Source organism: Lathyrus oleraceus, chromosome 3 (assembly GCF_024323335.1).
Source record: "Lathyrus oleraceus cultivar Zhongwan6 chromosome 3, CAAS_Psat_ZW6_1.0, whole genome shotgun sequence".
Classification (NCBI taxonomy): domain Eukaryota; kingdom Viridiplantae; phylum Streptophyta; class Magnoliopsida; order Fabales; family Fabaceae; genus Lathyrus; species Lathyrus oleraceus.
Genome location: NC_066581.1, coordinates 81,797,416 through 81,869,504, shown reverse-complemented (window position 1 = coordinate 81,869,504; position 72,089 = coordinate 81,797,416). Strand labels below are relative to the sequence as shown.

The 72,089-nt window shown below is 33.8% G+C and overlaps 2 protein-coding genes across 2 annotated transcripts; both read right to left on the bottom strand.

Annotated features, from left to right (window-relative positions):
• Positions 1-20,403: 20,403 nt before the first annotated feature.
• On the bottom strand, positions 20,404-21,291 carry LOC127125465 (60S ribosomal protein L21-2). The gene is made up of 2 exons (XM_051054243.1): positions 20,983-21,291; positions 20,404-20,816 (listed from the first exon to the last, which is right to left on the bottom strand). The coding sequence occupies exons 1-2, from the start codon at positions 21,217-21,219 to the stop codon at positions 20,559-20,561; spliced, it is 495 nt and encodes a 164-aa protein (XP_050910200.1). The 5' UTR covers positions 21,220-21,291; the 3' UTR covers positions 20,404-20,558.
• Positions 21,292-36,652: 15,361 nt separating this feature from the next.
• On the bottom strand, positions 36,653-48,732 carry LOC127125464 (sister-chromatid cohesion protein 3). The gene is made up of 22 exons (XM_051054242.1): positions 48,495-48,732; positions 48,204-48,384; positions 47,543-47,655; positions 47,265-47,357; positions 46,313-46,476; positions 45,920-46,156; positions 45,649-45,793; positions 45,347-45,525; positions 45,101-45,246; positions 44,882-45,009; positions 43,374-43,541; positions 42,580-42,741; positions 42,301-42,501; positions 42,077-42,214; positions 41,783-41,986; positions 41,550-41,694; positions 41,056-41,174; positions 40,806-40,943; positions 39,695-39,957; positions 39,491-39,615; positions 38,180-38,488; positions 36,653-36,877 (listed from the first exon to the last, which is right to left on the bottom strand). The coding sequence occupies exons 1-22, from the start codon at positions 48,537-48,539 to the stop codon at positions 36,864-36,866; spliced, it is 3,417 nt and encodes a 1,138-aa protein (XP_050910199.1). The 5' UTR covers positions 48,540-48,732; the 3' UTR covers positions 36,653-36,863.
• Positions 48,733-72,089: the final 23,357 nt, after the last annotated feature.

Genomic DNA, 72,089 nt, shown 5'->3' with positions numbered 1-72,089 from the left:
TGACCAATAGGATGCAATCCAATAGACAAGAATGTCATATAGAAACCCAAATTTCCCTTGGACATTAGAATCAAGCAATATCAATACACAAATAACAAGATGTAAAGCAAGGCATAAAATAAAGATAGCCACATCCAAGCTTAGCAACCCCATGACCTTCTTCATAATCTCTCATGTATCAGATGAAATCAGAGATAAGCTTTAGACATAGGTTCAAAGTAACAACTTCAATAAAACCATGTAGCATATGAACTCAAATGGGATCTCAATACTTGCATCAAATGAAGTTTCAATTCACAAGCACTTGGTTTCATGAGAGTTGGCATTGGGCAAGTCCTTTTTGCATAGGGAGTGTTGCCTAATTCTAAGTCCAATGTCTCAGATCAAATCCAACAGTCCACACAAATCTTTTTTAGGGTTTTTGTTGTTATTATGTACATTAAGGTCAAAAGACCACAAACACAAGCAAAATACATAAACAAGTATATACAATAACAATATAATCACAAGATATGGCTCAAGTGAGCAAAAATGAAAATGACATTAAAGTAAACAAGTTAAATGGTATGACTAATGGCAAATGATAAAGACTTGAATTTAAAGTGCATAAAGTAAATGGCTTGAAATTAAAGTTAGTCAAATGTTAGTTGATTAGAGGTTAGTATTACTTTTGCTTTTGTTTTGTTTAAGTCATTCTTTGGAGAACACTCAACCCACTATTCACATGCATGAATCCTTGAACCAAGACATCTTCCAAAGAAAGGAAAAAGGCCAAGTTTCCACACAATACCATGAAAGAGGGGAGACTTACAATCTCACTTACTAGAATGCTATGCCTTTTTTCCGTAAAAAATTTAGCGCTATGTTAAGCAATCGTAATTGGACTTATGTAGAAGTCACAACTATTTGAGGTCAGGCAATAGAAACTTTAGTGTTAATGCATGTTAGAGATATGGTATTATGAACCATACTCCTAATACATACCACACTTAAAAGAAAAATTCAAAAGTGGTGGATCTAATCTCATCCATACTTTTGTTGATTTTGCAATCAACTAGCCTTAGGATATTGAGATATCATAGGTCCATGAGATGAATGAGAAGAGAATGGGAATAAGATGAAGAGGGAGGGGAAATGGAATCAACACAAATTGGTCAAAGGAGGACTTTTATCAAATTAAAATCATTCATTCATTTTGGGAGATGAAATGTACATTTCATCAATCCCCTAAATCCAATGATTTTAACTCAACAAAGTTAAATCAACCTTAACCAAGGCCCAACAACACAGTTCAAACTCAACAAGCCAATATCAAAAGCTCAACACAATTTATTTTGTAATTAAACAATTAAAATCAATTAAAAAATGCATTAAATTAAATTATGGTTGGTCAAAATCCTAAAACCTCATCAAAACACCAAATAAATGGCCATGAGATTTATCATAGGTCAAACAAGGTCAAAGGACCTTGGAGAAAAAATTTCATTAATTTTGGAAACTTAAACCTATTTTTTAAACAATTAAAAATATTCACAAAAACAATTAAATCATGAAAAATATTAATAATGATCCAAAAAATAATTTTAATTCAGAAAATGAAAGAGGAATTTTTTGTTTTTTTGGGTGAAAGTCTCATATTTTTTGGGTCAATATTAAAATTAATATGAATTAATGAAACTAAGTCAATTAAATCAAAAATCAGAAAATAGCAAAAGAATGTGGACCACTAGATCTGCCTCATTAATTGAGGTGGCAGATCGAGTGGATGAGAGCGCGCGTTCCACCATGGACTCAAGTCATAGCGCTGCACAAGTGGTAATCCAAACCAACGCGTGAGATTAAAACAAATTCCAAGGATCCTATGGTCTAAGACGTGCCAACGCACCGCTGAAGCTGTAACTCCGGTCTTCTTCTCCGGTGGACCTCACCGGACTGGTCCACCTTCAACCATCACCAAAATAAAAAAGAAGGACATGAATTTAAAGTAAAATTGCTCAGAAGCTCGAATTTGGCCTCAATTTCTCTTAACTCCAAGTATATTGAAAGATACAGGGAGTTGAAATTTGAGGATCAAGATCTAAGTTGCTTCGATTTGACCTCAAAGCAACTCAATCTTGTTGCCTATATTGGTAGAACTTCAGACAACCAAAAATCAAGAAGAATTATGGAGAATTGAGTGAGAATTAAAGAGATGAAGAATTGAGAAATTCACCTTCACTGCAGGTATTGATGAACATGATCTTGCTTCCAATTGCACTTGGCCTTGCTTTGGACACTTGATGGAATGAAATTGAATCAAAAAGGAAGTAAGACTCTTGGAGATTTGAATCTCAAAATAGTGGAGATTTAAACTCGATTTCCAATGGAAATCTTCAAGGTTATCCTTTGAATGAGAGGGTTTGGAGCTAGGGATTCAAAGCTGGCGCGCAGGGTCCTCATTTCTGAAGGCAATGGTCTCTATTTATAGCCAAAGCCTTACTAATTGCACACTTGATTCAAAATTTCAAAAATAGTAACTTGCTTGCATGGACGCATGGGCGTGTGATAGGCCCATGTAATCATTCCTTCAGGTCCAAAGTTGAGTACAAATATTGTTGAAGTCATGTGGAAAGGCCATGCATTTGTGTATGGAAGATTCACGTTCACTTATGCCAAATGGTGATCCAAGTTCAAGCCATGCGCAAGTCACTCATACCTTGTCCAAATGGGATGAAATTGGACTTTTTGGAAAGGTTAGATAAAGAGGAACAACTTTCATGTTGAACACTTTTTCATTTGAAGCGTAGATTATGATGAATTTTAAGGTGTAAGTTGGGAAAATCAAACATATCAAAAAAAATTCTAAGTGTCAAGCCATATGTTCACTTATTCCACCTTGGTTACCTTTTTATATGAGCTTCATATGAGAAAGGTCCCTTCATTAAATTTGTATCTATCTAAAATTAATTTAAAATAGTCACAAACTTTACCTCATTTGGATTTATTATGAAGGAGTTATGCATTTTAGAAGTTGAGGAAAATCACTTGTTCAATGGCATTGGTCCAAAATGACCTATAATGTCTCCTCATATCACATGCATTTAAAAGTTGAAATTTCTCTTCCTCCAAACATAAAAGTTGAATTAGACATCTTGAATTTGATTGTTTAACTTGAATAACTTTCATATCATAAAAATTGAGCAAGTTATGGTCTTGGGAAGTTGACCTCCAAATTAGGGTTTAGACAAAATGACCTATAATCGTTCACCATAAGAAATGACAATCCAAAAAAAACTATCTCTTGACCTCAACATGAAATTTGTTTGGAATGTCATTTATAGTAACTTTACTCTTGGAATCATTTTAATATGACAAAAATTGTAGGAGATAGGGTCTAGGGAACCCCAATTTTGTTATTGACTTCTTCTGGTCAACCACCATGAACCAACTTGCTAGCTTGTTATTCTTTTGACTTTTGGGACTCATGGAGGATAATATATGCATAAGATGATGAAATTTGAAGTATCCCTTGAAATATTTTATCAATTGGTGAAGAAGCTTGTTGAAGAAGTTACACAAGATACCCAGATGAATTAGGGTTCTCAAGGCAAACCAACTCCAAACTCTTGATGATTTCTTGATCAAAATAACATGGGAAGATCATGGGGATTAGTATATGATGCTTAGATCCATATTAAACCAATTCTTGATTGAACTTCTTGCACCGAGGGTCTTGAACCCTATATGTGAGCTTGATAGATCAACGGTGAGCATACATACTACCTACAAAAGCAACAAACTATACATTGGCATATTTTTGGTATTTGGGTTAGTAAAATGATAAAATACAAAGTATGAATAATCAAATGATGCTTGGTGATCTCTCCCGATGTAAACCCAATGAATGAAGGTTGAGGAGGATGCCAAAGTGTGATCTCAATGCTAATGCATATGATGAGAATATCATGAGGGATCTTAGGGTCAAAATTGGGGTCTTACAGCTGCCCCTATTTAAGGACGTTCTAGCTGAGGAGATGAAGGTTGAAATCTTCGCATCAACTCAGTAGAATGGACTTAAATAACAACGTATAGAAACCATGAGTATAAGAAAAATAAATCTCTCTGGGGGAAAATGCTGCCACAAAGGAAAATAATATAGAGAGACTGAAAGTCCACATGAGTATAACGCATTCCATAAGGAAAACTCACTGGGGATACAAAGACTCTGGGGAAAAGGGTTGTGTGTAGGCCAGACTACGACTTAAAAATAACTGGGGGACTCGAGGGATTCCATGAAAATAAATCGATGGAAAGACTCAGCCGGGGAATAAAAGGAACACCTGCAGGGGAAATAGGTAGATCAGAACAAAGCTGAAATACTCGAACCAAACCGGAAACAACGATTTCACTGAGGAAATACGCACTCAAACTCAACTGGGGAAGAAAAGATCTTCAACACAGGAGGAGCAGAAATATATTATCCATTACCGGATACTGGGTAAGGAGATAACAAAATTTGACAGGGAGGACATTCGTTACCGGTTAGGGTAAACATATCAAGGATGACTCACTGAGGGAAACCAGGAGGTGTACTCATTACCAATTACTGGGTAAGAATAAACTGTTCGGAAAAGCCAAAAATAGGATTTACAACTACCATTTACTGGGCAGAAGACCAAAGAGAGAGAATATCCATCACTGGTTAAAGTGAACATATCAAGGATAAACTCGAAGGAAAGAAAATCCATCATCGGTTAGGATGAACATATCAAGGATCAACTCTCTTGGGGAAATTAGGAAGGATATCCGTCACCGGTTAAGATGAACATATCAAGGATAAACTACCTGAAACAGTAGGGATCACATCTATCGAGTACTGGATAGAATACCAAAAAGAGAAATATCTGTCATTGGTTAGGATGAACATATCAAGGATAGACTCAAAGGGGATAAATAGGAATTACATCTATCAGTTACTGGATAGAATACCATAAAGAGAATATCTGTCATCGGTTAAGATGAACATATCAAGGATAAATTCAAGCAAGGGAATAAAATATCCGTCATCGGTTAGGACGAACATATCAAGGATATACTTCCTGAGGAAACGTGAAAATGGATCCGCTGGGGAGCAAAAGTTGCTCTTGCCGGGTATTGGGAAAAAAGTGAAAATATGAGAAAAATATTACCAGTTACTGGATAATAGGCTCTCAGGGGACCGAAGTCATCTATCTAGGTAAGATCTAGAAAGAAAAGGTCAATCAAATACTCAACCCAATGAGGATATAACTCAAGGGGAGTGGTTCCATCCAGATAATCCATTGGGGAGGAAGCTGAAATAATGGTCATCCATGAGGAAATAACTCAGTGGGGAAAGAGAAAGGTTAAAGTCTTTCTGCTTAATGGGCTAGCACTCTATGAATGAAAGAGGACAGGCAAACCAAATCTGCATGGGGAAAAAGTGTACCACCATAGCAGAGGATCAAAATGAACAATGAATCACAAAGTGCAATAGTGCAATAATGAAATTATATGAGTGAATATGTATATGTATATGTATATATGATGATTATGCTGACAAAACAATCGCAAAGGATACAAATGTCACGGATTTGAATCAGCGATACAACCCTTAGCCAATCCTCACAGGAGGGAAACAACTGCTGGAGAGAAATCAAACGAACGCCTCGAAGGCTCAATCCTGGCTGGGTAAAGCACAAGAAGAGGATCTACTGAGGAAACTGTCACAAACTCTGCGGGGAATTTTAGGTCAACACCATATCAAATGAGAGACAATCCTGCAGAAGACAAACACAATAGCTGCTCAAAATCAGGAGTAACCCTGACGACTTGCGGAGAAGAAAAATTCTGACGAAACCGTGCAAACTGCCGAAATAACATGCCTACAACTCAAGGGAGGCCAAAAAACTCGGCTGGGGAAACCAACAAAACTCGGTTACTAAAATGCTTCCGGTGATGAAATAGGGATTACGCCTACTGCTTGGGGAAAATCAATAATGCTCCGCATTTGGGGCTTACCGCTTTTCAAACCATTGTTGATATTCCTTTAAGTGATATTGATTGCTTAAAATGATTGCTTTTATATATTTAAGAAAATATGATTTTGATTAAAATTTAATTTCAAAAACGATCATAATAAAAATTTAAATCTATTTGGCTGAATTAAACAAGAGTGGAAACGATTGGATAAAAAACTCAACTTTATTTAATGGAATGGTAGTTTGGAAATGACAAGACTCCATAGATATTTACAAAAGTTGAAAAATGGTAATTTACATGGAAAAGGGCTACATTGAATACAATGATCACTAATCTTTCTATCAACTTTTTATATCCACTGTGCTTTTGGCGTCGACTAGAGATGATGAATCATAATTGACCGATTTGCTCAAGAATGTCTTTAAAACTGAAGATCAGCGGAATGCAGTTACTTGCCATAATCCCTAATTTTTACATAAATTTCCCCAAGGTGGGGTACTCAATTTATAGGGATAATTTTTTTTCTGTTTTTATGTCTCTAATTTTTTCTGGATCGCCCTTTCGGGTTTCAATCCACCTAGACGCTTATTTTTTCCTAAGCCGCCCTTTCAGGTTTTCAACTTAGCGAGTTGTTCTTTTCTTTTTAAGCGAAGTATTTCTTGACTGCATCTGCGTTCACAGGACGAGTGAACTCTTCACCATCCATAGTTGTAAGAATCAAAGCACCGCCTAAAAAGGCTCTCTTAACAACATATGGACCTTCATAATTAGGAGTCCATTTTCCCCTAGAATCTGGTTTGAAAGATAGAATTTTCTTGAGCACGAGGTCACCTTCTCTGAATACACGAGGTTTGACCTTCTTATCAAATGCTTTCTTCATTCTCTGCTGATACAACTGACCATGACACATGGCAGTTAACCTCTTCTCTTCAATCAAATTCAGCTGGTCATACCTGGTCTGGCACCATTCAGCCTCAGTCAACTTGGCTTCCATCAAGACACGCAATGATGGGATCTCAACCTCTACTGGGAGCACAACTTCCATGCCATAAACAAGTGAGAAAGGGGTTGCCCCTGTTGAAGTACGGACAGATGTACGATAACCATGCAAAGCAAATGGCAGCATCTCATGCCAATCTTTGTACGTAACAACCATCTTCTGAATAATCTTCTTGATGTTCTTATTTGCAGCTTCGACAACCCCATTCATCTTAGGTCTATAGGGAGAAGAATTATGGCATGCAATCTTGAAGTAATTACAAAGAGCTTCCACCATATTATTGTTCAAGTTTGATCCATTATCAGTAATGATCTTACTTGGCACACCATAACGACATATAATCTGATTCTTGATAAACCTCACAACTATTTGCTTGGTCACATTCACATATGATGCCACTTCAACCCACTTTGTGAAGTAGTCAATAGCCACCAAAATGAAACGATGTCCGTTCGAAGCTTTAGGCTCAATCATCCCAATCATTTCAATTCCCTAGATGGAGAAGGGCCACGGAGAGGAAATGACATTCAACAGTGTTGGAGAAACATGAATCTTATCTACATAAATTTGACACTTGTGGCATTTCTTCACAAACTTCCAACAGTCAGATTCCATTGTCAGCCAATAGTAATATGCTCGCAACATCTTCTTTGCCATAACATGTCTATTGGAATGAGTACCAAAGGAACCTTCATGGACTTCAGTCATCAATAATCCTGCTTCGTGTTTATCCACGCATCTGAGCAGAACCATATCGAAGTTTCTCTTGTACAGTACATCACCATTCAGGTGGAAATTGCCGGCTAATCTTCTCAGAGTCTTCTTATCTTTCAAAGATGCCCCAGGTGGGTAAATCTGACTTTGGAGGAAACATTTGACATCATAATACCACGGCTTGTCATCTTTGACCTCTTCAATAGAAAACACATGAGTTAGCCTATCAAGATGAATCACGGTCAAATTAGGAACTTCATTCCATTACTTCACCATAATCATTGAGTCCAACATTGCAAGAGCATCTGCCATCCGGTTTTCATCTTGAGGGATATGATGAAATTCAACCTTTGCAAAGAAAGTTGAAATCCTCCTCACATAATCTCTATATGGTATTAAACTGGGTTGATTCATCTCTCATTCACCTTTGATATGATACACAACCAAAGCTGAATCTCTATAGACGTCAAGATATTTGATTCTGGGATCAATGGCCTCTTCAAGCCCCATAATGCAAGCTTCATATTCAGCCTTAATGTTTGTACACTTGAAAGTCAACCTAGCTGTAAATGGAAAATGTGTGCCTTGAGGAGTAATGATTATTTCCCCAATGCCATTACCATATTGATTAACAGCTCCATCAAATACCATTCCCCAACGGGAACTAGGTTCTGGCCCTTCTTCAAGCAATGGTTTATCACAATCTTTCATCTTCAGGTACAAGATCTCTTCATCAGGAAAATCATACTGCGTTGACTAGTAATCATAAATTGGTTGGTGAGCCAAATGGTCAGCCAAGACACTACCTTTGATCGCTTTCTGAGATCGGTATTCGATATCATACTCTGATAACAACATCTGCCAATGGGAAATCCTCCTAGTTAAAGCAGGCTTCTCAAAAATATACTTGATTGGATCCATTTTGGATATCAACCAAGTGGTATGATTCAACATATATTGACGCAAACGCTTAGCAGCCCAAGCCAATGCGCAACAAGTTTTCTCAAGCATAGAATACCGAGTCTCACAATCGATGAAATTCTTACTGAGATAGTAAATAGCATATTCTTTCTTTCCAGTTTCGTCTTTCTGACCTAGAACACAACCCATACTCTCTTCAAGCACAGTCAAATACATGATCAACGACCTTCCTTCAACAGGAGGAGACAAAATTGGAGGCTCAAGCAGATATTCTTTGATGCTATCAAAAGCCTTTTGGCAATCTTCGGTCCAATCACATGACTGATATTTCCGAAGAAGCTTGAATATAGGCGTACATGTGGTAGTCATGTATGAAATGAATCTTGAGATATAATTCAAGCGGCCGAGAAAATCTCTGACTTGCTTCTCAGTTTTGGGCACAGGCATCTCTTGTATTGCTTAGACCTTGACAGGATCAACTTCAATACCCTTCTCGCCAACGATAAAGCCCAACAATTTACCAGAACGAACACCAAATGTACACTTATTGGGATTCAAGCGGAGTTTATACTTTCTCAGACGTCGGAATAGCTTCAACAAATGCTCGACATGTTCTTCTTCATTACTAGATTTAGTAATCATGTCATCAACATAAACTTCGATCTTTTTGTGCATCATATTGTGAAAAAGAGTAGTCATTGCCCTCTGGTAAGTTGCACCAGCATTCTTTAAACCGAAAGGCATCACACTATAACAGAATGTTCCCGAGGGTGTAATGAATGTGGTCTTTCCATATCCTCGGGTGCCATCTTGATCTAATTATATCCGGAAAATTCATCCATAAACGAAAACACTTTGAATTTAGTTGTGTTGTCTACCAACATATCAATATATGGCAGATGGAAATCATCTTTCGGATTGGCTTTATTCAAATCTCTATAATCAACTCACATACGGACTTTTCCATCCTTTTTCGGAACAAGCATAATATTGGCCATCCACTACGGATACTCAATAGTTACAAGGAAATCAGCATCAATCTGCTTCTGCACTTCTTCTTTGATCTTCACTGCCATATTAGGATGAGTCCTCCTCAACTTTTGCTTGACTGGCCGGCATTCTGGCTTCAACGATAATCTATGCTCCACAATCTCAGAATCCAACCCAAGCATGTCTTGATAGATCAAGCAAACACATCTGAATATTCTCGGAGAAGATCAATCAACCCCTTCTTAACTTCTGGACACAGTCGAGACCCAATCTTGACTTCACTCACATCATCTTCGGAACCCAAGTTGACTAACTCAATCTTCTCTTCGAACGACTGAATGGCTTTTTCCTCGTGCTCAAGTAGACGGGATAATTCATCAGATACTTCTTCATCACTTCCTTCCTCGGCCTCAAACACAGGGAATTCAAAGTTTGGTGAAGGAGTAGGATCATTGTATTCAATGGATTTAGAAACCAACCTACATAATGATTTGATATTTTGATTTTAGAGAAGTGAATTGGTGACCAAATATTATGCAAATGGACAGTTATATTTTTTTGTTTATGTTTTTTTTTGTGATTACCATTTTCAGATAAAAGAAAAAAGAAAAATAAAACATCATAGATGTGGATGAATAAAATTGAATTTTATTAACGATCATATTTGAAAATGCCAACAATGTTCACTTCTCCCTTATGCATAGGAGAAGGATTTTCAAAAACAATAAAAGCAATTACTTAGAACGATGCATAATAACAGGAACATCAACATCAATCCAATTGTTACAAGCTTTTCCATGCGTCACAAAATTGGTGCAGTCTTCATCTTCATCCCCCTCGATCAAATCAGCTAAGTGTTTTTCATTACCATGAATGAACCCTCCGCTACGGAAATTGGGTTACACGTCTTCAGCTCTAAACTCAGATGAACCTTGTTGGAATCCCAAACCTGCTCTGCTATGGTTCTTGGTGACCTCTACCATCTGGCCCCACTGATCAGAAATACCGTCTTCAACAATCTTCTAAGCATCTTTGAAGAAGGACATGGGTGTCCCAACTCTCTTTTCCTCAGCAATAGACAGAGCTTGAAACGGAGTTCCAACCTCATCCTCAGCTTCTACATAAGAGAAAGACGACGGGTGGCTTACCAATAAAGCATTCTCCCCACCGACGATAACAAGTTTTCCATTCTTGACAAACTTCAATTTCTGATGTAGCATTGACGTAACAGCTCCTTCCTCATGTATCCATGGACTTCCTAACAAGCAGTTATAGGCTGGGTGGATATCCATTACTTGGAAAGTAATTTGGAAATCACTCGGACTTATCTTCACAGGAAGGTCCACCTCACCAATCATAGTCTTACGAGAATCATCAAATGCCTTGACGGTCACGCCACTATACCTCATCGGAGCTCCTTGATACGATAATCTAGAAAGAGTTGATTTGGGAAGAACATTCAATGAAGAGCCGGTGTCAACCAACACATTCGACAGAGCATCCTCCTTGCAGTTCAATTAAATGTGCAATGCCAAATTGTGATTTCTACCCTCCTCGGGGAGTTCCTCATCACAAAAGCTCAAGTTGTTACAGGAGGTGATGTTAGCCATTATTTGATCAAACTAATTCACTGTAACATCATGCTCTACATAAGCTTGCTCCAATACTTTTTGCAATGCTTCTCTGTGCGCTTCAGAGTTCATGAGCATAGACAACACTGAAATTTTGGAGGGACTTTGGAGCAACTGTTCCACCACATTAAATTCACTTTTCTTGATTAACTGGAGTACCTCATCATCATGATTAGGATTTGAACCGCTGGATTTACCAGACTGACACTTTGGAGCGCTAACCAGATCAATTGCAGGCACTTCAACTTTCTTACTGACAGATACATCTTCTATACTCTTCGGAAACACATGCCCAAAAACAAGACCGCTACGGGTCACCTTCGTAACATCAGCAATGCTCACAACAAAATTGGTCGTAGGTAAAAGAACCTCTTGACTATTTTCCAACATAGTCACATTATACTGGTACCGGACAACTTTATCGGATGCATACGGGACTAGACCCGTTAACCGTATTACCAACGGTGATACCGATCTATTACTGACATTGTTACTGTTGTTGCTTTCAAATTTAATTATTACTCTCTCTGGTGTCTTGAACACAGGTACTATTACATTCACCTCGTCACCCAAGTGACGGGACTGAAGAATCTGGATCATACCCTCATCCATCAACCTCTGGACGCCTCTCTTCACAACCACACAACCTAAGGGGTTAACACTACAAATTGCACAACCATCATGGTCATTCTCACAATCACTTACCAAACAGATATCTTTGTGCATTGTCACCAAGGACCTTCTAATGAAACAAACATCATATACTTTGAACTCCCCAGGACAACCATCTACCATGTTAACGGAAGGATTACCATGAGCAGGTAGTGGGTTAGCTTTGACATTCAGTGCACGATCCTCAAAGGACACCATCCCATTTTTAACCAACTTCTGGACTTCGTACTTCAGGGGGTAACAGTTCTCAATACCATGGCCATGAGCCCCTTGGTGAAAGGCACAGTGAAGCTCTGGCTTGTACCACCATGGAAGTGGTTCAGGAATTTGTGGAGGATTTCTTGGTTGCAGAAGGTTCTTGAGAACCAATGATGGATACAATTCAGCATAAGTTATAGGAATCGGGTCAAAAGAGACCTTCTTCCTCTCGAAGTTTTGTTGTTGTTGATGATGATTGGTGTTGTTGTTGTTGTTTGTTCTTTGTTGTATCTATTGTTGACATTGTTGTTGAACAGACATTGATTGATTGTTGGAGAATACTGGAATAAAAAATGATACTTGATGATGGTGATGGGGTTGCAGATTCCTTCTGACATGAGGCCTCATCTGCCTCCCAACCGATATTGCATTAGTCTCGCCTTCTTTCTTACTGGCAAACCCATTGCCGTACTTCTTGCTAGACGAAACTTCCTCTCTAGACAACCGTCCCTCTCAGACACCTTCTTCTAGTCTCATCCCCATGTTTACCATTTCGGTAAAATCACTGGGGGCACTTGTGTAAGACCCTAATTTTGACCCTAAGATCCCTCATGATATCTCATCATATGCATTAGCATTAGGATCATACCTTGGCATCCTCCTTACCCCTCATCCATTGGGTTTGTTTTGGAAGAGATCACCAAACACTATATGATTGTATCATACTTGTTACTTTATCATTTACTAACCAAAATACCAAAAATATGTCTTTGCATTTGTCTAACTCTTTTGTAGGTAGGGCACATAATCACCTTTGATTCATCAAGTTCACATCTAGGATTTAAGACCCTCATTACTAAGAGCTCAACCAAGAAATGATCCACAATGGCTCTAGGCATCATATATGAGTCCCCATGAGCTTCATATGTAATTTTGATCATCAAATCCTCAAGAGTGTGGAGTTGGTTTGCCTTGGAAACCCTGGTTCATCTGGGTATCTTGAGTAACTTCTTCACCAAGCTTCTTCAACAATTGATCAAATATTTCAATGGATACTTCAAAATTTATCATCTTATGCATATATGATCTTCCATGACTCCCAAAAGTTAATAGGATGCAAGTTAGCAAGTTGGTTGATGGTGGTTGACCAAAGGAATTCATCTAATCAAAACTGGGGTCCCCTAGACCTTATCTCCTACAATGTTTATCATATGAAAATGATTCCAAGATCAAAGTTACTCTAAATTACATTCCAAACAACTTTCATGTTGAGGGCTATATCTAGTTTTGCTTGGAAAGTCATTTTTCATGGTGAAAGGTTATAGGTCATTTTGTCCAAACCCTAATTTGAAGGTCAACTTCCCAAGCCCATAACTTGCTCAATTTTTATGAGATGAAAGATTTCCAAGTTGAACAATCAAATTCAAGATGTCTACTTCAACTTTGATGTTTGGAGGAAGATCTAATTCAACTTTTATGAGCATGTGATATGAGGATACATTATAGGTCATTTTGGAACAATACCATTGAACAACTTTGATGAAGACATTTTTCTCATTTGAAGCTAACATAAAAAGTTAGACAAGGTGGAATAAGTGAACATATGGCTTGACACTTAGAAAACTTTTTGATATGTTAAAATTTCCAAACTTCCACCTCAAATCTCATCATGATACAAGCTTCAAATGGAAAAGTGTTCAACATAAGAGTTGTTCCCCTTGATCTAACCTTTACAAAGAGTCCAATTTCATCCATTTTGGACAAGGTTTGAGTGGTTTGCGCATGGCTTGAACATGACATCATCATTTGGCAAGAATCAAACTTCAAACAGTTGTACACATTTGCCTTGCATTCAAATTCACTTTCAGACTCAATTACACTTGATTATGGACCTAATTGAGTGACTTCATGGGCCTGTACACGCCTATGCAAGCATGCATCATACATTGCCAAATTTGGAAATTGAACTTGAAGGTGCAAATATCACTTGCTACAAATATAAATAGAGGCCTCTAGCATCAGACTTGAGGACCCTTGCGCGCCAGCTTTGCTCCAATACCTCAAACCCTCACATTTGAAAGGAGAAACCTGAGAATTTTCTTTAAAAATTTAGTTTGAATCTCACTGTTTGGAGATTCAAAACTCCAGGGATCCAAAGCTTTTGTTCAATTCTAAACCACTTATGCAAGCTTCCTGAGTGAGATCAAGCAAGAATCAAAGCAAGAGCAATCGAGTTCTACACAACATTGAAGGTATTTTCCATATTTTTTCTTCTCTTCGATTCACTCTAAATTCTCATCAATTCTCTTGGATCCTTGGTTGTCTGAAGTCCTACCAATGTAGGCAATAAGATTGAGTTGCTTTGAGGTCAAATCGAAGCAACTCAGTTCATGTACCTCAAATTTCAACTCCATGTATCTCTAAATATACTTGGAGTTAGGATGAATTAAGGTCAGATTCGTGATCAATGCCATTTTTACTTTAAAATCATGTCCTTCTTTTTCATTTTTGTGATGGTGATGTGTGGACCAGTCCGGCCAAGGTCGCCTGAGAAGATGATCGGTGTTTTGCGCCGGTGATGAGCTAGACTGTCTAGAGCCACATGATCATTCCATTATGTTTCAATCACGAGCGTTAGTTTTAAATATCATTTGTGTGGCGCGCTGCCTCGTGTACATGGTGGAACGCACGTTTAGATCAACTTGATATGTCATCTTAATTAATGAGGGAGATCAAGTGATCCACGTTTTTTCTGAATATTTGAATTTCATTTTATTTGTGTTATTTTCATTCATTCATATTAATTTTAATATTGATCCAAAAAATATGAGAGTTTCACCAAAAAAATTTAAATAAATTCCTCTTTCATTTTCTAAATTAAAATTATTTTTTGGATCATTATTAATATTTTTCATGATTTAATTGATTTTGTGAAAAAATTTAATTGTCTAAAAATATTTTTTGGATCATTATTCCATCTTTGAAGTCATCTGATACATGGGAAATTTTGGAAGAAGATCATGGAGTTGATAAGCTTGGATGTGGCTATCTTTATTTGATGCATTACTCTTCATCTTGCTATTCGTGTATTGATATTGCTTGATTATAAAGTCCAAGGGAAATTTGGGTTTCTATATGACATTCTTGTCTATTGGATTGCAGCCCATTGGTCAGATCTTTTCAACTCTTAACTTTTAAATGTGTGCATAGGATTAGTCTCTTCATCTCTTCCCTACTTATTTAATTTCAAAATCTCTCACTCCTTTTAAAATCTTCTTTGCTTGTGTTTATGTTTTCAAAACATAGACTTTATTGCAAATTAGAAACTTTGACCTTACGTCATTGCATTTTCAAACTCTTTTCTTAAATAAACTTGTAAATAAACTTAACTATAATTGACTTAAAATTTCAAAAGCCAAAAAGAACTAACACTCATTCAAATCATTTTAGGTCTTTTGTCCCTTTGTTGAACTTAATTTTTTGTTAAAAGCAATGAACTCACTTTGAAATTGATACCACGAACTACGAGGTTTTGATCCCTCATTTTATGTCGGTACGTAGGCACAAGTCCGAAGGTCTTGTCAAACACAAAAATATAACTAATGAATTCTCTTCTCATCCCTCCAATCTATTATATTGCAAACATCATTTTGTATAAAAATACATATGCACACAAAAAATGGCTCCCTAGGAGTACCTATGACACTTTGGGTGCTAACACCTTCCCTCTGTGTAACCAACCCCCTTACCTGTAATCTCTGGCATTTTATTAGTTTTGATTTGAAAACTTCTTATCTTTTGGATTTTATTCGTACTTTTTCATATTCCCTTGGAAACAATAAAAGCGCGGTGGCGACTCTGGTTTTATTGACGTCTAGCTTATCCATAACTTGATGGTCATGAATTTACCGCTACAGAAATTAAGTGGCGACTTTGCTAAGGAGTAGTCTCCAGTGGGTTTAGCCTACTTTTTTATGTGTATAATTGTATATTTGATGTATAGGTTTTGAATCTTATTTTTTATTCCATACAAACTGAAAATGTCTCAAATGTCACAAATAAACATCAAATGGTATGTCACAAATGTCTCCTTCTTCAGCGTAACTCCCGAGCGAAAGTTAAGCTCAACAAGTACACATCTCTTATAGATATTAAATATTAAATAAATAATCTCCTACCTTATAGAGACAATCAAATAATTGTCAAGCTTGAGTATCGTTCACTGTCGATTGACAGTTGAGGGAAGATTGAGTTCAACAACTTTGAGCTCAAGACGGATGCAAATGTAAGGGATATGTGGAATAATTTTTTTTCCAATTTGAATCAAAAGTTTCGTTTGAGTTGGAAGCGACGATTTCAAGATCGATCGAAGATATTGTGAAGATGTTGAAGCGTCTACCTGGATAATAAAGTGTAATATTACATTTTATGTTAAAATCATCTATGTAGTGCTTATTTTATTTAATGAATGTGAATTTTATTTTGTCAAATTACATGCTTTTGGTGTCTGCTTTTGCTACTGGTGTGTAAACGCTCCAGAAATGCATCTACGGATATTTACCGAAAATGCATCTTCGGTATTAAAAAACCAACTTATAGGGTGTCACTCATAATGGCCTAAATTGAGTGTGTATTGGTTGTGTCTGGAGATGCATCTTCGAAAACCGGGGGGCATTTTAGTATTTTTGTGTGGTGTGTAAATAACATATCAGATGCATTAAGAAATTCCCATAAAGGATTATCATCAACATTGTTCTAATATGAGGCCGAAAATCCAAAATAATATTTCTATCCCTTATAAATTATAAAGTTGGATTATGCTCATGTCATGGCAACTGCATAAAAATAATTCAACGAATTTTTTGGAAGTTATTTAAAAATAAAGTCATTTTTTGACCAAAATAAGCTTAATGCATTTCGTTTAACAATTGTCGTTCAATATAAGGGGGAATTAAATTAAACAAACTACACCTAGTCCAAGAATTGGCCGCTTTAGCTAACAAATGGACAACTGAATTCGCTTGGCGCTTGACAAACTTTACCTCAAAGTTGGGGATACTATGTAAAAGAATATTAATAGACGAAATGATAAAACTAAGTTCTGAGAAACCCACATAGTTAGTATGGTGGGCTTGAACCATAATTTGGGAGTCACTTTCAAAAATCACGTAGTCTAGTTGCAACTGTATGACTGCTTGAATCACTTATTTTACGGCCAGGGCCTCTGCTTCTATAGTCGACAAAAGACCTTCGTCCTGTGAACTACCACCAATGATAAATCTACCATGACATGCTCTAACACATCAACCCATATTGGTAGTCCCTATCTGATTATTGAAACTCGCGTCCACCTTACTTTTTATCCACCCTTCATTAGGCGAATTCCACACAGTTTGGATATTGTGGGATTCATTCTCACTCCCATGGATATCTTGAGCTTTAAACCAGTCATGCAAAGGGTGGTAATCTTGAATTCCTAACTTGGACTCAATATCTCCATCATTATTCTAAGTAACATTATTTCTATTATTCTAAAGGACCTAAATCCAGACTGCAACTCTCCCTGCAGCCTCATATCTTCTTTACTACAAATATCAAGAATCAATGTTTTAGCATCATTAAAATTGTGAAGATGAGGTTTTATAGCAGAAGACAAACTTGCAACTCTCCAGCTTTGATTTGTGACCATATACATGAAGAAAACATGTCAGTGGGGTGTACATAAAACATCTATTTCTAAGAATATATAACATTATAACAATCATAAATTCTCAGAGAATATGGCGCAAAAGGATTAATTGAAATATGGCGCAAAAGGATTAATTGAAAATGATTCAATTATATATAGTATATGTTAAAGAATTAAATTTAGAAAATATTTCTTTTCAAATTCTGAAATGCAACTTTTATAAAAAAAATTATTTGTAGAATTTTTATTAAGACACATATTAAGACCATCTCCAACAAGAGGATAGCCACATGTACACACATTTATAAGAAAATGTTACTATTTTCAATTTTCAGTCGGTGCGTCGTAGCTTGTCATGCAATCATGACTCAATGTTTCAAAGGATTCAATAGTCAGAGTTAATCAAAAAGCCGACAATATTTTGTTAAGAATCGCCGCCAATTATAACCAGTATCGTGGGCAGTCGTGAGAAAAGCAATGCGGTCAATTAAAATGTCGATGGCATCGAATAAACATTTATGTTCAAAGATTTGTTGGATGTTACAAACAAGATGTTAATGGAAAGAAATGTGGAGTATCGGAAAAATATATCTTAGACAATGCACATGTTTTTTTGCTAAAGATGAAGATGCATCATTCAAGCTTGAGTATGCATGGAGATTTAAAAGATGAACCTAAATGGATGGGAGCATCCACCGAAAAATTTCAAAGAGAACAAAGAATTCTGCTAGCGGTGCATACACATCATCGCCTAACTCAGACACACCTTCAAGTTATGAGTTTAACGCATCATCTCCAATGGAGCGTCCAATGGGACAAAAGACAACAAAAAGAAAGGGTAAGACAAAGGAAAATACAAATGCAACTGAACCGCCTTCTAGTGTTATACATGATACAATGAATAAAAGATTGACAATAATGAAAAATCTAGCACGACTTAAGGAGGAAAAAAACAAATTAGTCAAGGAAAAGATGGATTTTGAAGCGATGCAATTCATCATGTCAGACACTTCTAAGATGAATGATAGGCAAAGTGAATTTTATGAAAAACATTATAATAAACCAAAAGAAAAATATGGATGGTAATAAAATGCAATATCCTAGTATTATTATATTTAAATATTATGTAGTACTTGTTATATACTTTCAAACTAACTGTTATTCAAACTAGTCGCTATCCAAACTAGTCTTATATATACTTTCATTCTTCTCTCACTTTTCGATCACCCTTCTCCCATTCTTCTATCACTTTTATATCATCATTCTCTCATTCTTCTATCATTTTTCTATCACCCTTCTCTCACTTTAATGGATTCAAACAACCTTAACAAACGTTTTTTGGACGTGATTGAAGAAGAATTTATGGACAACACAGATGAAGAATTACTATTGTCAATGCTAAAGAAGACCAGTGATTGATCGGAGTTGTGAAGAAGGGCATATATGATTATTCAATGACTACTTCTCAAAAAATCCAGTATACACGGATGTCCAATTCTGTAGAAGGTTCAGAGTGCATATGCATGTGTTTCTTCGAATTGTATAGACCCTTAGAAATCATGAACATTTTCAAATGAGGGTCGATGCAACTGATAAAATGGGCCTTTCATCATTGCAGAAATGAACTTATGTTATTCGAATGTTAGCATATGGATCTTTTGCTGACATTGTAGACGAATATGTTTGAATTATTGAAAGCACTGCAGTTGAGTGCTTAGAGAGATTCGTAAGAGGCGTGAATGAGATATTCAGGGTTGAGTATTTGAAAAGGCGTAATTACAATAATGTTAAACATCTTTTACAAAAGGATGAGTCGAAGTGGATTTCCAAGCATGCTAGTTCCATTGATATTATGCATAGGGAATGGAAAATTTGTCCAATTTTATGGTAAATCTACTATCATGCTTGAAGTAGTGAACAACACATCAAGGTGATTTTGATTATTCTTATCTTATAATAATGAAGAAAACAACAACAACTAAACCATTTAACGAACCTCATCTCTTGCAACAAACCTACAAAGTAGAGGTGATTTTAAATTTAATTGATTTTTTTAATTTTTATATTAATATTAATGTAAATAATTATTCTAAATTAAAATAAAATTAATATGAATAAAATATTAATACATTAATATGAAAAATAAAATTGTGAAATCGAATGCATTCTATCGAGTTACAGATTTGGAGTAAAAAAAATTAGATGATTTGCTTCAAACTAACATTCTCAATGGATCCTTTATTAATGGATCCCACAAAAGAACCCAGTATATTGTAGTCTTAATAAGAGTAAGGAAGAAAGTATTAAAGGATTAATTTAAAATGGATTATCATCCAATGTCACGGAAAGCAAATTACTAGAAACTTTTTAAATTTCAAGAGGCTTTATTTCTAGGGATACTTTTTCTCGGTTGAATTCATCAAAATGATTCATATAATTACTTAAAGCTATATGCAAAAAAATGATTGATAGAGGGGTTCCTATACTCTCCCAACCTGAAGTTTAACTACCATATAACAAATTTCATACCAACAAAAAGAACTCAATGTAGTTAGCATAGTGATAAAGTTAAACAATGCGAATAATAGAAAATCAAGATGAATTCATGATAAACACCAAAACTGAGTCTGATTTTTGCATAAATTATAGGTCTGTCTAGACAACAAATTAAAGATGATAAACTATCAAACAAAACAAGACCATCCAAATACATTCGAAAGAAAATAAAATGACCATCCAAAAACATTCGAAAGAAAATAAATGACTAGTATCCTCCCTTCAAATCATTAACCACATCGTAAGGAATTGGAGTAACAGTTTCCAAAGTAGCTCCTTCAACCTTGAAACCAGGCTTAGGCCCCTCAGGTTTGCGCTTTGTGCTAATAACCTCACCCTTTGCCTTAGCCTCTGCCTTGAGTTTATCATTGTTGATCTTCCTCAAACGAAACTCCTCAGTGCATCTAGAAGGCATAACATGCTCCACACGAACATGAATCCTCTTCCTCAGAATCTTATTCCTAACCTAAACCACACAACAACAACAACAACACATAAACAAGATTCCATAAACCATTACATAAACACTGAAAACTAAAAAAATTGAATTAATCTAACCAGATTTTATAAACCTAATAAACCTAATCGAGAGTTAGAAATACACAATCAGCTAAAAACACCAAGATTTATACCTGTTTGTTAACCTCAACGCCAATGGCGCGTTTGGTGACATTCCAGACACGGCCGGTACGTCCATGGTAGAACTTGTGAGGCATACCTTTGTGAACGGCGCCGTTAACCCTGATATCAACATAATCGCCGATGTGGTAGGTTCTGAGGTAGGTGGCTAGGGCGATTGTACCCTTCTTCCTGAATGGGCGAGAGAAGGAATCTCTGGTGCGAGATCTCAAACCATGACCAGCCGGCATCTTGTCTAGGGTTTCTCTTGCACCTTCTCTGCCTCAGTCTATTATTACAGAAACCAAATCTGAAATGAATATCTTCCTTTTTATTGCTGAACCCTAGGGTTTTCAATTGGGCTTTTCTATTTTGTTTAATGGGCTGGGTTTTTTTCTTCTTCGTGGGGATTCATTACAAAAACTATAATTTTATTTTTATTTTTGACATTAAAATTTGTTTAAAATCTTGTACTAAAAAATGGTTAAAACTCAAAAGATTACATGTATGCTTGTGATACTCCTATTAACAATACAAGTATAATGCCGGATTTATTTGAGTGATAATTAATAATTGATATATTGCATTTGAAATATAAATATGATGAAGAATTAATAAACTTAAGATTTACATAAAAATATATTTTTATATATATAAATAAATAAATTATTGATTAATGAAAAATGCAATATTTATTAAAATTATGCAAAAAGAAAGTATTTTTATTAATTTTATTTATTTTAGTATATCTAATTGTGTAAATGATGTTGAGATTACGGATTTTGATTTTCAAAAGAAAAGAAAGATCAGTAAAAAATTTATGGGTGAACCAAATTTAGTGTGATTTCTCCTTTTTAAATATTAGGACAGAGAGAAAATATATATTAAATTAGATTAAAAAAATTAACTAAATTTTTAGTGAACGAATATTTCATACTTAAATAACTAAAATATATACTTATTTGTATTTAAAATTTATAATGATATTTATTTTTCATAGATAATGATACATGCACGTTTAAAACAAAATTACTATTAGAGGTTAATAAAAAGAAAAAGAAAAGAAATAAATTAAGTTTTCTGAAAGATATGATTATCAAAATGAATCAATTTGCTTTTCTATCGGATAGTAAAATTTAAACACATTTGCATAGTAAAATTCATTAAAATTGAGATGCATCTCATACAGGGCCGATCTTGTGGGTGTGCGAGGTGTGCCTCCGCACAAGGCCTCAAAAATTTGGGATCTCAAATATTAAAAAGAAATTAAATATTCATTATATAGGTTGTTTATTAATTACATGTTTGATGTTTATATATTGACCTGGTGATACTATATTAATATTTTGATAGTCATAACCTGAGTTCGATTCTACCATTCTAAAATCTTGTTCAAAACTAAAATATTATATAATTTAATCTATACAAATTCTAAAACAAAGAGAATAGTCACTATTTTTAAATAATATTTTTTTTTAATATTTTTTTATTAGAATTCAACATGAAAGATTAGATCAGGGCCTCAAAATGTTTTGGGTCGGTCCTGATCTCATATCGTATGATCAAATGCATATGTTTAGATTCAAATGTATCTCATATCCAATGATCAAATGCATGTGTTTAGATTCTAATATCTAAACACACTATCAATAAAGTAATATTCCAATACCTTCCTAATATAATTCGGTCTAGATTTATATTTCATTATGTCATTCGTTAGACTAGTTGACATGCGACTTAATCTATTACTACATATTCTTCATGGTGTAATTAAAATTGGATATCAATCATATATTTGACATATTATTTAATGGTGATATTATTTTTTTAAAGCTTAGAGGTAAAATTCATAAATACTTCCTTTGTCCCAAAATAAATATATTTGAAAATAGAGAAAAAAAATTTAAAATAAAAATATCTTTAATTTATAAAAAAAAGTAATTTGAGAATATATTATTCAAAATTTTCGTGATCATTACTTTATTGAAAAATAATAAACAAGTAATACATATATGACTAACTTTTTCATTTAAGATGTCATTATGGAGAATAGGATGTGCTAAATGTTCAATTATCTTTGGTTTTATCATAGAAAATCGTTGATCAAGTTATCTTAATTATTAATCGAAGACAAATCAAGACCTAATAAACCTTTTGCAATCAACTACGTGTTGAATTGTAATTCCTTGTTTCGAAGCAAGTTGCTCGACAGAGCAAGGAAGTCTCGAACCACCTAGTGTGTTGAGTTGTGTTAGTGTCGAAGTGTCGAACCATGTTTCTTCACACAGGATTTTGACATATGCCTATTTTAGTAGTGTTAGTTATTTTAGGCTTTTATAGTTTTGGACTTTAACTTTAGGTTCAAGTTAATCTAAATCTATAAAAAGAGGGAGTAACCCTTATTTTTGTATGGAGTGAATAGAGTATTCATAACATTGTATTCACAGTATTTTGCAGTTGCAAAGTGAATAAGAAGTTTTCCACAGTTTGTGGACATAGAGAAACTCTGCAGAATTTAATTCTTCTTCTCTTTCATCGTTATTTACTTTACTTTCTTTCTCCATTGTTCTTCTCTTTTCAATCTTGTTCATCAAGATTGATTGAAATTTTCTATAGGTTTTGGTGGATTTCCAACATCTGGTATCAAGAGCTCCGGTTTAATCAATTCGTGGGAAGAAAATCATCATGGCAACGAATCATCCAAACGGGAATTTTCCAGCAAATCTTATGATTCTCAAGAACAACAATTATGAGAATTGGTGCAAGCAGATAAAGATTGTGTTATGTTATCAAGATATTTGGGATCTTGTGAAGGAAGGAGTAACAACGCTTGCAGAAGCCGCGATAGATCAAGAAAAGGCTGCACATAAAAAATTGAAGAAGAAAGATTATAAAGCTCTCTTTATAATCCATCAATGTGTTGATGTAGATAACTTTGAAAAGGTTAGTGATGCAGAGTCAGCGAAAGAAACATGGGAAATTCTGGAGAAATCGTTTGGAGGCGTGGAGAAGGTGAAAGAGGTGAGGTTACAAACTCACAAAAGAACGTATGAATTGCTTCAGATGGAAGACAATGAAAGCATAACTGATTTTTTCACCAAGGTTACAAAACTGGTGAATCAAATCAAGGTATGTGGAGAAGTGTTGACATCAAGACCTGTTGTTGGAAAGATCTTGAGGTCGTTGGCTCAAAAGTTCGACCATGTGGTAGTAGCCATAAAAGAGTCGAAAGATTTGTCAAAACTGACAAAGGAAGAGCTTCAAGGGACGCTTGAATCCCATGAACAAAGAATAGCTGAAAGAGTTGTAGGAAAGTCAAAGAGTGATATGGCTTTGCAGGCTCAATCAACAAAAGAAAGGAAATGCAAAGGTAGCTGGAATGGCAACAAAGGCATAGGAGGTTACAACAATTCGACTGGTTGAAATCAGCAAGAAGGAAACTGGTCGAATCGGAGAAAACCCTGAAACCAAGGCAACCAAAGAGGTGGTGTTGTAGGTAGAGGAAGAGGTGGTGGTCAAAAGCCAAACAAGAGTCACATTCAGTGTTACAATTATCAAAGGTATGATCATTATTCTAGTGATTGTCTAGAAAAGCAGAAGAATCAATAAACTTATACAATTGTCAAAGGTATGGTCACTATTCTAGTGATTGTCCTCAAAGAGCAAGACACATGCCTGCAAGGTTGCAAGAATGTGTGATTACATAAGATGTTATGGTCAATGAAGAAGGTGAGCCGGTACATTATGCTTTCTATGCAGATGTCGAACCTGTCAATCCAGTTGAGGCATTGAAAGATTCAAAGTGGATGAAAGCAATGGACGAAAAGCTGAAGTCAATCGAAGTCAACAACACTTGGTCACTTGTCGAATTGCCCCCAAACATGAAGGCAATCGATGTGAAGTGGGTATACAAGGTGAAGTTGAATCCCAAAGGAGAAGTGACTCGACACAAGGCGAGACTTGTGGCGAAAGGATTTCTTCAGAAAGAAGGAATCAACTTTGATGAAGTTTTTGCACTTGTTGCTAGGATTGAAACAATCAGGTTAGTTGTTGGTCTAGCAAACATGAACAATTGGCAGATGTGTCAGATGGATGTGAAATGTGCATTCTTTAATGGCCCCTTAGAAGAAGAAGTTTATGTTGCACAACCAGCTGGGTTTGTGAAACAAGGTGAAGAAAGAAGGTGTACAGGTTGCATAAAGCCCTGTACGGACTTAAACAAGCTCCAAGAGCTTGGAACAAGAAGATAGATGGATTTCTAAGGGAGAAAGGATTTGTAAAGTGCAAATATGAACATGAAGTATATGTAAGAAGAAGCAAGAGTGAATTGTTTATACTATGCCTTTATGTCGATGACCTGTTGATAATAGGTAGCTGCAAGAAGGAGATTGAAGACTTCAAAGGTGATCTCAACAAGGAATTCGAAATTTCAGATCTGGGTGACATTTCATATTTCCTTAGCATCTAATTCTACAAGAGTGGTAGAGGTTTGATGATGCACCAAAGAAGGTATGCAGGCGAAATACTCAAGAGATTTGAGATGCAAGATTGCAATCCAACTTTGACTCCACCTGAACCCAGATTATAACTGTCGAAAGATTCAGATGAAGATGATGTCGACCCAACCCAATATAGAAGACTTATTGGGTCACTTCGATACCTTTGTAATACAAGGCCTGACTTAGCATACAGTGTAGGTATAGTGAGTAGGTCCATGCAGAAGCCAAAGGTATCACATCTAACAGCGGTGAAGAGGATAATAAGGTATCTGAAAGGAAGTCTTGACTATGGTTGTTGTTCTGTTAGGATGAGGAGAAGAATGGAGGGTTGAGAGAGTAGAGTTGGTTATTTATGGGGGTGTTTTTGAATGGTTGAAGGAGAGTTAAAGACGTTGATGGGAGAGTTTTGTTGCAGGTTCTTTCTTAATGGTTTTTTCTGAAGACTGAAGATTGTTTGAAGGTGGGAATTGTTTCAGGTTTTATGGAGGTTAATAATGCTATGTATGATGTAGTGTTGTTAGAGGTTGCTGCCGACGGTTGGGGATTTGGTTATATATTGTTTATGACATTTTGAAAGGAGAGTTTGTTACAGTTAGATTGTGATTGGAAGTGTGGGTTTAGTTATGTTCTGTTGAGAAGATCTTGTTATTGGCAAAATGGAAGTTGGTTAGAGGTGAAGAATGATGGGGTTAAAGGAGTTTGTTATCACAGTTAGAGTTGGTTTCAATTCAGTTAGAAGGTAGTTTAGTTAGTTATGAAGAGAAATCGGTTTGTTGTTAGGAAATGTAGGGTTGTTATGTTTCACTTTGTTATCAAACGTTCCGGGTGGAATATTATTGAATTATTGTTAGAACAATATGCAGGTTGAAAACATATTGCTTTGTTAGCCAATGGTGAAGAGTTGTCTTATTGATTTTGTTGTGCATTATGCAGGTGAATCATTTGTATTGAGCTAGTCATGTTCATCTTGTGCTGCTGTGAAACTGATGTGCCTTTGCAGGTGAATCAATGTTTGTTAAAACATTATACAAGTGAACCTATTGCATTTTCCATGTTAATGTGTTGCTTGGTTTATTATGATATTGTGTTATATGACAATGCAAGTGATTATGCAAGTTTTATATGGTTTCTACCATGGGCATGTTTTCTTGGACAATGCTTCAAATGGATTTATGTTCTTGAGACTGGCTTGTGCTAATGACTTGGGATGGCTTGAGTTTTTTTTGTAATTTTGTGTTTTTGGATTGGAATTGTATTGTTGGTGTATGGTTGAATGTATTATATGTTATGCTTTGAATGGATTTGGGTTAGTATAATGAAATGTCAGTATTGGAATGAAATTGTTTGTAATTTGAATTTGGTTGAAATAATTGTAATCCGAAATGACAATGAATGTAATGGTTATTTGGAATTTTGAATGTATGAGATATATGTATGCAATTTGAATTAATGGTTTATGGAATTGAATGGAAAGATGGTGTTTGGAATTGAATGGTTTATTTGTACATGAAATGGAAAGCATAATGGTTGTAATGAATCAAGTTTTTTAAAAGTGGAAAATGGCTTAAACAATGCAAAATGGTTTACATATTGTATAAAGTGAACATGGTTCAAAGTCGCTTGAGAATGTGAAAATGGTTCATGTATTATGACTTAGATTAGATGGTTGACTTTGGTCAACTGGTTGACCAAAAGTCAACTTAGGTAAAAATGGTGTAATTCTGTGTAATCTCTTATGGACAATTGAAATTGAATGTTGATCATAATACCCTCAGACCAATTAACTTGTGATATGCCATGAATCAAACTAGATGGACACTAATCAAACAAAAGGCTATGAACATGTGAATCATGAATGAACCTTAATCAATGAATCAGGACCATAAATATTACTTAAGCCAATGAACCATCCATAATGGACCAGATGACCCAAATGAATCCTCAATCTTGAACGCACACACCAAAGATGATAATGCCATAACCAGAAACTAGGGTTTTAGGGACTTGAACTGATCTTGATGATGTTCACAACCAACATCCCTGAATTAGGGTTTCAAGCTATGCTCCATGATAAAGACAACCAAGATGAAAGGTTCACCTCCTATTCAATGCTTTGTGTGATAAAAATCCTTGAATCCATAATTTTGAGCTTTTCAAATGCAAATGGAATTTACATGATATTATGGGTATGTATATGAGATGAATGCTTATCAGGATATGCAAATGATTAGGGTTAGTGACCTAGATGATCATTGTGAAGGGTAGGGTGAATTTTGGGGTATGACAACAGTAAGAAAATATTGGTTTGTTACAATAAATTGTGCCATGAGGGACAAGGTAAAGTTCAAGGATGATACCACTCTAGTTGCTGAAAGGATCGGTGACATATCGATTGGGAAAAGGGATGGTAAACATTCTTTGATAAAGGATGTGTTGTACATTCCTGAAAATCAAGTGTAACCTTTTAATTATTGGAAAATTACTTGATAAGGGTTACAATATTCATTTGGAGAACAAGGTGATACACGTTATGGACGCAAATAGAGTTTTGGTCGTAAAGGCTCATATGTCTCCAAATTGAACTTTCAAAGTTGAATTGAAGGTTATGTAACATGGATGTCTTGCTACAACGGCTAGTAAAGAATAGTGGATATGGAACTATAGGCATGTGCATCTTAATTTCCGATATCTCAACACCTTACAAAAGAACATGATGGTAATGAGGCTACCATTGATCAACATACCGACTGAAATTTATGAAAAATGTGTGCAAGTGAAGCAACATAAGGGAAAATTCAGCAAAGATACAGGTTGTAAAACCAAGTGTCATCTTGTTGTGGTGTATTCGTACGTGTGTGGACCAATGCAAGTTGATTATATTGGTGGCAATAAATATTTTGTCAAATCCATTGATGATCATAGTAGAAAGCTATAAAAGTACCTAATCAAAATAAAAGATGGGGTACTTGAGGTGTTTAAGAAATTCAAGTCCATGGTTGAAAGGTAAAGCAATCACAAAGTTAAAGTTCTCAAAACAAATGGTGGTGGATATGTCTCAAATGATTTTGGGAAGTTTTGTGATTAAGAAGGAATTGTATATGAGGTAGTGTTGCCTTATACGTCACAGCAAAATGGTGTTTTCGAGAGGAATAATCGCTCTATCATGAACATAATAAGGAACATGCTAAAATTAAAATAAATAAAAACTTGTCAAAATAAATTTGGGGAGAAGTCGTCTCCACAACCACTTATTTGCTGAACAGATGCCCCCATAAAGAAGCTGGAAAATGTCACATCGGAAGAGTCCTGGTTAAGATTTAAACAAAATACGAGTCACTTGAGATTGTTTGGCTCGGTGGCATATCAACATATGCTATATCAACTTAGGAAGAAGCTTGATGACAAGGAAAAACATATAATACTTGTAGGGTATCGCTCTACCAGTGGTTACAAGTTATATGATATAGCAAATAGGAGAACCGTGATTAGTAGGGACGTCGATTTCGATGAAATAAAATAAGTGCATCAACCTATAACTGGTCACCAACAGGCTATAATCAGTTACATCAGTGAAAAATTGGTTTCTACAGTGCTTAAAGATGCAGTAATAGCTCTCATTGAAGTCTGAATTGAAGAAACTGTGAGAAGATCAACAAGGAAACTAAGTTTGCCTCTAAGACTCCAAGTTTGTGATATACTCCAAGACAACAAAGTTAATGACGATGGTGACTTCGTCAATTTTTCACTTATGGTCGAATTCGAACCCGTTAAAATGGAGGAGGCTTTCAATGATTCAAAATAGCTTTGTGCTATGAAGGAGGAGCTGGAATCGATTGAGAAGAACACAACTTGGGATCTATTTGATTTAGCTCAAGGGAAAAGTAATATGGGTGAGAGATGGGTGTACAAGGTCAAAGTAAATCCCAAAGGAGAGGTTGTGAGTCACAAAGCTAGTTTGGTAGCTAAGGTATTTTTGCAAAAGGAGTGAATAGACTTTGAGTAAGTATCCACACCAATAGCAAGAATTGAGACCATCTAATTGGTTGTTGGGATTGCAAACAATAACAATTAGTCTGTTTATCAAATGTACGTCAAATTTGCGTTTTTGAACAGGCTGTTGGAATAGGAGGTATATGTGGAGCAATCCCCGAGTTTCATTGTAAAAAACCAAGAATCAAAGTTTTATAGATTGAAGAAGACGTTTTACAATTTCAATCAACGAGCAACCCTAATTGTAACATTTCCATTGCTCTTGTTGAACCAATGTTGCAACTGGCAAAAAATGAGCATGATCAGGATGTCAATCCAACTATGTATTAGAGGTTGATTAGATCTTTACATTGATTGTGCAATACGAGATCAGATTTGACTTTTAGTGTCAAATTTTTGAGCCAATTCATGGAGAGACCGAAGGTGTCTCTCACTTGGAAGCAATCAAGAGGATTCTAATATATGTCAAAGGTTCTATTGGATGCATAATTTTATTTCTCGCAGCGGACAAGGGCAAAAAGTGAAATTTACTTGGATATACCAATTCCTACTGATAGGAAGATAAAGATGATAGAAAATTGACATATGGATACATCTTTATGTCATAGAAACACCAATCTCATGGTGTTCAAAAAAGGAACCAGTAGTGACACTCTCTTATCGTAAGGCCGAGTATATTCCATCTTTGTTGTCTGTGTGTTAAGCCGTATGGTTGGTGAATTTGTTAAAGGAGTTATGCAGTGAAGAAGGCGAGGTTGTAACGCTCATGGTTGATAACGTTTTCACTATAAGTCTTGCCAAGAATCTCGTTGCACGTGGGAGAAACAAACATATTGAGATGAGATTTTACTACTTGAGAGAGCTTGTTAGCGGCGGAAGATTGAGGTTAGGGTATTGTAGAAGTAGACCAAGTGGTCGATTTGTTGACCAAAGGAGGGTTAATTGAAATATTCAAGAGATTGAAGAAACATATGAGCATGGAAGACTTGCAACACGTGAATTAAGGTGTTGTGTTAAGTGAAAAAAAAGTAATTCACGTGCCTATAACCGGTTAATACGAGGCTGTAACCGCTTACATCCCCTTTAAAAAATTAAACTGTTAACACCTTATCTATAATAGGTTACAATAGAAATATAATTATTCAATAACGATTACACTTTATCTATAACTAATTACAACGGTAAGATTTTCTATTTTTTTTTTGTTTGTTACTCAATGTAATTATATATATATATATATATATATATATATATATATAATTTTTTTTTTTTTTTAACTTTTGTCCAATAACCTAAAATTATTCATGCATTACCGGCCATTCCATTTGAAGCTTAATTTTTTCAATAAAGAGTATTGAGTTCTTCATTATCGAGTCAGGGTTTTTTTTTATCAAATGTTATGACATATAATATCTCACCTGAATCGAAGAAGGGACATTTTTAATGCACTACATATATTACTAAAAAACCACGTGAAAATACTAAAATATCCTCAAATTTCAGAGATGCATCTTCAGTCGCACCTCAAGCACACACAAAATATGTCAATTATGAGTGATGTCCTAGGAGTGTGCCTTTTTTTTACCAGGAGATGCAACTATAGTATTTGTCCGTAGATGTATTTTCATAACATTGTGAAACAAAAACATAAGCAAAAAATCAGAAAGTTGTATTTTGACAAAATAAAATTATCATTCATAATATAAAATAAGTAGTACATAAGTCATGTCAACATAAAATTAAACATTACATTTTAATATCCAGGTGGACGCTTCAACATCTTCACAATATCTTTGACCGATCTTGAAATCTTCATTTCCAACTCGATTAGAACTTTTGTTTCAAAACGGAAAAAAGTATTTCACATAGCGATTACATCTGCATTCATCCTGAGCTCATAATTGTTGAACTAAACCTTGCATTTGTTGTTAATTGACGGTGATCGATATTCAAACTTCACAATTTTTCGATTATCTCCGTAAGGTAGGAGATTATGCACTTTGTATTGTAGATCTGAAAAAGAGGTGTACTCATTGATCTTAAACTTTTTCATGGGTGTTGCGCTGGAGAAAGAGACGTTTGCGATATATCAGATGATATTTATTTGTGATATTTGTGACATTTTCTATTTATATGAAATAAAAAATAAGAGCCTGAGTTTATAGAAGTTGTAGACAAATGTGGACCTAAAAAATTATATCATGTATCAATGCTGGTTTCCAAGATACATTTCTGGCACCACCCTATCATCTTATTCTGGAGATACATCTCTGAAACCTCTCATGAACCAGACCGAAAATATAACATGTGTGTTTTGTTTGGCAAATGAGCATATTTTTTTGGCAAATATAAAAAATTATTAAAATATTTGAAAGTGTATATATTACATTTCATTAATATTAATACACAATTACATACACTTAATTGATGAAGAAAAACTAAAATGAATCGAAATATTTATCGCTGGCTAAATCTATAAGTATGGGTGGTAGTCCCATTGGCTTTTGTGCATTTGATTCTCTTTCAATGTTGCTCAATTTGGTGAACTCTTGCATTCTTTTTAGAAATTGATCCGACCAAGTCTCGACTTTTGTTGTTGAACGAGGCATCCACTCAATTGATGTAAGTGGTATAGGACATCCTGATTTCAAACAAACTTGAATAAAGTGTTGTGATTTTGAAAGTCACCCAATACACATAATTCAATCATTTGGATTTTGAGGTGGGGCGGTGCGCAGTTGAAAAAAGGTTTCCGAAAAATCGTATCTTGTAAGTAACACACTTTATCATACACACTTGTTATGACATGACCCATTTCAGGGAAGCGCATTCATTTTTCCTCCGGTGTCGGTCCACTAATGCAAGGAATAAGAGACTCATAAATTGCATCAAAGTTTTCTTTCTTTCTGTAAAGTTGTGTGTATGATTCTTTATGGGTCCTTAACTCAGGATAAGTTGATGGTGGACAAGTGTGTGATTATTTTATCTTTTACCGAGTAAATCCGAAACAAATTGATAACAACAATTACCGTCACCCTCAATATTGATGATCCGTTCGATGTATTTTTGCATAAAAATCGACATCTCGTAAATGAATGGAATTTTTAGTCGAGGCGGTGAAAGAGGTGGTTTGCTAATGCGAGCTCCTTTAAAAAAATCTTTTTGAGATTTTGGAGTTGGCGAGTCCGGAAAAAATTTGTCAACATGTTCAAATTACGAAGGAGATTGCACTGTTGAATTGTCACCCGATGTAGCCTTGAACTTCTTCTGAGCACCTTTTGTTTTTACCAGTTGAGAGGGTGGTTTCAAGTCAGTCGTTTCCGCAGAAGAAAATTTCCTCAATTGTTTTTTGATGTGGAGTTTCACATTTTCATCGGCTTTCAAAAATCTCCCTTGTATCACTTTCCATTAGGTCAAGATAGAGATATTCGATTTACCATATTTCATAACACCATTATCATCAAACCTAAGCCTTTTCCAGTGGCTGCAAATTTCATCATTTCTTAACAGGCTACCAAGTTTCGCCTTCTTTTCTATAAGATAATCACATGGGAGACCATAGATTTTCACAATTGTGCAACCACACTTTGCGCTATCGGAGCCTACATTATTAGTTCATTTAGCTTTTTGAAAAATATAATTTAAATCTGCTCGAGATATGTTGTCGACCAACTGAGAATAAAGATTGTTGTCTTTAAATTTGTGTTCCTAAACTATGATGCTCTGACCAAATGATGTAAGCATCTCATAATATTGGTTTTGGATCATTTGGTTCATAGAGTCTCAATATCTACACAAATCACCCTTACTATCTTCCAACTAATTCTTTAATGTGGCACGAGCAACCTCAACTCGGTTTTTTGTTTTATTCCTAAGGTGTCCAACCTGATTGGTCCATGCACAAACAATTTTCTCCTTCACCTGGTTCAAAATTGTGCTTTCAATATATTTGAACAAATATGGATATTTCTCACACACCTTCCTAAAATGTATAACAAAATTGGCATATAACTCATTAGTAGAAGAATTTACTATAAGATTCCATGCATCCATTATTTTTTCCACTATCGCACTCGCCTTAAGCATTTTTCCATCTTTGGCCTTTATCTGTTTCGTCCTACTGTGGGTTTAACCCGACTTCTCACATTCTTTGTTATGTGATACATATAAAGTAATGCATAAGAAGTAGGAAACACTTTTGTAATTGAATTCATCCAAGCGGTATCTCGATCTGTAACAATTACTTTAGGCATCTCTTTTTGGTCATTTAACATTGTCCGACGCACCTCTAAGACCCAAGTAACATTCTCCTCTTTTTCACTCTCTAGAAATGGAAACTCAACATAATAGGTCTTCTAAGTAGAGGTAACACCAATCATCTTCAATAATGGAATTTTATACTTGTTGGTCTTGTATATTGAATAAATGACGAGCACAGTAGGAAACATGTTGAACAACTTGATGGAATAAGGATGAGTCCAAAATAGATCTCTAACGGTTACTTCATCCTCACATGTTCGGTACCTGGAAAAGTTCTAAAAAATTGAATAGTTGTTGCATTTCACTATATCCCCCCTTATCGCATTGTTATTTCGGTATCGAATATTGTACACTTGCTTGATATTTGATATATTTTCGGATCTTTTATGTTTCAAAGTTGCAAGTATGTTTTTAGATTGAACTAAATTTAATGTCATGTTTGAAACACATTCCTCCTCTTCCGGCATGAGGTGACACACAATTGAATGACCGATTAACTTTTCACACAAGTCATGGGTATGTAAACCACATATGATATTAAATCTCCATTTCTTATTTGCCAACATATAACTACACAACTTAAAGGGACACTCACATTTTCTTGAACCGGTGTCATCTCATTTAAAATTCCGGAGAAGAAGTATATATTTCCCACTTCTTTCGCATGTCATTGTCATAAATGCACCTCTTGTATCTGAACCATTATCGAACATTTTGATTACCACACTAAATCCCAGTTTGGAGGTCTCCGTACGAATCCGTTGAAGCATGTGATCACGAAATTCAAACTCTTACTCATTTTTAAATTGGTTGCCAACATCTACCGCTTTCACAACAACACATTTAACATTAAAAAACACAACATGTTTGGGAAAACACCAGGATGCACCATATCTAATGAAAATAGTTACAATAAAATACTTAATATGTGCTAATACTATAAAGAAAGCTAAAAAAACGAGAACAGACAGATACCAGGGATGCATTTCCGGACGAGTTCATACAGACTAAGGAGATGTATCTCCGGATTAAAGGCATATTTTCATACTAAAAATAAGATTAATGTGAGCAATGAGGCTTGAAATAAACGATTTTTTAATCTAGAATTACAACTTTTTTTGCTCCCTTTGATGTAATGCAACACAAGAATAAAGATTTGGAGTGAAAATGTGGGTTGAAAATGGAAGAGTTTTTTCTAAGGGTTTAGAGTAGAAAATAAATATGGGAATGTGATCATGGAAGTGAGTATTTATCAACTAATTCTGGAAATGCATCTCTGGAAATATCTGACATGCAAAGGTGACAACAATTTTAAAATCCTGTCCCAAAACTCCATAGAAATATCTCTGAAAAATCCTCTACGGTGCTCAAATATCAATATATTTTTTGAAAATATCCAGAGATGCATCTCCAAAATAATTTTTTGTTTTAATTTGGGATAACACTCGTTTGGCACGTCATAAAAATGGTGCATTGTGTGTTCGGATATGTACCTATCGAATTTGAGAGACATTTTTAGTTTTTCATATGGTGTTTTCTCACACCAAAATGTGGGATAAAAAATTTCCATCGGAGAATACCTATAAAAAGCTCTATAATCCGGTAATGTATAATAGTGATTTTTTCAAATATCATTATGTTGTTGTTCTAATGTTATTGATGGCAAACATTGCATAATATAGTTTATGTTTTTTATATTTTGTAAGTGAGTATGAAGCTTGCTTAATTTCATGACCTCCTTCTTTGTCCTCATCTCTATTTAAAGAAATTGAACAATTTTTTGACAAAATAAAAATGTCTCACTTATAAAATATTAAAATGTATGTAAAAAATACGTCAAAAGATGTCTCTTCTCATGATCTTTTATAAAGATGATGAAAAGAGTAACGTCTTTCTAAAACACTTTGAAGAAATGAAGGACAAACATAAACATGTTCCTTAAAGTTTCGTCCATTTAAAATATTATATTTTTAATTAATACATAATTTTAAATTCATATAAATTTATTTATATTTTGTATAATTTATTTGATAAAATATATGGTACGTGAAAGAGATTTAAATAATATTTTACATTTTTTTTTAATTTGAGATCTCTCAAAGACTAAACATTATCAAAACAATAATAGCTTTATTGTTGAAAATTAGTTTTTTAAATATATTTTTTTACCGTTTTCGAAATTTTCCTATTAATTTGATTATGTTTATAGATCTATGCCGAAATCGTGAAAATCCCCAAATACTATTAATTTGATTATGTTTATAGATTTCTGCATGAAAATGTGAAAAAAAATCCCAAATTTTACTATTAATTTGATTATGTTTATAGATTTCCAAAAAAAACGTGAAAATCTACGAGGATGAAGATGTCCTCAGTACCGGATATCCTAAACATAAATGAAAAAACATTGGCAGCAAAGTTCAAGATGAAAATGTATCCCCGCCCTATTGAATCCATATGCCGAAACATGTGGCGTCCTTAGTTTTTGCCTTGTGCTACAAAATTAGAGGCCAATCCACCTATACTCAATATCAATGAATTTTCATTTTTAGAGTGACAGACGGTGAAGAAACAAAACGAGAAAAATGAGAAACAAAATGCATTATGCATGTGTTGGTTTCGTCCTAATGATAGAAACGAAATCCAACAACACTACTCTTCAACAGAATACTTAATGGTAGTAGTTGGTACTATATTTTCTTTTCTAATTAACACGTATATAATCACATAAACTTGCAAACCATTAGAAATTATGCGGTGAACATGTTCCTAGTCAGAGATTAGAGAGGGACGCAGAAAAACAATATAGAACATAGTGATCTATCTTATATAAGTATTAATACCTCCATGTCAATCTACTCATCCACCTAATAATTCTTAGACAGAGCTATTGGAGGTTGATATTTGTGAGAGTAGACCAAAGTACTACGGAAGATGAGATTAATACCTGATAAAATAAGCAAGTTTAGCTAAATTTCTTATCCAGGAAATAGCTCTAAAGCTTCAAGAGTATTGAAAAATCAAAGAACTAATGACCTTATTACACTTATAAATAGTTACTTGTAACAAGTTTCTTACACCAACAACTAAACTTTATATGTACCAAAGTAATTGCAAATATACTTTTTCCCTCCAACTTTGCAATGCTAGTTTGAAGCTCCTGCACAATGGTAGAAGCAGTGGCAGTAGTTAAAATAAAATATACAGTAAGCTTTCCGAATAGGGAATACAGTTATACTATTAACAACATGCAACAATAACCTGCTAAAATTATACAGAGCAGTATTCTATCAGCCACATGATCATCTCTATTTCGTATCGTTACATTCTCGGTCAGAAAATTTCATGAAAGTGTTGAGTTACTAGCAAAGATTCCAAGAAAAATTGTAAAGAAAATCCTCTGCCCGTCGTGGAAGAAAAAGAAAAAGCAGTGCAATATGTAAATCACAAAACGTGAACTTCTTCAATCATACTTAAGACAAAGAGTCTGTTTGATAAGACCTAAAAGAGAGCTTTTAGTTTTTAGCTTTTTAGTCCACATTAATGAAAAAGTACTGTTTGATAATCTCTTTTAACTTTTAACTTGTAGTTTTTTTTACTAGCTTTTAGCTTCTTTTTTTCAAAAGCTATTTAAAGTAGCTTTTAGCATGTGACTTTTTCTTCCATTTATATCCTTATTATTCTTTCCCTTCAATGTACTATTTTATATATATATATATATATATATATATATATATATATATATATATATATATATATATATATATATATATATATATATATATATATATATATTCATGTCAATTTACAAGTTACAAGGTGACGCAATGTTATATCTAAATTATATAATAAGTTTTGAAATAGGGTTGATAATTCTCAAGTTACTGAAACACCATAGGAAAATCAATGAGATCACCCAAGACAAAAAAATCCAGGATATAATTGCAATTTTATTGTAGAATATTAAACAATAAACTTATTATTATTATTATTATTATTTTGGGTTAATCTAACTGAATTCAAAATTACAAATATCTCATTAAATTTCATTATAAAATTTGTATACAAATTTAATATATTTTGATGCTATCTTTAATTTTTCATATATATTTTCATGTTTTTATTAATACATTTATTTTTATCGAATAAAAATTAATTTAGTAATACAATATAATAAGATAATGAACCACCAATTTTTAATTAAAAATATCCTTTTATGCTACCGGCTATCAACTACCATATACCAGTTATCAGCTACCAGCTAGTTTTACCAAACAAAACCAAAATATCATGCAAACACTTCAATGATTTTCACTGAGACCTCAAAAAATTAGCATGGAAGCAAAAAAATTGAAAAGTCAAACCTGCAAATTTGATTTAGACTGTAGTATGAATATCTCAATTCAATAAGCATTTAGATCTAAGACTAATATCCAAATCTTGATTTGCTAATATGTGATACCTGATGCTCTAGAAGCAGATATATTGTCTACAGCTCTCCCAGAATTCCCTGTATCTGTCTGACCTTTGTTTTCCTCCCTAGAAACTCGCAGCGACCTTATCTTTGATGAGAGCCTGGCTGAATGTATCAAAGGAGTGCCTTCAACTTCCTCCTCTTGCCTCCCCCTTTCATCTTGAGCATCTTGTTCGGATGCACTAATGGAATCCTCATCTTCACTTGAGCTATGCTCATTAAAAAGCTTCTTTCCTGCCATGATTGGCAATTTCCGTGGACGACCCCGGCGCTTAACAGTAACCCCTTCTTTTTCATCTGAAAATATTAACCCAGTTAGTCTCTTTACATAAATATACCAATGCTAGACATCTAAAGTCACGTCAAATACTAAGAAATGGAAAGATATCTACTATCATTTAGCCATTACTATTGTTGTGAAGAGTAAAAAAAAATGCAATTTGCAGCTAAACAGAAACATTTAGTTCACTAACACCTTAGTGCTCAAACAGACTCAGCAAAAATTAGGTACAAGAGGATAAAGTGAAACAACAACCATTGATTGAAAAAATTAATAATTAAGATTGTAATAAAATATATGCACGGGTATAACAATGTTAAAACCACAAATAATTATTCTTATTTTTTAAAGAACAACTCCTACTTGAGGAGCCAAATTGATACTAAATTGTCTTGATAATCTAAAGGATTTAGAGATAGCCATAAGCAGTTATCAAGTTACATTGTGAGTTTCTAGAAGAGAACTTATAATTCACAGGAGTCAAGACAGATAAGTACATGACCAGAGAGGTTCAACACAGATATCATAGAGAATTACAACGGAAGAAAACTCTTGAAATATGAGGTTCATTAAGAAAAAGCAAACAAACCAACAAGAACAACCCAATTTAAAGAATAGAGAAACAAATCATATTTTTGAACTCATTAGTAAACTAACATGACCGCCACCTGCACTGCACATGATATTCACTATCAGTATGCTACAATTATAAAACCACTTTTAAACATTTAATAGTGTCTTTGCTCTGATCTACTCCTCAATAGCCAACCATATTTATTTTTTAGAAGCTTGGCTATCTACACTAACTGCTTCCTTATTTACTACAGTTAAATAGGGAAACAGGACATCAAATCAAGTACTGCTTCCTTATTTGTATAAGTGCATACTTATTGGGGATTTGGGGTTGCATAAACTATATATTATGGTTAAAGTAGAGATTTAGCAGTTTGTTGCTTTATAATGTAGTGTCATGCCGTACAGTATAATTATTAAAATAGAGAAGAAATTGCAAAAACGACCTTGAAAGACTTCGTTCTTTGCACATCTTTCCCGCAAGGCCTCAACAAATATGCAATAGGGACGCCAGCCACTGGGATTTTCGTCTTTATTTACATTTTCAGTTCGCCTTTCAACATCCTTCATACTATTTGTAAACAAGCTGATTAAAATGTGCACAAAAGGAAATGTTTCGGAATGGCACTGACAATGAGAAGCAAACTCACATTTCCAACAAATCCGATGCAGGGAGTTTTGGCACAAAATGGACCACTGCCGCTTCCAGAAAAGACAAATATCTTGGAGCATCTACAAAAGCATACTCAATACCATCCTTGACAAGTTTTAAAATGTCTGACCTGTGCTTATTCCGGGCAGCACCGATAAAAGTTCCAGAAAGCTGAGCGGCCAATTTTTTACATCCCGAGAAAGAGTTTACCAATGAAATATTGTCATTTTCAGCATTATCGATAGTAGGCCGGAGATATGCCTACCAAAATAAATAGGTGCAAAGTTAGGAAATAAGAGGAGAGTTGAAGGCAGGATATAAAACATATAGATCCCTGTTAGAACCAGTCTGTTATCTCTATGATTACTGGATAATGCTTGTATTATTGATCAAACTCTGGGAATAACTTCCCAACAGAGTTGTATTACAAGGGAACTAAAGAAATACAATAATGAGACAGTAAAGGGAAAGTAACTGATGGTAACTACCCACTAGGAGCTAGGCTAGAGAGTCTAGTATCTTCCAACAAACAAATACTAGTTACCCGAATGTCTACCCTTCTCCTCTCCTACAGTATTTATTCAAATACAACAAACAACTAAACTAGGCTGGGCCATTTGTAACAGACCTGCGCCTTACATAAGTATGCCTTATAGGTGGCCTACTATTACTAACAATCCCTCAGACAAAGAGGGATGGTGGAAAGACATGCCCTTCATTTCCTATCAACTCAAATTATAAAATAAAAACCCATAAAGGTTTGCAAAGAAATAAGCTCAGTAAATTACTCTTCCAGGAAAAAGAAAAGTGATCCTATAGTATAAAACGAGGAAGAAACTAACATTTCCATAACAATAAAAAAAAATTTCACTTTCCCGTGCCTTTTTGTTGATGTTAGGGTACCCGGTAACAATTAGAAGCCATTTTAGTCATGTGTCCCCCTTTGAATACAAGATACAGAAAAATATATTGGTATTTAAAAAAAAAGATTGACATATGGCTATATATCAACTGTACTAGTAGAGGAACCCTCATACTTAATAAAGACAAAAGACAACCCAACTTTATATATCGCATATATATCAGCCAACACCCAGAACAGCAATTACCTTTTTAAGTGCTTCAAGAAAAATGGCAGCCAAATCATCCTCTGATGTTTTCAAAAACGTGATCAGATATTTTACAATCTCTGCCACACGTGTTCCATGCATTACAAAATGAGAAATAATCTCAGGAGCAAGATAATCCTGCGTCAGTAATAGCCAAAATTTTGGCATCAAAAGAAATTTTACCAGAAATAAATACTTTTGCCCAGAGTTTGGCAATTTTCATAACGTGTCAGATACAAATATAGTTTACCTTTGGGACAACATTACTAGTAATCAGTTTGCAAGCAGCAATTATAACAGAATATCTATTTATCTCTTCTGAATAATCTTTGATTACATCTTTGTTTACATCGTCTTCTTCTACCTCATCTGAAAATGGATAGGCAAGCGAAACAGACTTCTAGAATTATAAACAACATAAGTACACAATAAAAATGCGAAGGAACAGAGATGCATCGATGAGTGTATTTAGCAGTATTACATCGAAATTTAATACACAATCAGAACTTCAAATGCAATGTTCAAAGTAAAGACAGCAGCCAATTGAAATACTGTAAGATATTGACAGTAGTATTACTATCCTTGAGGCGATATATTATCCCGATTATACTTTCCTTTCCTTTCTTCTTGATTATATACAGTGAATATGTAATTTTTTGTCTCGTGTAATAATTTGTTTCAGGTACAAATTAAGAAACATGAAATGAGTTAGTCCACCATCTTTAGCATATTTGTTGGGGTTACCTGAATCATTAAACTGCAGTTGACAAAGTTCCCAGAACTTCTGGACCTCATATGCATTAGGTTGATATCCCAACCTTTCCAGCTTTGTCTTACAAAATATTGTTGGCCTATGTATGCACCATGTTTCTGCAAGCAAAGTGCATACCTTCGGAAAGTAACACAATTTCAGACCTCAAGACATAATATATTTACGCTAGAGAAAGAAAAAGGAAAACGAGTCAGAGTTCTCTTACTCTGCGGGCAAGTTCGCTTCCACTTTTACCTCCATTGCTGTCAGTTGCCAGGTTAACAACAAAGTATACAAGTTCTTGTAACAAAGTATCACGCTTAGACAGGAGAGAAGTTACGGATGCAGCAGAAACACTTTTTCCATCTATTATGGACTGCAAACACCAAAGCAGATGAAAATACATGTTCTGGAGCAGGAAACCAACAACCTGAATGGGGGAATAAGCAGAAAATTAATCAGACATTAGTAAGAATGTCACAGGAAACATAACACCTTCTGTGAGCAGCCATTTACACACCTCATCCTCCATATTCCTAAAGTCACGTAGCACCATTACAATGTCTTCATATATGGTATCAATAGGCACATATCTAGACAGTTGGAGTTCATACAGCCTTCTCAAATTTACAAGAAGAGAATATTCATCACCCCCATCCTGCAGTGTCAACTCTCTATGTTAAGTTTCTCCTACAAGATCTAAAAGAAACAGAAAACATGACATTTGAGTTATGATGAACATACCACTACTTCTTTAATTGCAGATTTCAACTTAGAAATAATTTCATCCTCAAGTTCCTTTAACTTATTTCGAGCAAAATCTTGCAATTCCCCTCGACTTTCGATGCAACAGAAATTAATTGCTTTCACACAAGCTCTCAGAGGGTCCATGTCACCATGCTTAAAAAATGCCTCTTTCATAAGCTGGAGGACAATTTTGAAATTCTGTAAAAGAAAGCATTATTTAGTTTCTCAGAAACATCATAAATAGTCTAAAGGCACCTGAAGGAAAGATTCGCCAACCTGTTCCTGCCTCTTCAAGGAATAAAACTCAAGGTTCATATACAAAACAATCTCGACCAGCAATGACACTTTAGCTTTATCCGAAATAAATTTACGCAAGAGTGATGGGTAACTATTCATCATGGCAACAGTTATATCTTGTTTATTATTTTCAAATATTTCCTGTCATTTATTGGAGGAGGAGAAGAGATTAGAGTCAGTCACCAAGAATAATGAAACAAACCTTGTAGCAAAAAGAATGAATGACAAGTACATGAACATCGCAAACACCACAACAAAAAGTACTCTTAGAATTATTACTAGTCAAGGATCCAGTTAGCATATTTTCTGTTACCCAAAACAATTTAACTATGAACACCAGGAGTCATCGGAAATTTTCACTTTGAAGGTACAAATTAAAAAAATTGACAATTCTTATACAGAATTTATGAAACATATTCCTATTCCTATAGATATACAGCAAGAACGAAATTATATGTACTACATTTAAAACCATGGATTGAGAAGACGTTTATTTAACAAAATAAATATTAAACATCACATGCAAGTACGCAACACACATCGAATCCCAGTATAAATACTAAAACTAAGAATTCAGGAATCAGGATTTTGATTGAAAAAATGAAAATTAAAGTGATACAACATTTCTGTGCTTTGAAAATCAAAGCGAGTATGCAATTATGCAACATCACATGCAAGTGTGCAACACTCATCAAATCCCAGTATAAAATTAAAACTAAGAACTCGGGAATCAGGATTTAGATTGAAAAAATGAAAATCAAGGTGAGACAAACTTTCTGGGCTTTGCTGTGGTACTGCTTTCTGTTATCAATGGTGGGAACTATTCTCTCTCCAACAGCCTTTTTCACTGATGCACACAGGAGTCGGACCAAGTTTGTTGCACTCTTGTCAGAGATTGATGAATTTTCATCAAGGAGCATGGATATGATGCACTTCCAATCCTACAAACAAAGTATTGAGTACTGTCAAGGAACCATACTCAGTCAAGCACAAAAGTAAATCTGATTTAAACTTTTTTGCTGTTATCCTTTGGTACAATATCGGGAGGGCAACAATGGCAAAGCAAACAGGTTCAAATTTTACAAGTAAATACATTGTGCAGACACCAGAACACTGAGACAAACCCAGTGTTCCAACTCAACTTGCTCCTCTGTCAGTCTGGGATATGCAAAGAACGATAACAATTTTAATAGCCTAAACATATTTCAGTAGATAACATTGATTTGTGAAAATATATAGAAAATTGCTAAGGAAATTACTAAGTCACTGAGGTAACCGAGTACCAGCAAAGGCCACCAAATTGTTAAAAGTATTTAAATTAAAGGATTTTTGTTTTCACAGTGAAGGAGGAAAACAAAGAGTAGAGACTGAAAATTAAGAAAATAATATTAATTTGTTACACTACAAATTATAAACAAGTTAAATTCATACCAATAATAGCAATGGGTCTTGTTGGACTAATAACATAATTAATCCTTCTTTTTACCTTTTACATAGACTATACAACAATCAAAAGCTCTATACAGGCCCCAAGAATGCTTATTTCTTGAATATTCTACTTCCCACAAAGGCTACAGATGCCTTTCTCCTAATGGTCGCCTCAATACTTTATGTTTTAGACCAATGAATCGGACCTATATTTTGTGTTGGATATATCAAATTGTTTATTCTCCAAGGAACCAGTTTATGTCAGGTTATATTAGGTTATGAACCTAATTACAAATTATAAATTGACTTAGGGACCTACCTACAAAGTTTATATTATAAGTCATGCCGTGTTATACATTACAAACTGTTGTCTAACAACATTATAACAGAAGGAGCTGGTTAGTAAAAATATTAGCTTAAGGACTTTGCTACAAATATTAGCTTTAAAATTCTCAAATTGTTCCAAGATCTAACCTACAAAGTAATTAATCCTTTATTTAACCCCCAAAATGATAGCTGAGTCAACAAATTATAGCAATTCATTTATAACAGATAAATAAGTATGCACTGTTAAGGGGGAAAATATGAGAAATTTAGATGAAAGAGTGTAATTAATTTATATGGCTAAGCAGACATTGGGTCTCAAAAGGTTGCCTACTTTTATCCCTCTATTTATACGCCTCATATTTTTCTCATACAATTACCAAACATATCTAATGACTGAAAAAGTCAGTCCAGAGATACATAAGCAAATGGCCAAACAAAACAAAAGATGAGTTGGTTGAAATGTGAAGGTACCACTTTCTTCCACAATACACCCTCCCTAATATTTACATAAGTTAAACAGGTATACCTTCATAGCTTTCATGTAATCCCACACGTCATCAATAACATAAATTGTCAAAATTGGATCGGGTGGGAACTCATCCAGAATTCGCAACATTCTGTTAAGATGAATCTCAGAAGAATTGTCATTCTCACCTGAAAATAAAATGTTTTGATCACATGCTTGTCTTGGTCAAAACTTAAGTTATCTATTTTAAATAGAAAAATTCATGAATAGACTATAGACCTATTGATCTTGATTGGGAGCTATTAAATTTTTGAGCAATTAAGTGATCATATACTAATGCTCCAATGGCGTGCCTGATTTCTGGAGGATCGTCAATCAGCAAGTCATACAAAGGACCCAAATCATCTTCAGGAATAAGCTGGTGTCTGCATAAACCAAGAAACCAACTCTCGATTTAAAATCTTGTGCATGCAAACTTATCAGCAAAAAAGTAATATATCATAGAAAAAGGTTTGAAATTAGGACCTAAACAGTTGTTTGACAAGGCCAATGGCCTGAACAGCCACAGCAACATCAATGTCATCAGCAAGCTCAATCATCCGGCCAGAAAATCTCTCAGTAAACAAACCAAGGGTCTGTACATTATCATCCATATCATAAAGATTTTGCAGTGCTCGTATTGAAGCCTTTCTTACACCAGCAATCTACAAATTGGAAGGCGGGGCAAAAGGTAAAAGGAAAAGATAGAAACAAGTTGTATAGTACACGTGCAAGTTAGAAGACAACAAAAAAAATATATAAAAAAAAACTCAAAACATGTTCATTACTTTGTCATTTAGCGTCCACCCAAGATATTTCAAGTACAAATCCTGCAAAAAAAGTGACGGGTATGACAGGATCCACGCACCGAGTGATTCAATGCATGACATTCTAATATTGGGGTCAATGTCTCTGTAGCGATGCACAAATAACCTTCAAAAAGCATTACATGGACATGTTAGATATACAGCCACAAGAACAAAAGAATTAATATTCATGATAGACCGCTACTTTCTTTTCTTTTAAAGAAAAATATTCTGTAGTTTCACAAACTCCTACCCAGTAAATATCTTGCGCATCATCTCCTCCAACAGTGTTATTTTCTCATGCATTTCAGAAAACCTTTTATTTAGTGACTCCATCCGAGGCCCCTCAGTTAATTTCTTCTTTTCAGCATCCAGTTGTCTTCGAGTAGTCTCTCTTTGTACTCCAAGCATATTAGCAATAGTTATATATGATGTAACCAATGAAAGACCCATCAATGAAGCAACTTGACGATAAACTCTTGGAGGGGTGCTACATAGGTGCACAACCGCACATAAGTCGTCATATATATATATATATATATATATATATATATATATATATATATATATATATATATATATATATATATATATATATATAAGTGAGTATCTTGCCAAAATCAGAATCTTCGGTAGTCACACTTACCATGAAAGTGCAATGATGTAGTCCATGCACTTGTCAAATAAAACCTGGTCAAACAATGGTCCATGTTGACATTCCCGGACCAAATTATCCCAGAATGATTCTAGATTCTCTTTGAAGTTTTTAACCTCCTTCTTTTTAGAATTTAGATAATCTTCAACTTCACCCTAAAATGTCAAAGGTAAGCATCTAGCTCATAAAAATCAAAGAAAGGATAAATGTCACCATACTTCACTCTAAGGCTCTATTTGGGATTTTGGAGGGGAGGGTTTAGATCAACTCTTAAAATCTAATGAGTTGATATATTGCTCTCAAAATCAAAAATATATTAATGATAAACAATCTTTTATCATTCTCTGGAAAATATATAAAAATCTTCTCTATTTTTTCCCTATAGTCCTCTCCCTCCAAAGCCCTTCATTTCCCTCCCCTCCAAACTTGTAAACAGAGTCTAAAATATCAAAGAAAGGATAAATGTCTACATGCATCTAGATCCTTAATTGATCATTGCATCAGAAAACTATAGACTTGAAATGGCATACTTTTATTATTTATTATTATATCAAATATATAAATAAAAGATACCTATGAAGGAAAAAAAGTGTGTTTAGCTTTACAGTGATAGAATTTGATTTTGATTAAATAGATTTTAAAAAGTTGATTTTGGCTAGAAATGAGTTGAACGTTTGAATACATCCACGAAAAAAGTGATATTAATACAATGAAGCCTGGATGCATCAAAGTCTCTGCCAAATCGTATCTAATACGCTGCAATATGGATCATAATTGCTTTTGTGTGTGTCTATATTAATAAACTTGAGAATTGATTCTATGTTACCATAGAAGCTAGAAATATTAGCTTTTACTTAGAATTGATTTTGGGACTGAAATCAATTATGATTCAGAGGAACAAACATGAAACTAAACATAAGCTAAACAGGAGCAAGTTGTATACCCTTTTAGCAGAATTGACAAGATCAACAACAACATCATCAACAGCGATCTCATGCATGAGGTCACTTTTGGCGTGATACTTGACTCCACATGCCTACACCATTTAAATTTTCATTTTGCTGCTATTAGTAAGAGTTCCAAAATTGATAAAGATCTTACCATGAAAATCTTAAAAGCAGTGATGAAATAATAAAATCTCCAAGTTTTTCCAATACCTACTCTAGGGCCTTAACTTTTCACATAAAACTAAAATGCGAAACTTTAACACAGCTTCTGTACCTCAAACAGCATTATCAAGAGTTCAACCAATGCGGATCTGGGATCCTTTTCGTAGCTTTCAACCCAAAGTTTGACCACATGAGGAATAAGTTTGCCATTACCTTTGATCGTCTCTACGGAAGTAAAAATAATAATACAAGAAATCAACAGCAGACAAATTAAAATCTACAACCGCAGTCAAAACTGCATTCTAAAAATGAAAAACCAAATAACATAGGCTAAAAACTAATTTAAAAAGATCCCAAATAGGTAAGCTCTGTTGGTGAACTAAGAGTTACAAAGTAGTTTCAAGCCTAATGTTCAGGGTTAGAGCCCTAGATACTATCATTGGATTACTAACATTTAGCTACTAGTACTACAAAAAAAATTTAAAAGAAAGGCAGAAAAAAAATTATCGCAGAATTTAACCAACCACATTATCAACAAATATAGTAAAAATCAATAACAAATAATCACTAACTAATATTATTAGTCTCTACTAAAAATACTGTAATAGTACCAAAGAACCTAACAAAAATAAATATCAGCTCATAATTTCACCTCACTGAGTTATTTTGCACATGAAAATTTCAATCAGGTAGTTCTAATTCAAAACCCTAAATAACTGAAACAATAAGTTAGGTCGTAGAGAGTACTAATTACTAAATAGTGTTCAATTTACCAATCAAAGTCTGATCAGTAGGTTTAAGTGAAGGACTCGGAGCTGCTTCATTATTCCGAGGTCGCTTAGGTTTCGGAATCCGGCGTGGTTCGCTGAAATCTTCATGCGAACTCTCTCGCTCCTCCACATCTTCATCTAGATCGATTTCCCTGTAAGTTTGCTTCGGAGGTCTACCCCTCTTCTGCTTGATTTGAAAACAGCAAAACGAAATTAGGTTAAATCACAGCACGATTGAAGAGTAAAAGAGGAAACTATTAGCATGAAGTTTGAAGAGTGAGAAATGAAACTTACGGGACGACGAGTTGATGCTTCGGAAGGTGGAGGTTGATCTTCCATGAACGGTTCTGCAACACGACGCAAGAGCGGTTTCGAAAATGCTTTGAGGGATTGGAGAGGAAAGTAGAGAGAGGTGTGAACTAAACACGCCGAATAAGTGTTATGTATCTCCCGCCAAATGATTAGTTTATTTTCGTGTCTCAACCCAAAGTCACGAGTATTTCTGGTTAAACCTTCGAATGACTCTAATTGCTTTTCGAAATTTCCACCATTATTATCGTTATTCCTATTTTTCCAAAATTGTTTTTTTTTTTCGCTCTAGCTTGTTTTTTTTTTAATTAATGTTGTAAATATTATAAAACAAACAGAATAAATGTTTTTATTATTTAATTATTTTATGATAAAATAGAATAATTTTGACTTTCTATTTAAATGGGAGAGTATAGAAAATGAAAAAAGTGGCCTGTTACATTCTAATATATTTCAAGTAATTCGAGAATAAAATATTTCATTATTCTATTTAATTTCATCGACCAAACATAGAATAATAGTTACAATAGCATGGTAAATAGAAAGTCCAAGCACCAAATATAAAATATTGTCTACATTTGTCTTCCAAGAAAAGTGAAATCCAAATCTCATTAATCATTTAAATAGTTAAATAGATGTGGCAACCATTGATTAATATTATAAGAAAACTTTTTATCATTGTATTAACCACCATGTTAATTTAATATTTTTCAACAAAACATCAAAATTATAAATTTTATGCTGAAATATATTTGTGTTTCTCGTCTTTTAATTTGAAAGTAAATCATATTAAGTTAAGTTAACTTTGTATTTTACGACCTCTCGAACACAATCTATTAAACCAATATGCTTGATCACTCAATTTGTTCAGCATAACACAATAAAAATCTCAATTAATTAGTTATTTCCTTCGTCCCACAATAAGTGATCCATTTGGAATAAAATAATATTCCAAAATAAATGACATATTTCAATTTTCAATGCATCTTTTTCAATTTTACCTTCTAATTAATATTACTTTCATCATTCACAATACATAATAAGGGTACTTTAGAAAAAATATCATTATCTCTCTTTTATTAATTCATTTTTCTTAATCTGTGTGAAAATATCAACTAGATCACTTATTGTGGGACGAAGGAAGTATGAATTTTCAGAACATGATTTAACACTAACATTCACATGATAAATGTTTAGTCGTTTTCTCCGTTCTGTAACCAATTAAGCACATGTGGTCTAAATGTCATACTAGTCTCAATCCACCAAATTATCTTTCGTAGAGTTTATGTTATTCAACAACTTCTATGCAAACAAAAATACTTTCAAAAGTACTATTTTGTTCTAAGTTACATTGTGAAACAATGTTGATTGAAATGTGGAATTTCTAAATAACATCTTGTATGATTCTTTGACTTAATACTCATTATTATCGGCAAAGTTTTAGTTCCACAAGTTTTTCTCACTTGTCTACAAAAATTGTTAGAAACAACAAAATGCATTTGTTCATCAACTTTTATTCTCATTGTAATAACCCAAATTTCTGACCCCATGGACACACTTCCTTATTCGTTGTCAAGCCCATCATTTTTTTATTCACTATAACAAATTTATATATTATCAATCCACGCAACCTATCAAACTTATCTCTTAATTCCCTCACTTTAGTTGAGAATTTAACCAAAAGTACAAATATTATTTATCCCCTGATTTTTTAGGCAAAATTTTCTAAGATCTAATTAACCCCTACTCATTTGCTTCTCCTTTTCATTCGAAAAATATTCCCCCACCAACTAAAGTCTCTTATACACCCTCTACTCACCCACCATTCGCCAACCTATCATGAGATAGTACCTTAATCCATAACATCTTCAAGTCGTTCTTACATATCCAATACCAATTTGCCCAAAATGCTAAGTTAAACACATGAATATTATGAACGCCCAACCCATCTTGAGCACACTAACAACACATATTTTTCAATTAACACGATGAATTTTGTAAGCTTTCTCACTACCCATCTTCAATCCCTCTCACATAAACATGATTTAAAAGAAGATTCAGTTTTAAAAATGATACATGGGAGGGATCTAAAGAAATAAAGGAAATAAACTGAAATATTAGACACAACATGATTAACAATAACAAGTCGGTCTCCCATTATTAAATTATGATTTCTTCGTATAGGAAATATTTTGTGAAACCTATCAATTATCATATACTAAAAGGAAAGTCTTATGGAATGTCCCAAATGGGAAGTTAAATAGTTGTAAGGCATTGTTATAACTTATTGTTATAGTAAGTGTGAGATATTGGATCAAACTCTAGTATGGTTGAATGATAATTTCTTGTTTCGATAATCAATAAGACCATTAGCATGTCGTCGAAGTCTGCTCACATGTTGTTGTTGAAGTATGCTAGGATTGTTAGCATGTCGAATTTGGCATGTTTGTTATGCCCAATAGCTTAAGTTAGTTTGTTCTCTAAGTTAGCATGTGTAATGGGTCTGTGCGTAAAAGCCCACTAGTTTAGTATGTTATTTTTCTTATAAATAGCATATTAGTCTCACATCATTGCATAGTGCAAATCCTAATGTATGAGAGAGGTTATTTGTTATTTTGTAACATTTGTAATTTTATTTCAAAGAGAAAGTAAAGAATAACAGTTTATAACCAACTTGTTGTGTTCTTCTTGCTTCCCTTTTTTCTGTCCTTGTGAGTTTATTGTTGATCAAGAAATCGATTATACTTTGTTATTTCGGTATCGTTTTCACAATAAATTGGTGCGGTGAGCATGGAGAAGATGTCATCAATAAAGTATGAGATTGAAAAGTTCACCAGAATGAACGATTTTGGTCTATGGCGCTTAAAGATGAAAGTCTTACTGGTTCAGTAAGGTTGTTTAGAAGCGTTGAAGGGAGCCGAAGCCATGGACGTTACATTAACGGACAAAGAAAAAATGATTACGGTAGAGAAAGCCCAGAACACCATCTTATTGATCCTTGGTGATAAGGTTCTTCGATAGGTTTCAAAGGATACGACGACGTCGGGGTTATGGGTGAAACTCGAAAGTTTGTATATGACCAAATCGTTGGTTAATCGCCTCTACCTGAAGCAAGTTATGTATTCATTCGAGATGAGTGAAGACAAAGTTATGGCTGAGCAGTTGGATATATTCTTGATCTTAAAAATATTGATGTTAAGATCAAGGATGAAAATCAAGCATTGTTGTTATTGTGTGATTTGCCCATATCACATGCTCACTTCAAAGAAACTCTCTTGTAAGGAAAAGAGTCTTTGACCTTTAAAGAAGTTAATTCATCCTTGTATTTTAAGGATTTGAACAAACGAAAGGAGCACAGACCATCTTTGACTGGTGAAGGTCTGTCGGTTAAGGAAAAATTCACAAAGAGAGATGGTAAGTTTGACAAGAAGAATGGTAAAAGTCAACATAAGTCTTATAGTGATGATGCATATGGTATTTGGTGTTATCACTGTAAGAAGAAGCGTCATATAAGAAAAGTGTGCCTTGGACGCCTGAAAGATCATGGAGGTAAGGATAATGGCAATACAACCAATGTTCAAGATGATTTTGACTCATTTGATGTTCTTGTGGTTTCAAGCGGCGAATCAAGTAAATAGTAGATTATGGATTCAGGTTGCACTTGGCACATGACTCAAAATAAAGAATTGTTCGAGGAACTATGTGATCAAGATGGTGGATTTGTATTGCTTGGAAACAATAAAGCTTGCAAGATTACAGGCGTTGGATCTGTGAGATTCAAGCTCCATGATGAGTCAATAAGGTTGTTGACTGAAATCAGGTATGTACCTGATTTAAAGAGATATTTGAGTTCTCTTTGTGAATTCGACAAGAAAGGATATGTTTTCTAAGGAGAGAAAAGTATTCTAAATGTCATGAAGGGGTTGACGAAAGTCTTAAGAGACGTGAAGAAACAAGGCTTGTATACCCTTGAGGCTGAAGTTGTCAGTGGTTTTGCAGATGCTGTATCCATGAAACCTTTGTCGAAGACAAAAATTTGGCACATGAGATTGGTCCATGACAGTGAAAGGGGTATGGTCGAATTGGGGAAACAAAATCTACTTGTTGGAGACAAAGTAAGAAAGCATAAGTTTTGTGAACCATGTGTATTTGGAAAATCTTGTATAGTGAAATTCAATAAAGGCAAACGAAAAACACATGATCCATTAATTACACCCATGTTGATTTTTTGGGGGTTGCAAGGTGTCCATCACATTCAGGAGCAAAGTATTTTCTAACCATATTTGATGATTATTCTAGAAAGTTGTGGGTATTCATCCAGAAGACTGAGGATGAAACTTTTGAGAAGTTCAAAAGTTGGAAGACTTTGTTTGAAAATCAGACTGGCAGAAAGGTCAAGAGGTTGAGAATCAACAATGACCTTGAATTTTGCAATGAGGCGTTCAACAGTTTTTGTGCAGCCTCTGGTATTGCAAGGCACATAACTATTATAGGTACTCCCAAATAAAATAGTTTGGCTGAAAGGTTTAATCGAACCATTTTGGGAAGAGTTAGATGCATGTTGACTAGTGTTGGGTTAAAGAAGGTATTTTGGGCATAGTCTGTTTCGACAATAACATATATGATAAACAAATGTCTTTCAACTACGTTAGATATGAAGATGCCTAGAGAAGTTCGATCGGGACACACACCAGATATCAGAAAACTTTGAGTATTTGGCTGCATAGCCTATGCTCATATTAGGCAAGACAAGGTCGAACATAGAGCTCTCAGATGCATGTTAATGGGATACCCTAAAGGAGTAGAAGCTTATAGTTATGGTTCTTAAAGCCAGGTCACATGAGGTGTATCACTAGCTGAGATGTAGTTTTCAATGAACCTGAGATGACTTTCAAGAAAACTTATGGCGTTAGTCGAAATGTACAAATATTTGAAGACGTATTGGAACATGAAGAGATTCTTGTTGAGGTGTATCATGTTGATGTTGAATTGTGTATCCCAGATCAAGTCGAAGAAGCAGCACAAGATGCTGAAGATATTGAGGAAGTCGAGGAAACTGCCGATGACTACTTGTTAGCAAGAGATAGGCCGAGAAAAGTCATCAAGCCACCTCAAAGACTTGGGTATGCATATCTCATAGCTTATGCCTTAGTCTCTGCAAGTGAGGTTCCAGATGAATAACCTATAGACTATGAGGAAGTTACGAGGAGTCGAAATGAGATTGAATGGCTGAAAGCCATGAATGATGAGATGAAGTCTTTTCATGATAACCATACTTAGGAACTGATCAATAAAACCTTTTGGAGCTAGGTTAGTCAGATGTAAGTGGATTCCAAGGTACATAAATGGGTCTCTAAACAGAGTCCTGATTTATGATGGAACATGTGGTGAAAGTAGTAAAGCAGAAATTGAAGGGTGTGTCGACTCTGATTATGCAGGTTGTATGGATTCCAGAAAATCTTATTTTGGATATGTGTTCACTATGTTTGGCATACCAATCAACTGGAAATTAACACTTCAGAAGGTTGCTGCCTTATCAACCACTGAAGCGGAATATATCGCCATCACTAAAGTTGTGAAAGAAACATTGTGGCTTGAAGGTTTTTCTAAGAAGTTGAAACTTCAAGGTTGAGTTATCACTATTAAATGTGATAGTCAAAGTGTTATATACATGTTGAAGAATTCAGCCTATCATGAGCGAACCAAGCACGTCGATGTGAGGTTGCATTTCATCAGAGGGGTAATCGAGCATGGAGAAGTTTGAGTGCTAAAGGTTTTGACATATCATAATGTTGATGATATGATCACCAAAACATTACCAAGTTGCAAGTTTTTCCACTGTATGTAGTTGACAAAGTTGCATGAATAAAGCTAGTTTATTCCCTTTATGTTATAGAGTTTGTTTTAAGGTGAATATTTGTGAGATATTGAATTGAATTCTAGTATGATCAAAAGGTAGATTCTTAGTTTGATAATCCGATAGGATCATTAGCATGTCATCAAAGTCTCTTCACATGTTGTAGTCTAAGTATTCTAGGATTGTTAACATGTCGAATTGGGCTTGTTTGTTATGCTCAATTGTTTAAGTTAGCTTGTGTAATGGTCATGTGTGTAAATGTACATTAGTTTAGTGTGTTTAGCATACTAGTCTATCATCATTGCATAACGCAAATCCTTATTTGGGTGAGAGAGGTTATTTGTTATTTTGTAACACTTGTAATCTTGTTTCAAAGAGAAAGTAAAGTATAACAATTTCTAACCAATTTGTTGTGTTCTTCTTGCTTCCCTTTTTTTCTATCCTTGTGGGTTTCTTGTTGATCAAGAAACCAATTATAGTTTGTTATTCCGATATCGTTTTCCCAAAAGTAAGTTTTGCAATTATTGTATCCATAGAGACCAGTGGTATTAAAGATAGGGGAGCTTTTATTTATTGTCTTAAGAAAGAAAATGGTTTTTTATTTTGTTGTGGTGTGGAAAAGGTAAATAACAGGAAGTAAAGTTGGAGATGTTCGTGTTAATAGTGAGAATGCTTGTTATGGCTAGATTTCATCGTTGTGTATCTATCGTGCATATCCATATAGTTCAGCAATATGCTCATTTACCCAACATATAATACTATCACTTATTACCTTCATTCATATCTCCTTTTGGTCTCAACGACGTTAGATCAGTGCATTACCCAATATAATGATATAGGTTACTATTAACCAACACAGAGCATTAAATCCCGACAATTACAAATGAGCGAGACTCCACACCTATCTTGATACAGTATGTGTGGATATTGAGCTTATACATATGTCTAGGTTTGGTACTTAGTAGGTGATTATCTTGAATTTAGTAATGACATGAATATTTATATGTTATGTCACGTCATGAGAATAAATTTTAGGTTGCAAAGCTAAAATAAGCATTAAGATTAAAGAGTTGTCAATATTACAGCATGAATAGATTTACATAGAATACCATGGCCTATTTAGTAAATGAATGTAGTGACTACATTTAACCTTAACAATAGAAATTTTAGTTACGCTTACACATGGTTAGTGTAAGAACTGGTCTTTCCAGAGACGTCGAATTCAGAAATAGGATATGCCTTATCACCTGAGCAACACTTACCGCCTTCAAATTTCCTTTCTTATTCTTTTGTTGTAGACCAGAGTGAACCTACTCCAATTTCGTACTCTTCTGATCCACCGAAACTGCCTTTGCACTAAACTGAATTTTTTTATTTATATGCAAAATTTGGAGCCTCGTGTTGGGCACATCGTCCTTTCCCCCATCACGACTACCCTACTTTGACACCCTGACCAACCTGTTATATTCTTCACTAGGAAATGCTTGCACGTCTTCCGTGTGTCCTTGATCTCCTTTGCTTGCCCACCGCACCACCCTTTCGACCAGTGTGGTAACTCTTGTTTCACCATGAAGTACTTGCACCAGATGTTGCCACCTAACCCTATATATCACCAAGCGCGTCTATGGATGGGGGCTAGCGATCCTTGATCCTTCAGTGTGTACTTTTTCCTATTTTCTTCATTCTGGTTTGTGGTTTACCAGTCCTTTTCACCTGTTTTTTATAAATTCAATTAGAAAAGTCCAGAAAGGTGTTTCTTTACTTTTGATAGATAAAACAAGGGTTTTGTGATGACTACTTATAAAATTAGTCAATAATTTTCGACGTATATAACATAAATATACCACTTATCTACTCTCTATAACTTACCCTTTTGTTTGTTCTCAAACAAAATTATCAGATGACTCAAATATTTTTGCATGTTTCTTTCAATCGATTGACTCACTTTAGGTTAAATTTTTTAAAAATTATTTTTATAAAATGATGTTTTCTTTTAAACAAAAGTTTATAATTAATATATTGACTATCCATGAACCATAACATACAGGTGAATATTTTCTTGACCAAAGTAAGATGTTTAAAATAAGTCAAAGCCAATAGTTAATCATTAATCAGGATCGTGATCTCACTAAGTATCTCTCAATGGTTAATGTTTCCCTCCGAAATTCAGACAATGCATATATTATGGTAACACTTTGTATTTCATCTCAGCATTATCACAAGATATATCTTTAGTCATGGATTACTAAGATATTTCTTTAGGTTGAAATGTGGCTAAGTTTTACAATATATATATATATATATATATATATATATGTGTGTGTGTGTGTGTGTGTGTGTGTGTGTGTGTGTGTGTGTGTGTGTGTGTGTGTGTGTGTGTGTGTGTGTGTGTGTGTGTTTTTCTTATTCAAAATCCTAAAAATAATAGAGCATGAGTTAATTCTTTTTCACTTATTTCTCCTTCTTTATTTCCACTTTCTTACAACCATTCTTCTGGTGCCATTTTTTTTGTATTTTTCTTATTCAAAATCCTAAAGACAAGAGAGCACGAGGTAATTCTTTTTCACTTATTTCTCCTTCTTTATTTCCACTTTCTTACAACCATTCTTCTGGTGCCACTTTTTCTTTTTGTATGCCTGACTTTTTGATTTTTGATTTTGGTTTCTATCAAAGAAATGTTCTCTTTCTTTGTATGCACCGGTGCTAATTGAGTTTCTTTTGAAATTTTGCCTTTTCACTTTTCTCGCCAACTTTCACTTTTACAACACCCTTGCTTTTTTCTTGCTCTTCTATCTGTAGAATAAGGTAGTGATCATTGTTTTTATTTTCAAAAATTGGCTTAAGGGTTGTAACTTTGAAAGAATAAAATAATTTTTTAATGTAGGATTCAAAGAGGTTTGTCAAAGGATTCTCACCCTCACTAGGTAAGTTTTTTAGGTCAAGTAATTTTTCATTCAATACAAATAATGTCGCGACCTTTTTCATAACTTTCAAACATATCAAATAATTAGCAAGACTAATTCAAAGTCTACTTAAGTTATTATGCATGTCTACTCCCATTATTTAGTAAAAAACAAGGTTACACACTTATATATATATATATATATATATATATATATATATCAATTATGAATGAAATATTTAAAAAGAACAAAATATATTTCATGTCATTTAATCTCTAACCTTTTATAATCAACCTACAGTTGGTGGTTTCATGTGTTTTCAACATTTTCAGATCATTGTCTAAATCATCTGCATACGAACTTCCTCCAAAAGTATTTTTTTAAACGGATTTTCAAAAGAATTTCAGAAAATAGAAACAATATAAAATAGACAAGTATGGGTTAGTTTTGGATCATCTTTACCTTTCACCCCATGTAGAAAACATTTTTTTATCCTTAAGAAATATAATTATTGCGTGTCAGCAAAGATGTTCTCGCCCAACCTCAAATTCTTTTATTAGCTTGCATGTGTGACCAAGTTATGTTAAGCACGATATGTGGCACTTAGTTCTCCTATGCATCAAACTGTGATGGGTGTGATCTTTGTAACAATAACAGAACCTGTGATTTTTTAGTGTATTATTCTAATTCGTGCAAATTTTGATCAGGGAACAAATAATACTAGATGCATCATAATATTTATAATGTGTAAGAACTTTGATGTGTCCATGTACTCAATAAAAGATACTCACACACTCGTGTTCAATGTGTATGGTGAAAGTAAATAAAGCTACTACATGTTCAAAACAAATTAAAATGATTCAATATGCAAATAAAAGTAACCAGTAAAGTGATAAAACTTCACACTGATGTCAGTTGCCTTGGCAATCAGTCTTCCTCACTTGCAGTTTTTTTCATTTTCCCTTTGTATGTCCTATTCATCACAATTATTTTTCTGCTATTGTCCTTCACTTCCACCTCCACTAACGTTGCTGCTTACCCACTTAAATATAATGGCATAGTATTAGGCCATTGTAAGTAGCTTTTGAACTCTATTGGAGCGGGTACTGGCTCAAACGGAGCATGCATGTCCTACATATGTAACTGCAACATATGCAAGGAGGTGTTAAGGTATAACATACCTTTGTGGTATGCCTCAGATACATTCCACCCATATGAAAAACAAGCTTTCATGGCAGGATACATGCCATCGAAGCTGATTGCATTTGATTGTGGTTGAATAAAAGATGTTGGTTGTGGTGGTTATAGTGGTGGTGATGGTGTTCCCATCTCTCTCTCTCTCTCTCTCTCTCTCTCTCTCTCTCTCTCTATATATATATATATATATATATATATATATATATATATATATATATATATATATATATATATATATATATATATATATATATATATATATATATATATATATATATATATATATATATATATATCCCTCCCTCTCTCACTCACTATCATACTTGTACAATATCTGGTAATGAAAGCCTCATCTAACTTAGACATATTCCTTATGTGTTATGCTTAGGAATGTATACTCCCAAATGTTTGCACAAGCCCATTATCAAACAGGAGAGACCATGTCCTTGCCTCTTCTTAGAGTCTATAATCTCCCAAGTTTTGTTAGAGATTACTTGGACAATATCCAATTGCTTCCCCTCTCACTACATACTAGATTATTTGAGTGGTATTCACTAGAGCAAATGATGTGTGACTTACGCGTATAACATTGTTGATGGGGAAGCTCATCCATATATGAGCTTAGATGGTTCGCCCAGATATTTTAAAATGAAAAGGAAGTTCATATTGTCCCAATTCATATGTTTTTCTGCATAACAAAGATCAACAACAATCCTATCATAACTTCATCCTCACTTTGTATGTTTCCTTGCAAACTAGTCCAACTAATCAAGGCTTGCCACATAACCCAAAATATTATTGCATGAGGTGAGTCGTCAAAGGTTTAACATTGGCATAAAATTATTGCATGATGTCAATGTTCCCAATTTCAGTTGTATTTTCTACAACACCCCAATGTTGTGCGCTAATCTCTTGTGCCATATTCAAATATTCACCTTGGTCTTCTAACTTGACCATATTTTCTTGAATCAAAGTATTGGTTTCCAACTCAGTATAAAATTGACCATGCCTAAAACTTAGGAATATGTGTTAATTATATGTTAATCCAGTTGAATCAATGTTAGAGCTTTGTCTCTATATACTAGTGTGTGATCTTCCTGAAGCCATCTAAAATGCATAACAACAACATTGATGGAATTTGAACTTGTTAGCAAAATATGACAAAATTTCCATGTTTGCCAAAAACATGACATTGCAAATATTCCATGGATATATTGTATCAGACAATAATTTAGGTATATAGGTACATTACTCAAATAATGAATACTTTTTTTTATCAAAATCATAACATACCCAATTGTTTCTAACATGCAAAAGTTCCTTCTTTTTGTTCATTCAAGCTCTAATTCAGATTCTCAAGTTCATCAATCCTACTCTAGCATATTGTATCACTATGAAGAAATATAGTTACCCTAAATTTGACCTAATTTGGACACTCATAACAAGATTGAACAAAGTCTAATGAATGAGAAATTTGAGGAAAATAAAGTAGAATGACATACATGAGCAATTTTTGAAATGAATTGAAGTTCAGATTGGTGAAGATTTAGATCTTTTATGATTTTCTTTAGTGCGGGCTAGGTTTTTTTTGCAAGTGATAGAGGTGAAGTGAGTGATAAATTTTGTGTAGGGAGATTTAATTCATGTATGTTCGTGTTTCCTAAAGTTTTAAAACAAAACTCTCGTTGGGTGCGCTAGGTTGCGCTAGTCGAGAGTTCGTGTTTCTAACTTCCAGGTTTCCCCTGGGCACGCTGGGTGGAAATGATTTGGCCATTTTATGACATGTGATAAATACAAGTCAAAAGTGTGTTGACACAATTAGGATTACACAAAGTGTTGGTTAACGGTTAACACACAATCATTGGTTGACATTGATTTAAAGTGTATTGTGAGATTATGTCGATGGTTAACGAACTTTTTGTCAACATGAAAGTTGCCCCGTAAATTTTTCCAGCCTGACTTTCAACATAAGAGATTCTTGGAGCGGTTTCACTTCGAGTGAAATATATTCTTCATGATATAGTATATGATACTCGATGATGATGACGTGAAATTCTTGAAGTGATTTAGCTTCAAGTAAAATATATTATCCATGATAGAGTATGATAGTTTTTGAACTATACTTGTAAAAGTTTCTCACATTACTTAGTTTTGTAAAGGAATATGAGGTCAAATGTTATATAATAAATTCAAGTTCTTCATTACAAAATGCACCGGTCAAGAAATACTCTAAGCTTGTATTTGACTTTTTTATTCTCTTATACTGTTGTGTTAGAGTGTTAAGAGATATAGTTTAATATTTGTTTTGGGTGATATGGGGTGTACTAGGGCCTGAGGGTGGTTAAAGGTAAATTATATGATTTAATAATTTTCATATATTGTTATTTTTTAGTTGTCATTTGACAACGATCGTGATTTTTTCTACGGTATTAGAGTTTTCACGTTATGTTCTTGTGTTTTGATTGTGTATTTTCTTTGATCTTAGAGGCTCCACGTTATATCTTTGTGTTTTGATTGTGTTTGTTATTTTTCTTTATGTCGATTTTTCCAACAATACGCAGACAACAAATTAATTAATATATTTTAAAATTTAGAAAACATCTTATAAAAATAAGATAAAAACCACAAAAATGTAAAAATAAATTCAAAACTTTAATTATTATGACAATTTAATTCTCGAATAAGACATTAATGTGTGCTTCAAAAGCCTTTGAAGTAACATAGCATTAAATAAGTTGTTATAGTAGTAAACTTGAAAATAAATTAGTGAAACTCTCTCCTCAACTTTTGCATGTTATAGATCACATGTATTATTCAAACCCCTCTCCCCATTTCCTTTTTGTTATTATATAAAATCTCACTCTTTAGAGTGAGATCAAGCCATTTGAAGTGTGGAAAATTATTATGGAGATAGGAAAGACTATATCAATGTTTTGAAGAAAACTTATCATGATTTATTGTGTTCGTTCAAAATTGTTTGAACAAACTTTTTCAAAATTTCAGAATATTTTTCAGTGAAGGCGAAAGTAGTAAAGCTTTGATCTTACCATATCATTCATATTTAAAATACAACAACAAAGAGAATCAAATTTACTCACAATCTAAAGTAAGAGAAACTATTTTGAAGGGGGTCAAATCAACCTTTAAATTTAAAATAAATAAACTTAAATCTTTATTAATTATAATTTTAAACTCTATGAGATTTTTTTTCATCTTTACCTTGAAAAAAATCAAATTAACTATATATATATATATATATATATATATATATATATATATATATATATATATATATATATATATATATATATATATATATATATATTATTCAGGCGAATTCCACGGTTAAATACTAGAATATATTAAAAAGTAAGTTTAATATTTTTTTCTTTAACTTGATCTCTGGCTTTATCCAAAAACTATATTATATTGGTCTTTAATTGTTCAATACATAGCATGTTGATCTTTTCTTTATCTATTAGTGACAATGTTAGCAATCAACCTTTTATTTTTTTCATCACGAATTTTAAAAAAAACTAATTTGATACGTTTTAAAAAATTGAAGAATCAATATGATATTTATTAAGTTAAGAGACTAAAATAAACTTTGACGTCAATTTAAAAGATCAAAAAATATTAATGAAGTAAATAAAAACATCTCATAACAAAATTAATAAGCAAATTTTACACCCCTAACTCAGTCAGGGATCACAATGTATATTAAAAGAGTATTTGATTAAGAATATATCTGAAATGTTTAGCATACCTTATTTTAGAATTGCACAATTTTAATGAAACACCTGTTCAAAAAAATGTGTTGTTATCACAATTGGTTGAAAATATTTTTAAAAACACATTGTATTTAATTGCGAATGAGACATGTCAAATAAAGTGGTGTGGCATGAATAAATTTAAACGAGGTTTGTTGATAAAGACAACATACAAATTTTTGTGTGTATTAGTTATTGCATGATAAACCCATTCATTTTGGATGAAATTTATCTTACTAAAGGAGTTGCGCTTTGATGATGTTGGTGTCTTCTAAGAAGGTATTCCATAAATTTTTGTAATTCTTTTGTGGCATATAAAACTAAATTTCCTATTTTATTATTGGTGTAGTTAGATTTGTAGAATCCGTAAATTTTAAATAACACATTTGAATTCTATAATTCATATGTGTTAAACACATCAAATATGAAAAACTATTTTCCAATTATTTTCGTGTATTTAATATCGTTAAAATATTAAAAACAACACCTAAGGTGTTCATCTTCAACAAAGATAAAAGCAAAAAGTGCACCAAGGTGATGTAGTTCTACTTTTCATCTTCTTTCTTCGAGCATATTAACTATTTGCATCTAGATATACATGTTTCATAATCGAAGTCACCAGGTCCAATTAAAAAGGGTGCACGTCATATTAACATGATATTCCTTCATAATGGGAAATTAAGGCACAATAACATATCAATACACAGTGGATATTAAATTCCTCAGACTTGTAGCAACCTTTTATAATCAACAACAAATATAAAACGTCAAATCGAACAAAAGAAAGGCACAAAAGAACAACAATATTTTTAATGTGGAAAACCCCTCAATATGAGAGTAAAAACCACAAGTCGTCTAGATCAAAGAAATAACTCCCCTATAATCAATTAAGGGTAGAATAGAGTCTTAAAGTGATTCCCAAATTATTGTTAACAACCGCAAAACACATAGCAAACTAGCTTACAAATAAGAATTAAAAAAGCTGAAACATTTCCCAAATCTATAGCTTCAGTGCGAAGCAAATAACTCTTATCTCAGATGTTGTTTTGAAATTCTGAATGGTCAGTAGTTAGATATGTGTGTTATGAACCAACCCTCAAAATTTGAGCTTGATCCGACAGTTAACAAATTGGGGATCGTTGATTTAGTGAGACTGGTTACAAAAAACAGGAATGAGTTTCTCTCATCGTTTATCTCTTTTGAATCCTTATTTTCTCTCTATCTCTCTCAACCCTAAATTGATCCTCATCATTTAAATAAATGAGACAAATGGCTAATCATATCTGAGTCTTTCTCCGCATAGGAAGGGAACCCAAACCCAACAAATCTCCCTCTCACAACTATGTGGAAGAAATCGCCAAATCGACGATATCATAACAAGCTTCAAATTTTCCTCATGGTAATGCTTTATTCATCATATCAAAACCATTATCATTTGTATGAACGCTAGCTAACTCCAACAACTTAGCATCCAAACACACATGTATTCAATGTTATCTCACATCAATGTGTTTGGACCTATTATGAAAAATCGAATTCTTACCAAGATAAATAATGCTTTGACTATTAACAAATAACACATATTTGTATTGAACAAAACCAGGCTCCTATAAAAAATTCTCCAACCATAGTAACTATTTACATGCTTCGGTGATTGCAATGAACTCGGCCTCTATAGTATACAATGCTATACACTTTTGCAATATGGACTGCCAAGCCACAAATCTCCTTACAAATTTAATCATGTAGCCTGAAGTGAACTTTATGGAATCAATATCTCCAGCCATATCAGAGTCAGAGTATCCCACTAGAGTAGGCTTATCTCCTCCAAAACAAAGCCTCACATAAGTAGTACCACGAAGATACCTTAAAAATCAATTTTACAGCATTCCAATGCTCTCTACCTATATTTAACAAACAAAAAATTGTTGATTGCACCAATAATATGTGCTATATTTGGTCTTGTACACACCATTGCATACATCAAACTACCCACACCAGACGCATAAGGAACACATTTCATATCAAATGTTTCATATTTACTTGAAGGACTTTGATTAGAATTCAACTTGAAATGAGTAGCGAGCAGAGTGATCACCGTCTTAGAGCTTTCGGTTTTGAATCTTTGCAACACTCTTTCGATATAGTGTTCTCATGACATCTAAAGTTTTTTTCTCTTTTCTGTCACACATGATTCTAATGCCAAGAATCTGTTTAGCTGTTCCCATGTATTTCATGGTAAATGACTCCCCCAATTGTTTCTTTAACCTATTAATGTTAGAAATACTTTTCCCTACAATAAGCATATCATCAACATATAAAAATAGGATAATGAAGTCATCGTTAGAAAACTTTCTAACAAAGATGCAATAATCTGAAGTAGTCTTCTGGTATCCTCGATCACATATAACAGGCTCAAACTTCTTGTACCACTGGCTTGGAGTTTGCTTCAACCTATATAAACTCTTTCTCAATCTACACACATGATCTTCTTTATCTTTAACTTGAAAACCATCGGGTTGTTTCATGTAGATCTCTTCCTACAAATCACCATGAAGGAAAGTCGTTTTCACATTCATTTGCTTAACCTTTAAATCAAGAGTAGAAATCAAACTCAACACGGTTCTAATTGATGACATATTTACAACAGGTGAGAAAACATCATTAAAATCAACACCTTTTCTTTGACGGAAACCTTTCGCTACTAATATGACTTTATATCTTGGAGACTAAGAGTTGCTCTCATGTTTAACTCTATAAATATATATGTTTTCAAAAGATCTTTTGCCTTTAGGAAGTTTTGCTAAATCATAACTGTGATTATCATGTAATGATTTCATCTCATCATGAATTGCATCCATACATTTTTGATTTTCATCACTTTCCATGGCCTCTTGAAAACACTCGGGTTCACCCTCATCAATCAAGGTCACATACTTATCATAATTATACCTTGTAGAAGGTTGCCTCTGCCTGTTAGACCTCATAAGTTAAACTTAAGATGATTATGGAGCTTTACCAATATTATCATCATGTGATATATCGCTTTCCCCTTCACCGTCATTAGTTTGAATATTTACCTCATCTTCAAGTTGTTGATCATCAAAATAGTCATATGGCTCACCATTGTGATCATCACCACCAATAACATCCAAATTATGACTAGGTAATCAAACTGAATCAACATTAGACAAACTAGTATATTTCTTGGTTGTAGCCTCCTCTACATTATCAATGTCTTCAATAGATTGGTCTTCCATAAATACCACATCGCGTCTTCGAATAAGCTTCTTCCTTACAGGATCATACAACCTATAACCAAACTCATCTTGCCCATAATCGATGAAGATACATTGTTTTGACTTTGCATCCAACTTGGATCTTTCATCCTTTAGAATATGCACAAAAACCTTACAACCAAAGACTCTCAAATGATCATAATTGAAATTCTTTCCAAACCAAAATTTGTTTAGAACTTCATTATTCAAAGCAACAATAGGAGTGAGATTAAGAACATGCACTACTGTGTAAAGTGCCTCGCCCCAATAATGGTTAGACAACTTAGCTTCAGAGAGCATACACCTTACTCTCTCAACTAGTGTTTGATTTATCCTCTATTCTAAACCATTCAATTGAGGAGTTTTAGGATGAATCTTTTTCATGTGTAATACCATGTTGCTTGCAATAGGAATCAAATTATCCATAATAATCTCCACCATTGTCTGAACGAACATATTTCAGCTTCTTACATGTCTGCCTCTCAACCAAAGCATGAAATTCTTTGAACTTTTCCAACACTTGATCTTTTGACTTCAAGTCATAAACCCATAGTTTCCTGAAGCAATCATCAATAAAGGTAACAAAATAAAGTGCACCACTAAAAGATTTTATCTTTAATGGACCACAAACATTAGAATGTACCAATTGAAGCAACTTTGACTTCCTTAAGGGAGGATATCTCTTGAAAGATACTCTATTATGTTTACCAGCAATGCAATGAGAACACTTCTCCAAATATACATTCTTTAATCCAGGAAGAACATCCTTTTGGGCCAAAACATTCAGCCCCTTTTCACTAATATGACCAAGTCTTCAGTGCCACAAAGATGCTTCCATGTCAATAGCATTCACATTGTCCCTAGCAACCAAATTTGTTTTCCAATACAATTTAGAAAGCTTTTCCCCTCTAGCCACAACCAAGTTACCTTTGTTGCGTTTCCACTTTCCAGAACCAAAATGATTATCATAACCATAATCCTCTAGCATATGCATAAAGATGAAATTGAAGCGAACATCTGGAGCATGTTTGACATCTCTAAGCAACAATTGCACTCCCATGTTGGTTTTCAAGCGAACATCACCAACACCAATCACCTTAGATACATCATCATTACCCATATTCAACCCTAAAAAATTACTAGAAGTATAGGATGTAAAGAAATCTTTCTTTGGTGTAACATGCAATGTAACACCACTGTCAACTATCCACGTGCTCTAGTCTGATACAAGATTAACAGACTCATGATCGCAGAGAATAACAAGATCATCACTAGTAGTAGTAGTAACATGATCATCATCATAATCTTCACGGTCTCTTTATTTAGACTTACCATTCTTACCTTTGTTATCTCTTTTCCACTGATAGCAATACTTATGTATGTGTCTTGTTTTATGACAATAATGACACTCCAAATTCTTGTATCACGACTTGGACTTGCTTATGTTATTCTCTATACCACTCTTCAGTTTCTTTTTCTGACTTCTCCCTTATTTTCAGTGACAAGTACCTCAGGTTGAGATGAAAAGCCCTGCGTCTTCCTTCTTATCTCCTCATTAAAAATACCACCTTAGCTGTTTCCAAAGAAACAACACCTTTGGGAGAAGAACTTGTGATAGAAACCTGAAACATCTCCAAAGACTCTAGTAAAAATAGTAATACAAATAGTCCAAAAATTTCATCATCAAATTTGATACTCATTCCTGACATCTGATCAAGGAGCCCTTGAAATTCACTTAAGTGGTCTGAAATAGAAGTCCCCTCATTACACTTCAAATTTATGAAGCTATTCAACAAGAAAAACTTATTATTTCCTGATTTAGAGGCATACAAGGACTCTATCTTCTCCCACAAAGTTTTTGCATGTGCCTCATTAGCAATATGATTATAAATATTATCTTCTACATATTGTCGAATAAAACCACATACATGTTGATGTTCAAACTCTCATTCTTCATCGGACACAAAATTCTGCTTTACGAAACTAAAAACCGGTAGATGCAATTTCTTCATAAATAGTAAGTCTTTCATTTTGTCCTTCATAATTGATAATTAGAACCATTCAACAATATCATCTTTATCTTTGTATTTGTCTCCATCATTCAAATAAGTAAAATAACTCTTAACCAAGAGCTCTGATGCCACTCTGACGAGAAATTAAGATACAATAACAAACGAATATGCAACGGATATAAAATTCTCCAGACATGTAAGAATCTTGAGGATCAACAACAAATATAAGATGACAAATCGAACAAATAAATGTAGAAAATAACAATAATATTTTTAACATAAAAATTCCTCAATATGAGAGTAAAAACCACGAGTTGTTCATACCAAGGAAATAACTCCACTATAATAAATTAAGGGTACAAGAGAGTCTTAAAGTGATTCACAAACTAGTGCTAACAATCGTAAATCACAAAACAAACTAGCTTACAAATAAGAATAAAAAAAGCTGAAAAATTTCCCAAATCCGCAGCAGTGTGAAGCAAATAACTCCCACCTTAGATGTTGTTTTGAAATTCTGAACATTCAAAATTTAGACATATGTGTTACGAACCAACCCTTAAATTTTGAGCTTAATCCGACGGTTAACGAATCAGGATTGTCGATTTAGTGAGAGTGCTTGCAGAAAAACAGGAATGAGTTTCTCTCATCTTTTCTATCTTTTGAATCCTTATTTTCTCTCTATTTCTCTCATAACTAAATTGATCCTCTTCACTTAAATAAGTGAGACAAATGAACTAATCATATTTGAGCCTTTATGCATATAGGAAGGAAGCTCAAACCCAACACTCAAGTGCAACATAACTTTCCAAACCAAAATGTCATCAATGTTGAAGGAGATGGTCATACTGAATTTTGTATTGTTTAAATATCATTTCATCACCCATCTTCATCTTATAAAAGAGGTAAATTGTAATTGTGAAAGTTATGTCGAACTATTTAAATAAAAAAAAGCGATATAAAAGAGGTAAATTGTAATTGTTAAAGTTATGTGAAACTATTTAAGTAAAAAAAAAACAATCAAACAAGACATACACACTTTGGACTCCTATAAAATTAGTACATCAATTGTAATTGTGAAAGTTATGTCAAACTATTTAAATAAAAAAAGCGATATAAAAGAGGTAAATTGTAATTGTTAAAGTTATGTGAAACTATTTAAGTAAAAAAAAACAATCAAACAAGACATACACACTTTGGACTCCTACAAAATTAGTACATCACTTTATAATAAATGGATGATAGTTTCTATAAGGTTTCTTATATACAAACATTGTAGTTCTAGTGACTATATATATAAGTACTCTTGAAATATTTCTTTCCACGTTACAATATACACCAAAAGAAAGTGAGCGACTAATTTACCTTAAATATGTGAATAATTATTATTTCATTCAAGTAAAAATATTTATATTTTTAATTTATAAATATGTTGTATTTGTTTGTGTGTAAGAGTCATAACATATACTATTGATATATTTGATAAGCGACAGTTCAATATCTCCTACCAATCTACTACGAGAAAGATGCCGTCAACCAAAAATATATGATCGGAAGTTTAAACATTTTCTTAAATAATTAGATATGATTAACTCAAATGTATATGAGGTGATATGATAGTTGGATATGATATGAAGGTTGAATATCCTAAGAAAATTGAAAATATAAAATTGAAGAATTTAAAAAAAGACGAAGGTGATATAAAAGTTCACATTGTAAAAATAGAGACCGATCATATTGAAAATATCAAAAGTGATTAAAAAAATTAAGGGTTAAATATGATTTTAGTCCTATAAATAGATGAACATTCAATTTTAGTCTATAAAATTTTGCTTTGAATAATGGTCCTCTAATTGTTTTCCGTCTATAAATTTGGTCTCTTCTATTAGTGAAAACCAACGAAGGCTGACATGGGAGCACACATGAAATAATTTTTCCAGCTTGGCAGAAGTTTACTTGACTAACATGGATTAAAAAGTAGTTCTATTAAGTTAAAATTATTTTAATTAATTTAGTAAATCAAACGTTATAAACCCTACACCATTTCATTAACCTTATACCATTCGAGCCTTCGCCATTTGAAACACCTTGAAATCATATGAAGTCAAAGATGGTCTTCTAATTCTGCCATGTTCTATTGTGTTTTTGACTCATTTATATTCGAAACAAAAAGTTGTTTTATTTCTTCTCCATTTGAAGTTGCTTACGAATAAAGGGAAAATGTGTTGATTTCTTGTTCTTGTGGTCCCATTCAAGAAAGCATGTGGTGGCCCCATTGAGACATTTCAAAATCGCATATTGTGGTCATGTTATGGTCTTTCAATTTGCAGACCAGGTTTGTTCACTTATTTACTAAACTAGTTATTCTTGTGTCGAGTATTAATTTATGGTTTAGGGATCAATCACTTAATCCATCACTTTTATGTAGTAATTGAGGCATTAGTTGTTTAATATGAGCCTATTTTGAGTTTATTTCAAGTGTATTTATACATGCATAATGTTGAGTTTACTTTGGTTGTGTATGTGTATATCGTATTTGACTTAAGTTGTACAAATTTGACCCTGAGTGTAATGTACAAGACATGGGGTTATTTAAGGTCGCGTTTTACACCAATGGTTGTTTTGTAAAAGACCATAACTTAAGATATAAGGGTTGAGATGTTTATGCTTATAGTGATTAAGATTCAGATTATTGATCTTATTTTGAAGCACATGACTTAATTAAGAGGATTGATTTAGAGTTTGATGTTGGGACTGTGAAAATATGGTAGAACCATGATGGTGGTAGTTTCGATAGAGATTTAAAACCCTTGAGGGATGATGAAGATGCATCTAAGTTAGCCGTGTTTGCATTTGAAAATATTTGTGAAGTAGAAATATCTATTGAGGTCAAACCACTTACAGGAGAAACCACATTCATGGATAAGGTTAGAGAGAAAATTAAGAGAAATAAATGTGATTAATAAGTTGTTAATTCTAGTGAGTTAAGTGATGAATCAATGAATGATATATATTTTGATGATAATGAAGAGGAGAGGATGGATGCGTTTGATGTAGGTATTGTTGGAGGCCAACCTAGAGCTACACTTGTTGTTAATGGTGATGTCAGAAGTGAACCACCTAACAAATACTTTATCACACAAGAGATGGATAGGAAATATATAATTGAGGAAGACTATATGACTGATGAACTTGATAGTGTGGTACATGATGAAATATGTGATGATATGCCTAGTGTAATTAGATTTAATGAAGAATATGCTTTTAGTAAGGATCTTACTTTCAAGTTTGGAATGAAGTTTTCTTCATTGAAATAGTTCAAGAATGTCATTTTAGAGCATAATGTCTTGAATGATAGGGATGCGAGATTTTAAAAAAATTATGCAAATAAGTGTATGGTTGTTTGTAAAGACAAAAAATTATGTACCTACACTATCTTATGCAATAGAGTTTTAAGAATCACAACTTTTAGGATCAAGACATTGTTTGATAGGCATAAATGTCGAAGATGGTTCTTCAATAAAAGTGTTAAAGTAGATTGGGTTGCAAAAGTGATTGTTGATGGATCGAAGAACAATACCAAGATGAAATTAAATGAGGTGATAACAAATATGAGGTTGAGATATGCCACTGAAATTCCTAGTTATAGAGCTTTCAAGCCAAGGCAACTTGCTAGACAAAATATTGAAGGGGACTTTAGCAAGCAATATAGCTTGTTATGGTCATATGGTGTTGAATTGAGGAAGGTTTCATCAGGAAACACTTTCAAACTCAACATTAATTGTCTAGTACAAAGGATGCAACTAATGTTCGAAAGGTGTTGCATATATTTTGATGGGACAAAAAAGGCTTTGAGAAAAGCATGCAGACCCTTTATTAGTTTATATGGATGTCATCTAATGCACAATTATGGTGGAATATTACTAATTGTTGTTGAAAGAGATCCTAATGATCAGTATTTGCCTTTTTCTTTTGGAGTTGTTGAGAATGAAACCAAAGAATCATGAAGTTGGTTATTAAGTTGTTGTTGGAAGATATTGGTGAAACTAAATGATGTTTCATTTCTAACTAGCGAAAGGTGAGTCATTTCCTGAAGAGGATACCACAATTGATGACTGATCAGTGCATTTTGGATGCACGTTCTTCCATGTTTGTACTTAAGCATTTCTTCGGTTTGCTTTGATTATTTTTATGTTTTAATGTATTTTCATAATTTATGTTATTTTTGCACTTATTTAATTTTCGTATTTAATTTTCAGCATTAGCAGCTTTCGCGAGACAAATCATATCTTGAGTTAGGAGTATCGAATTGAGACGTGCTACCAGTCGATGGAAAGCTAAGAAAAAGATCTACAACTTTTGTTCAGAAGTCGAGAGCTGAATCAGATTGTAGCAGGGCCAGAAATTTCGTTGAAGCTGCTGCATTATTTTTATATTTTGTTTGGGTTAGTTGTATTTTTCGGTGGATGTACGATTTTTTGAGAGCTAGCAAGATGACTATGGAGAACTAATCCCTTTTGAATCAACCTGCTATAATTCAGAATCCGCTTTGAGGTTTTTATTAAT

What these genes read in the sequence shown, in the direction of transcription:
- LOC127125465 (XM_051054243.1), bottom strand. Translation starts at nt 21,219, where the DNA reads ATGCCGGCTGGTCATGGTTTGAGATCTCGCACCAGAGATTCCTTCTCT. An exon ending in GCGTTGAGGTTAACAAACAG is followed by an intron (nt 20,817 to 20,982) that starts GTATAAATCTTG and finishes TGTGTGGTTTAG; the next exon opens with GTTAGGAATAAGATTCTGAG.
- LOC127125464 (XM_051054242.1), bottom strand. Translation starts at nt 48,539, where the DNA reads ATGGAAGATCAACCTCCACCTTCCGAAGCATCAACTCGTCGTCCC. An exon ending in TTGTCAATTCTGCTAAAAGG is followed by an intron (nt 46,477 to 47,264) that starts GTATACAACTTG and finishes TTGACATTTTAG; the next exon opens with GGTGAAGTTGAAGATTATCT. An exon ending in CTTGTCAAACAACTGTTTAG is followed by an intron (nt 45,247 to 45,346) that starts GTCCTAATTTCA and finishes TGGTTTATGCAG; the next exon opens with ACACCAGCTTATTCCTGAAG.